General features: G+C 34.4%; 2 protein-coding genes across 2 annotated transcripts; one reads left to right on the top strand and one right to left on the bottom strand.

Moving 5' to 3' along the window:
• The first annotated feature begins 6,301 nt into the window (after window positions 1-6,301).
• LOC127559050 (olfactory receptor 11L1) lies at window positions 6,302-7,246 on the top strand. The gene has a single exon (XM_051992595.1). It carries the CDS (start codon window positions 6,302-6,304, stop codon window positions 7,244-7,246), a length of 945 nt encoding a protein of 314 aa, XP_051848555.1.
• Window positions 7,247-40,950: 33,704 nt separating this feature from the next.
• On the bottom strand, window positions 40,951-41,907 carry LOC127561410 (olfactory receptor 2B11-like). The gene has a single exon (XM_051996660.1). The coding sequence runs from the start codon at window positions 41,905-41,907 to the stop codon at window positions 40,951-40,953; it is 957 nt and encodes a 318-aa protein (XP_051852620.1).
• Between the last annotated feature and the right edge of the window lie 30,182 nt (window positions 41,908-72,089).

Below are 72,089 nucleotides of genomic sequence, written 5' to 3' on the forward strand. Positions count from 1 at the left end.
TTGGATTTTATCAAATGCTTTTTCTGCATCTATTGAAATGATTTTTGTAAATTTGGTTATTGATATGGTCAATTATACTAATAGCTTTCCTAATATTGAACCAGCCCTGCATTCCTGGTACAAATCCTACTTGGTCATGGTGTATTATCCTGGGGATGATTTTCTGTAGTCTTTTTGCTAATATTGTATTTAAGATTTTAGCATCAATATTCATTAGAGATATTAGTCTGTAATTTTCTTTCTCTGTTTTCAATCTACTTGGTTTAGGTATCAGTACCATGTCTGTGTCATAAAAGGAATTAGGTAGGACTCCTTCATTCCCTATTTTTTCAAATAGTTTACATAGCATTGAGGTTAATTGTTCTTTAAATGTTTGGTAGAATTCACATGTAAATCCCCTGGGTTTTGGGGATTTTTTCTTACAGAGTTGATTAATAGCTTTTTCTATTTCTTTTTCTGAAATGGGACCATTTAAGTAATTTACTTTCTCCTCTGTTAATCTGGGAGGCTTATATTTTTGGAGGTAGCCATCCATTTCACTTAGGTTATCAAATTTATTGGCATAAAGTTGGGCAAAGTAACTCCTTATTATTGCTCTAATTTCCTCTTCATTGGAGGAAAGTTTCCCCTTTTCATTTTTAAGAATGATTTTCTCTTTTCTTCTTTCCTTTTTCTAATCAGATTTACCAGAGGTTTATCTATTTTATTTGTTTTTTCATAAAAACCAACTCTTAGTTTTATTTATTAATTCACTAGTTTTTTTTTTACTTTTGATATTATTAATTTCTCCTTTTAATTTTAGAATTTCAAGTTTAGTATTCAATTGGTTTTTTTTTAATTTGGCCTTTTTCTAGCTTTTTAAGTTGCAAGCCCAATTCATTGATCTTCTCTTTCTCTATTGTATTCAAGTAAGCTGTTAAAGATATAAAATTTCCCCTTATTACCGCTTTGCCTGCATCCCACAAATTTTGGTATGATGTCTCATTGTTGTCATTATCTTGGGTGAAATTATTAGTTGTGTCTATAATTTGCTGATTCACCCAATCATTCTTTAAGTTTAGATTATTTAGTTTCCAATTACTTTTTGGTCTATTTACCCCTAACTTTTTATTGAATGTAATTTTTATTACATTATGATCTGAAAAGGATGCTTTTACTATTTCTGCCTTTCTGCATTTGAATTTGAGGTTTTTATGTCCTAATATATGGTCAATTTTTGTATAGGTTTGATGAACTGCTGAGAAGAAAGTATACTCCTTTCTGTCTTCATTCAGTTTTCTCCAAAGATCTATCATACCTAATTTTTCTAATATTCTATTTGCCTCTTTAATTTCTGTCTTATTTGTTTTGTGGTTTGATTTATCTGATTCTGAGAGTGCAAGGTTGAGATCTCCCACTATTATAGTTTTGCTATCTATTTCTTCTTGCAACTCTCTTAACTTCTCCTTTAGGAAGTTAGATGCTATACCACTTGGTACATATATGTTTAGTGTTGATATTGCTTCATTATCTATGCTACCCCTTTAGCAAGATATAGTTTCCTTCCTTATCTCTTTTAATTAGATCAGTTTTTGCTTTTGCTTGATCTGAGATCAGGGATGGCTACCCCTGCTTTTTTCACTTCACCTGAAGAATAATAGTTTCTGCTCCAGCCTTTTATCTTTACTCTGTCTGTATCTCCCTGCTTTAAATGTGTTTCCTGTAAACAACATATGGTAGAGTTCTGGCTTTTGATCCAGTCTGCTATCTGCCTTTATGGGAGAGTTCATCCCACTCACATTTATTGTTAAAATTACTAATTCCTGCCATTTAATTATCCCCAGATTTTGCTTTTCTTTTTCTTGCCCTCCCTTACCCCGTTTCCCAGTATTAAACTTATGGTCACCACTTGCCTCATGCAGCTCTCCCTCTTTAGAATTTCTCACACCCCCTTTGAATTCCTTCCCCTTTCTTTTACCTTTCCCTTATTACTCTTTTCCTTTTCCCTTTTCCTCTCCTACTTTTTAAAGAGGTGAGAGAAGTTTCTCTGTAAACTAAATATGTCAATTATTTTCTCTTTGAGCCAACTCTGATGAGACTGATTCACACAATGTTCCTCCCCCTCTCTAAATTCCCTTAGATATGATAGTTTCCTTTGCCTCTTTGTGGGATGTAGTTTCCCTCTTTTTATTTCCCCTTTTCCCTTTTTCTGATATTATCCCCTTTCCATTTCTACTTCCCTTTTTTATGTTATATCAGTAGAACCAATTTTACATGTACTCTATGTATATCCATAACAGAAATACAGTTCTCAAGAATTCTTTTTACCTTTTTCTGCTTCTCTTGAATCCTATGGTTGGAGGTCAAATTTTTTGTTGTGTTCTGGTTTTTTCAATAGAAACAAATGGAATTCATCTATTTCATTAAATGTCCATTTTCTTCCCTGGAAGAAAATCCTCAGCTTAGCTGGGTAGTTTATTCTTGCCTGCATTCCATGTTCTTTTGCCTTTCAGAATATCAGATTCCAGTACCTTTGATCTTAAATGTGGAAGCAGCTAGATCTTGAGTGATCCTCATTGTGGTTCCTCAGTATTTGAATTGTTTTTTTTCTGGGTACTTGTAATATTTTTTCCTTATTCTGATAGTTCTGAAATTTAGTCACAATATTCCTTGAAGTTTTTATTTTAGGGTCTTTTTCAGAAGGTGTTTGATGAATTCTTTCAATGCCTATTTTACCTTCTGATTGTATTATATCTGGGCAGTTCTCTTTGATGATTTCCTGTAAAAGAGTATCTAGGCTCATTTTTTCATTATAATTTTCAGGAAGTTCAATAATCCTCAGATTATCTTTCCTAGCTCTATTTTCCAGGTCTGCTGTTTTTCCAAGTAGATATTTAACATTCCCCCCCCCCTAATTTTTCACTTTTTGATTTTACTTGACTGATTCTTGATGTCTCAATGAATCATTCATTTCTATTTGTTCAATTCTGATTTTCAATGAGTTATTTTCTTCATTTTTTAAAACTTCTTTTTGTATATGTCCAATTGAGTTTTTAAATGAGTTGTTTTGCTCAAATGAATTGTTTTGCTCTATGGAATTTTTTTCCATTTCACTATATATATATATATATATTTTTTTTTTTTTTACTGAGTTATTTTCTTTTTTCCAATTCACAAATCCTACTTTCCAGGGAGTTCTTTACCTTTTCCAGTTCATCTTTCAGGAAGTTGTTTTCCTTTTCCCCTTTATTAAATTTTTCTTTAAGTGAGTTATAAACCTTGTCTGTACTCTCTTGCATAGCTTCTTTTTCCTTTCCCCATTTTTCTTCTAGCTCTCTTTTAAGATTTTTTATAGTTTCCTCTAGGAGAACCTTGGATGGGAACTAGGTTACATTTTCCCTTTGGGGTTTTGTCTGGAGACTGTCTGCTGTTAATCTCCTCGGGGTTGAAAACCTGCTCTCTTTCTGTATAGAAGCTATTGGTGGTCGGTTTGGCTTTTTTACTCTTTTTTTTTTTTTTTTTAAAGTCCTTCGGGTCTGTCTTCAGGGCAAGAAGGTTACCAGCTTCCTCTGCAGAGCAGGGATAGATATATGGAAAGTAGCTATCCTGCAAATGGGCTGCAAAGAGTGGTGAGCTGTGAAAGTGCTCGGAGAAAAGCTCTGCACCAGAAGTGTCTCTGCCCTGAGTGGTACAGCCCAAGTTGGGGAAGTGCCCTGCTAAAAGCCTGGCTGTGAAGATTAGCGACTGGGTAATCTGGGTGTAGGGGCTGAGCAATGAAAGTGTCACTATCCCCAGGCAGAAGTCCACTGTAGGTATTAGCAGTTGCCCTGGGGGTAGGGGCTGAGCAATGAAAGTGTCACTATCCCCAGGCAGAAGTCCACTGTAGGTATTAGCAGTTGCCCTGGGAATAGCCCCCACACCTCACTGGAAGTGTCTCTATCCTGGGGAGCAAAGTCACACTGTGGAAGTTCTATTGCCTCAGGCCAAGCTTCCCACTGTGGAGATTAGAGGTTGCCCTAGGCTGAGCTCCTCTACTGTGCAGATTTGTGACTGCCCTGGGCAAAAATCTTGTGCTTCAGTATGTGGCTGCATAGCTGTGCTGTGGTCTGTGCTCAGTAACTTACTTCTGGTTTTGATTGGGTGCAGCCCAGATCCTCTTACATTCTGGCATTTTTTGGAATACACTCTACCTTTGGCTTTAATTTCTTTGCTGATCTACTGCTTTGCAAGCAAAGCAGAGCAGCCAACCTCTGGTAGAGTCCTCCCTGTAAATTTTCCAGCCACGGAGACAATCCCTGCCCAAGTCCGCTCAGTATGCTAGCTTCTCCTATCTCCCTGTTTGTGCTAGCCTGCTCCCACCACGCAGGACAAACCTTTTCTGGCAGTCTTCCAGATTATCTTTGCCTGGTAAATTGTTGTACTTCCAATCTTCATGAATTTTATCAGTCAAGCACTATTTTTAAGTCTGAATTTGGAATTAGTAATGAGGGTATGAGAGGAGTTTAGAATGTTGCGTGTGCCTTCTCCGCCATCTTGGCTCTCTCCCCCTTCCCCCCCCCCCCAATTGACTGATTCTTTTACCAATCCCCTGTGTGAGTTTGGGTAAAATAATATTTACTTTGTCTCTTTCCTCTTTAGTAAACTATACTCATGGACATTTGTTTTTATAACCCCAAATAGTTGTTATGAATATCAAATAGAATAACATACATCCTTTGAAAGATCTAAAAAACTACTACTGTTTTTATGACTTCATCCTGTCCTCCCAAATACAAAGATTCATCTATGTGATGAGAATTCTCAGTGGGATTATAATATCATATCTACTAATTCTAGAAAATCAGGCAGAATGCTTATTTTTTCTTTAAATGATTTGTTTTTTTTTAATAGTATTTTATTTTTCTAAATACATGTAAAGATATTTTTCAGCATTCATTTTTGTAAAACTTTGTGTTCTAAATTTTTCTCTCACTTTCCCTTACCTTCCCTTTTTCTAAGACAGCAAGCAATGTGATACAGATTAAATATGTGTAATACAGACAGAATATTTATCCCAGCATGTTGTAGATCAGTATTGTAAGAACAAAACTAATATTATCATATATTTATTTGAAAGAGAAAAAATTAAATAAACTATTTGCCTCTTTACTTCCCTTTTTTGGTTCTTTCCCTTAATTACACATATCCAGTGGCCTCATGGTTGTTGGATCTAGGTTTAGATCTAGAAGGAATGTCTCATTCATCTGGTGCCAACTGTCTTTTTTACAGAAACAAAACTAAGGCCTAAAATGGTTAAGGATTTATACAAGGTCACACAAGTTAGGATTTGAACCAAAGTCTTCTGATAATCTTGTCTTTTAGAAATTGGCTGGATGACCTACAGGGACTGGCCCCTGAATGAGTAAATAGAAAGGGAAAAATCGTAATGTGTTTATTGGACATTAATATAATAGAAAAATAATCACTTCTCTCACCTTGAAGGCTTCTTCTACTGTGCAATTTTCACAAAGTCCCCTCTTATGTGTAATTCTCTGCTACTTGGGCCATTCCTCCAAATTTTGTTGATTTGTATCAGTTATGCTACAGTTTTCCTAAATTGTCCTGCCTCAGTTTCCCTGAACTGTTCTACTTCAGTTCCTTGAATTGTTCTGCCTCAATTACCCTGGTTGCAACCCCACTTCCTGACCATTAGGACTGAAATAATTAGGTCTGTAGAGATCTGGCATTCCAAAAAATAAAACTCCATATGTTCTATCTCAGATACCTATTTGATATCCTCAATCTCTAAGTTCCAGACTTTCTGTCTCTAACTACTACCAATTTATCAGAATTTATGGTCTTCACCGTGCACCTTGTCAGAACTGGGTTGATGGTGATTCCTTGGAAATTCTCACCATTTACCAATGCTCAGACTCCAACCCCTGCCTTTGTCTACCCTGATCACTTAGAGCCATGTATATAAAAATCATTGGAATCTCACATGCAATGCTGCTGCTGCTGTTGCTGAATGCTTTGAGACATCAGCCCTGGGACCAAAATGGATCCTTTGGTCCAGAAAATCTCTCCCTCTCAGAAATCTAAATAAAATATTAAATCTCTAATCTCTATCTTGCCTCAGTTTCTCTGGCATTACAGTACCTTTCTTGAGTCCATAAATTATATATATATATATATATCCCACCATAGTAGAATCTTTAAATGAAATGCTTTCTTTTGTAATACATCATGAGGGAACATGTTATTATGATAAATATAGGCAAAAGAAAAATAGAAATCTCTTCTTCATGCCTTCTAATTTTTTCCCAAATATTTTTTACAGGCAATGGAATTTTGGAATGCTACCACCATCATGGAGTTCCAACTCCTAGGCTTTCAGAGCGTCTCTGAGTGGCAAAATTTCCTCTTTGTCATCTTCTTATTCTTCTACATTCTGACTGTAATTGGTAATATTGTAATCATTGTAGTGGTGACCCAGGATCACCATCTACATTTACCTATGTATTCCTTCCTCAAAAACCTTTCTTTTTTGGAGATCTGGTACACTACCACCATCATTCCTCTTCTCTTGGCCAATCTGCTCTTCCAGGGCTTGTCTATCTCTTTCTCAGGATGCATGACCCAACTTTACTTTTTTGTTTTCTTTGGTGCTACTGAATGCTTTCTCCTGGCCATGATGGCTTATGACCGTTATCTAGCTGTCTGTAACCCTCTTCACTACTCTACTCTAATGAACTCTGAGGTTTGCAACAAGTTGGTGGTGGGATCCTGGATAACTGGGATTGGTACTGGCTTTCTGCCTGCCTTAATGATCTCCAAATTGAATTTCTGTGGACCAAACCAAATCAATCACTTTTTCTGTGACCTCCCGCCCCTAATGCAGCTTTCTTGCTCTAGTCCATTCATCACTGAAATTACAATCTTCATCCTGTCAATTGCTGTATTGTGTATTTGTTTTCTTCTTACTCTGGTCTCTTATGTATTCATAGTGTCATCAATCTTGAAGATTCCTTCAGTCTCTGGTCGGATGAAGACATTCTCTACATGTGGCTCTCACTTGGCTGTAGTCACTATCTACTATGGGACCATGATTTCCATGTATGTTCGCCCCAATGCCCATCAGTCACCTGAACTCAACAAGATCATTTCTATATTTTACACAGTAGTTACACCCCTACTAAATCCTGTCATTTATAGTCTGAGGAACAAAGACTTCAAAGATGCTCTAGGAAAAGTCCTCAAAAGGAAGTGTGTTATGTATAGCATGTGAGTAAAAATGGTATATTACTTTGTAACACAGGGTCCTTGAGGGCAGGGCCATCGTTTACCTCTTTTTGCATCCTGAGCACTTAGCACAGTGCCTGGCACATAGCAGGTTCTTAATAAATGTTTAGTGATTGATTGAAAGAAAGGGAAGGTGAACAAGAGAAACTCAAATGACTAGTCACTAAAACAACATGATGATAACCAGAAAACCTTCCCTTCTTGGATAAATGTTTGTTTATTCAGATGTCCCTACCAAAAGGAAACTCTTCAAAGACTATATAGCATATACAGAAGAAGAGAGATCTCTCTGAGTGGAGTGAACTTTCATACTGACAAAATCACAAATCCATACCAAAAACGTTGCTGTATTTCACTTTGTGAGTTGACATTTACACATCTCACAGGTACTAGAACACCTCGGAGGGGAATGTAATGTTTCTAAATAGAGTGAACTTGATCTCTATAGCACTTATCAAAATAGTTGTCCTAGCTGCCAGAAAAAAACAAGGAAATATTTGTGGAATAATGCCTTAGAATCTTAGGATTTGGGAGATAGAAGGCATTTGAGAATTCAGACAATAGACTTAGAATCAAAATATTTGGGTTCAAAAGTTTTAATTTGTACTCGATTAGCTATCTGCATGGTATAACTGAGCAAGTTGCTAAAACAAAGCCAATTTCATCTGTGGAATTAGGTTACTGTGACTTAGAGGGCAGCTAGGTGGAGCCATATACCTAGTCTTGAGACAAGTGATTCTCATCTTCTGAGTTCAAATGTGATCTCAGACAATGACTGAGCTGTGTTATCCTAGGGAAGTCACTTAACCCTGTTTACCTCAATTTCCTATATGTAAAATGAGCTGGAGAAGGAAATTCTCTGCTAAGAAGACCCCCAGTAGGGTCATAATGAGTCGTCAAAACATGACTGAAAAATGACTGAACTACTTAGAACTTCTACCTCACAGCATTGCCATGAATTTTAAAAGACATGCAAAAAAAAAAAAATCTTGTATTTGTAAAATGTTGTGTACTCTAATCTATACATCTCAAATTTTAGGAAAGATGTGGCTAATTTTCTTCTAATTTTTTAACAAAGTGAAATAATATCATGAAGCCATATTTATGATTCACTGTTATAATTCATCATTTTGATACAGTTGTCAGGCACTCAGTTTATCAAAAGACCATGATAATAAAACCATGATTTATGTACTCCACAAATTAACAGATTTTGGAAATAGATAAGCCAACACAGCTTCATCTCAAGTAAATAGATGTATTCTTTTATCTCTACACAGCCCTACTCAGTATCTAAATGGTATAATGGTTAACTCAATGGGCCTGGAGTCCATAAGACTTGAGTTCAAAGCAAATCTAAGATACCTAATTGCTGTGTGACCCTGGGCAGAACATTTAACTTTTCTTTGCTACAATTCCTCAGCTTCAAAGTGGGAATAACAACAGCATCTATCTTGCAGGATTGTTATGAAGATTAAGTGATATAATATTTGTAAGTGCCTGGCACATATTAGATATTATATTAATGCTTATTCCCTTCTATTTCTCCCTACTCTGATGCCTCATTGTGGCATCAAAAGTCATATCTACAGATTATTAGTTTTGACAGACCCCTACCATTCTGGAAAGGATACCAATATGGTTTCTGCTACAGTTTGTTTTCTAAAGATTAAGCTAGTTAACTAAATAAAGGCACATCAATAATAAACTGGCCTCACACATGAAAAATAAGAACTTTACGAGATTGAGATAAATATTAGATAACTTACCAATTTAAACCAAAAATTTATGGAATGTAATGAAGGCTAGATTTGGGGAAATGGGCTGTTTCATTATGAATTGTAGAATATATTTTAAAAAAAAATTAACTCCATACTGCCATATAAATTAAGTGATTGTAGTAAATGGAGAAAATACATATTGATTGTGAACTCTTTTTAATATGTAAAAAAGATGCAAGGTGTGTTATATAAGTAAAGGCATTTAGTTTTGTCCCAAGTAATGTGTATGCTACTATAAGGCCAAATCTTGGAAAGAATTGGAGGTGAATATGCCATTCTTTTCAGATTTTATGTGTAAAAGAAAAAAGGACTAGATTTGGATTTAAAGAGCCCTTATTTAAAAGCAGTTCAGCTATTTTCTAAGCCAAGCTAGAAATCACTTTTCTCTGTGAATCTAAATCTCCTTATTTGCAGAATGAGGCATTTGTAACAGACCATTTTAAAATTAATTTCTAGCTATATCATACTGATTATGAGATTCACTGCAAAAAACAAAGAAAGTGGTTAGAAACATAAGAGGATAATCAGGAAATGCACTTTCATTGACCCCAAGGATGGAAAGAGCTTAAGGAAGAGAATCATAACATCAAACAGAGCAGATGTCAAAAAGAATGAGAAATGAGAGTAATTCATGTGGTTATATCTTAAAATATTAATTTTCAAGTATTGTTAATACAATTTAATATGAAACTATCCTACCAATTAAATAACTATCCTCTCTCCTTTCAAATGAAATGGAGAATCATAAGTCACAATTTTGGGCATAACTTTTCAAAATATTATGATGTCATCCAATCTCTATTGTGTCTCCCAAGGTTCTGTCTGTACCCTCTTCTGTTATCTCACTATGCTATCTCTGCATATTTCTCTATGTGTGATCTTATAATTTCTCTGTAGATGGTTCCCAAATCTAGATCCAGCACTATCCTTTCTCCTAAGCTTCAATCTTACATTATCATTCTATTACATTAACTATCTATTAGAAATGTCAAACTAGAGATGTAATGGGCGCCTCAAGCTCAATTCATGCAAAAAAGAACTTATTATCCTCTTCCACCAAATCCTCCAATTTTCTTGTTACTATTAAGTACACTATCACTCTCCCAGTCACCCATACTTCATCCTTAACCCCTCTCATACTTACTTCTCATATCCATTTTGTTGTTAAATCTTGTCATTTCTTCCTTAGCAACATATGTGTATATGTTCTCTTTTCTTCATTCACATAGCAACCACTAGATTCTTATCATCTCTAATCTAGATTGTAGCAATAGCATTCTTTTACCTTACCTATTCCAAATCATCCTCCATTCAGTTGCCCAAGCAGTCTTCCTAAAGCTCAGATTTATTTGAGTAGGTTATATGCAACTTAATACTATTCCCCAACTCAAAAACTTCAGTGATGCCATATTTTTTAGAATGAAATACAAAATTCAGTTTTAAATTATTGAAGGACTTTTAATCTTCTTCCTGCCTTTTCAGTGTTATAATTCGTTTCCCTCCAAGTACGCTATAATCCAGTAGTATTTTTTTTTCTGTTTCTCATACATGACCCTTTATCTCAACCCTGAATCATTTTATTAGCTCTAACACATTCATTTAAGTGAGGGAGGGATGTGCAAGATCACCTCCAGAGCCATCTGGGTCCAGTGGCCAGATGTAGCTCAGGATGATTGTAGCTGGCTCAAAGAATGATGGCAATGGGAAACTTAAGCCTTTTTAAGCTAAGATCTTCAATGAGTCTCAGTTTGAATGAGGCCACACCCATTTTAGTGATTAAGCTTAGATAGAAATTGAGACCAAAATATGGTCTTTTTCACCTAAAAAAAAAAAACAAAAAACACTAAGTAAACCTGGAAAGGTAAGACTAGGGGTTTCTGACCAAAACGGTTGCTATTTGCATCCCTCTAAATCAATCAGGTTTCAAGCAAGGTACACATCATCTACGTACATAGCTATCTGCATGTTGTCTCCCCTCTTAGAAAGTGAGATCCTCCAAGGCAGGGACCATATTTTTGCTTTTCTATGTATCACCACCAGTGATCCCATGCTTTTAATATAATGTTTATTAATTAACTGATTTATTCATTCCAAAAACATTGTTTGATCCCCTACTATGTTCAAGAAACTATGTTAAGTTCTCTGAAGGATATGTGGACAAGTGATCTCAGTGCCAGAAAGACGAGTTGAAGAGCTGCCTCTGACACAAGCCTGTCTGTGTGACCTAAGCAAATCACTTATTTTTTCAGTTGCTCCAGGCAACACTCTAAATTTAAAAGGTGCCAATATGTATAGCTGAATTTAATCCCTCTTGACTTGGAGGAAAATGGGAAATATTTTTTGATCTGGAAGGAGGTAGTGAAGCATCATAGGAGAAGCCTAGTAAATTTTGACCTCCTTAGAGAGAGACCCAAAGTAGACACATGCACTAGTGAACTAATGACAAATGAATGGTACTGTTACTCCAAAACCAATATCATTTTTTGCACTTGGCAACTATCTTGTTCACTGACCTGCTTAAGAAGTGTCTGTTAATATTTTTAACATGTTTAACATACATTGATTTACTTGCCATCTAGGGGAGGAGGTAGGAGAAAAGGGGGAAATTTTGGAGTAGAGGAAAGGAGGAGAAAATCTGAAACACAAGGTTATGCGAAGGTCAATGTTGTCAACTATCCATGCATATGTTTTGAAAATAAAAAGCTTTATTAAAAAAAAAAAAGTGTCTTACTAGCTGTCTAAGGCAAGAGGTGGGGGGAAAAGAAGAAGAAACATTTGGAACACAAGGTTTTGCAAAATTGAATGTTGAAAAATATTTTTGCATGTATTTTGAAAATAAAAGGCTATTATTGTGGCATCTTCTTGAATTTCTTGATGATAAAGTCCTCTGATGCATTTTCTCCATCCTTATAGAATAATGGCTGGTGAGTTAGAGTCTAATGCTTCCTTTTATTCATCTTGACTTAGGTTCAAATCCTACCTCTGACATATACCAGTTGAGTGACCTTATGCTTAAGTGACTTCACTTAACTTCTCAATGTCCCAGGCAATTCTCTAAGATTTTAGGTTATAAATGGATATTGATCTACAGTTGTGGAGGAAGTTTCCTCATGAGGAATACCTACTTTATAGTTGCTGATAAATATTACAAATTCATCTAATTGGGTCCATTATAAGTGTAATTAGCCTCAACTGAGCTTTCACTGGTACTTCTTTTTTCCATTTCTAGTTAATTGGTTACTATATTTTTCACTATTTTGTTCCAATTTTTTTTTATCTCTCTCCTATAATATAATCTCTCATCTTACTTTAATGAAAAGAAATTCTATAAATGCATATTACACATATATACTGCAACATAGATTATATGCACATATGTCTTAAAACATATTCTTCAGAGTTTTAAAAATATACTACATATTGATTATATACTTATGTATGCATATATAAAATATAATTATTCCATATCTTCTCCTATAATATTCCACTTCCCTCTAGATTTGAAAATGATGTAGTCTTTTTACCAAGGATATTTGTTCTTCTTATATAATTGATTTAATTTATTCATTTAATCTTTAGGACCTTACTTCTATTATTATCTCATTCTCTCTATGCTGACTCCTCTATGGACTACAAGTATGCCTAGTCCCTATTTTTCCCTTAAAATGTATATTTTTTCCTGACCATCCCCTGAAGCTATCCTTCAAATCTCTTCTCTTTTACTTCCAAATTCATAGAGAAAATAACTTACAGTAATTACTTTCACTGATCAATCAACATGCATTTATTTATTACCTTCTATGTGTCAGATGGTACTAGGTATAGGATACACAATAATTAAAAATGGAAAAATTATTTAAGGAACTTATATTGAAGGAGACAATGTGGATAAATATAAGTATAGACAAACTAAATAGTAGGTATTAGAGGAGACTATTAGCAATTGGAGTGACCAGGAAAATTTCCATGTAGAAGGAATAATTTGAGTTGCAGTTTGAATTTTAGGATTCTAAGAAGGAATTCTAAGTGAGAGAATAAATTCCAGGCATGGATTCTACCTTGTAAAAGTACAATAACGATAGTATATAGAGTGTTGTGAATGAGAGGCAGCAAGAAGACCAAGTAGATTGGGCCGTACAATGGGCCATACTAAACTCAAATAATTACAAATGATATACAGCAATCTTGGGAAGACAAATTAGAGATAGATTATAAAAGGTTCTAATAAAGTTTCCAAAGATTTCTCCATACCAAATAGTGTTTTTATTTTAGTCTAGTAGTAATAGGCACACATTAGAATTTTGGAATGTCCTGGATAGCTCTCTGGAGGGCCTCAGAATCAGTCAGAGTCAGGATCAAAGTCCTTGGTCTTTAGGAGGAGAAGTAAAGGAGGCAGGCAAGCTGCCACATGGCTCGTCAAAAATGGATCCTGGACTCTGGAGTCTGGAATCTAAAGTCTTCGCTGCTAAGTGATCTGCGACAGAGAGACTGACTTTCTTCCTCAGCTCTCCAATCCTTCCCTACAATTACCTCACCACAATCATTCAGCAGGTACCAATAGTGAGGAGAGCCATCACATTACCATATCATCTAAACATATGTTTATAAAACCATTATCTCACATTGGGTAGCCCTTAAGTACTCTGCTGTCTTAGATTCAAGTATACCTTTTCAGAGTTCCAACCCTCTGCAATTTTCCAGCCCTCTACAGAGTTTATTGAGTAGAGTTATGTTATTATCAGACCTGTGTCTCAAGGAAATAATTATGGCAACTATGTACTGAATAGAAGGTAGAAGACAGAGCCTTATCATCCACTTATTCTTGAACCTATTTTGTTGAATTTAATGCCACAACTTGATTGAAACTGGATTGAAAGTATAATCAATAATTTCCTCATAGATTTTTCTCAGTCTTCACTGTCTTTGATCTCTCAGTAGTGTGAGGGATGTAGAAAACCCTTACCCAAAATGACTACTCAGAGATCACTCAAAATAGAAAGCTGAAAGGTTGTTTAGTAAAAACTTCCAGAGGATGAGCCATCACATCACTAGATGAGAAAGAGAAAGATCGTGGTAGGAAGGCTAAAGAAATAGTAAAGATACACAGCTTTTATACAAGAGATTACATCACAAGTAAGAGAGCATTGAGAAGGGGAGGAAGAGGCATCTAATTGGCTATTGCTATTCAGAGAGATTGGAATGGAAGATTTCTGTTTCCCTGAAATCACCTGATTTCTAGGAAACAGAAAATCAGGCCTTCAGGCTTAATCAAGCTGTCAATCAAGTGGTCAAGCTAATAGACTCAATATCGATAAATGTCAAATACTGATAAATGTCATCAGCTCAGGTTAAGTAAATATGTTTATAGCTGTCCAAGGCTCAAGTAAATATAGACCTGCACATATTATACAGGTCATAGGGTAAATATAGAAATAATGAAAATAAAATACAGAAAAAGAATTCATACATTCCTGTAAGTTCTTCACTTTATTCCACATAATTCCTCCCTTGTAATATCATATTTCTATGAAGAACTTACATACTGTTCAAAATCAGTTAACACATCTATACATTGTTTATCAAGTTCACCATCAAGATCATCCTTCTCTAATATATTCCAGCTTTTTCTCTGAAGAATCATCATTTTAATAGCATCTTATGTATGTAATATTTTGATAGGGACCGTTGAACTATTCTGGTTACTAATGTAATTATACAGGGTAGATATAGTGGCAACAGGATAATACCACTAATTGAAATAAGTTCATACCATAAAAATTGCTTCCATCACCTGTCTTGGAAACACTTATCACAGAACAGATTGGCATTTGACAGACATAAAAATACAAAGATAAATTAACAAAGATGACAATCTAGGGAAACTGAGGCACAACATTACACACTCTCCTTCTGAATATTTGAATTATTGAATTACCTACCCTAGATATCTGGGAGGTCTCAGCACCATAATTTTGGCCAACCCAATGTGAAGCAAATAAATCAAAATGAAGCTAGAAAATGCAAGGACTTACGGCAAGGACAAGTCTCTTCCTGACAACCCCAGAGTTATCAGTAGTACAAAGAAATGAAGAACTTTCTTGCAGAGAGAAGAATAGATCAAGTAATGATTCCTGCAGGAATGACTGCCTATCTCCAGACCCTTGATATTGCAATAAACAAGCCATTCAAGGACCATTTGCACATGGAAGTCAATGACTACATTGAAAATAGAATGGAAAGAAATCAGCATGGAAACTTTGTGAAGCCCTGTCTGCAAGAAGTCGTGACTTGGGTGAAGAAGTCATGGGAAAAAATTACTGACAGCTGTGTCTCCAAGGCACTACGAGCAGGTTACCTGGACAAGACATGCTCATTTAAAGAGAGCTATATTGCTGGACATGACAGATTGGGTCCACTTCTTCTGAAGGAAATAGAGGCGCAAGACATCCAGGATGGATTCAGGGTATGGACACTTATGACGATGTTGTTGAAGAAGATGATATGATCATTATTGAATAAAGGTACTTTTTTTTGTTCACATTTACCTGTTTATTAAAATTGCTGTCAATGTTCATTAAAATAAGCCCTCTCCTGAAAATAAGCCTTCTGGTGTTTTTCTGTCCAAAAAAATAATAAGTGTCTTATTATTGGGGAAACAAGGTAGGGAATAGCAGTGCTCAAGACAGTCATGCTGCCTATGCTAGGAGGGGCACCCCAAATCTGTCAGGGATCTCAAAGGAGGGAAAAAGTGGGGCCTGGAGTAGCTTCACCTGTCCCTTCTGATAGAACAAGAGCTTCTACTAGGATCCAGAAAGGATTTCTGAGCAGAATATGCACAGTTAGACCATGAAGGCTGGCAAACCCTGAACTTTAAGGTTTGATGTCAAAACTGCAATGCCCCTTGAGAATGCTGAGATACCAATTAAGAAACCGGGGTTACAGGGCTGGAGACTGCCAAGTCCCAGGGTTTATGATTTCTAGTTATTCCTTAAAAAATAGTCCCCAGAACTGAGCCTGCCAGGACAATTCCACAGAATAAGGGTTTGAAAGCTAAAGCATGGTAAAAAACAAAAAAGGACTACTTAAGGACTTCCACTTCAATCTGAACTGGTGAGATAGGGGGTTGGGGCAGAAGTATCTAAGGCAAAGTGAACAGAAAACTAAGGGTTTCCACTCTTTTAGGTATTTTGAGAAAAATCCACCAATTTCCCTAGATAGTTCCCTATCTCTTCCTCTCCGATTTTTTCTCATGGAAAGGAATCATCCAAAAAAAAAAAAAGTAAATAGTCAAATAACCATCCCACATATAAATCCCAAGAGTGAATTAAAGTTCTATACATAACAGATTAGTACAGGAGGCGCGTCCTAAAAAAAAAATTCCTCAAACAATTACATATTCTGAAGTAAACATAGATATTATAAACATATTATAACTTCCTTAACAGCAACAGTTGATATTTTATTTATTTATCAAAAATTGATATTTTAACAATTTCCATCCTAATTCTTAAACACACAGTAATAGATGACCAAGTCCAAGTTTAACAGTCATTCATCAACCATTCCCAAGTCCTCCATATCAGTCCATCAGAGGAAGGGGCAGCAGTCTCCCATTCAAAAACTGCTTCATGCTGATAAGGGATGGAGAACTGGCTCTCAGTCCAAGCAGGGGGATGACTATGTTGTGCTGATAACAATCAATGGGCTGATCCAGGTCCCAAAAGCAGGTCAATATAGATGTAATATGACCAAAATCTGGAACAAAAAACAAATCTAACAGATAAAGATTAGAACGGTCTGAAACTGCTATAAAATGTGAGGAGGCCAGTATAGATTGGCCAGCAGTTCCTATGTGAAGGAACAAGTTTGCTTCACAAGACAGGCAGACGGCTATAGTCCCAATAAATAGCAGTTAGGTTTCACAGATCACTGTGCTAATTGTCCTCTTATTATTTAGAAACATTTAAAAAAACCTGAATATTCACAGACATAAATATCCAGTAACAGATAGATGACCAGGGTAAATACTCATTTGCCTAAGTATTTAGGACATAATAATTACGTATAACCAAATTGGAAACAGCAAGGTATGACATATTTAAATTGCAGTAACAGTTCTTATTGACCATAGCTCTGATCATAGAAATCAGTCACAGGAAGAGAAAATGCAAGAACATAACTATGACATTACATAAGCAGTTAAAACTCAATTTTCAGCGCATCAAAGAGTGGAGCTTTAAAACTCCAAAGTTTCAGATAAAGCCCAAACAGTTATTTACCATGATCTTATATTAATAACAGTAAGAAATTTATTGCAGAAAATTCACACAATTCTTACATACCCAAGTGGATGTTGAATCTTGAATAAGTTGAATATTATACCAATCATTTTGCTTTTAAAATACTCAATACACAGAAAAATTCCAAACTACATATTGTTCACAACAAAAAAATTTTCAAAAGGAAGAAGACAAAAACTATTATTCTTGGAGTACCTTTCAGATAATTGGCATCAATGCATATATTTAAAGCTTCCTATTTTCACATAAAAGAATCTGAAAAGTTCTTGAAAACATCAATTAAACTTTTTGAAATAACCTTTTCAAACTATCTATCACATTTCTGATCATATTCTTTAATATTCATAACCATTATGTATTTAAAGAAACAAATATTCAGTCAATTAACATCGTGTAAAAGCAGCCTGTCCCTTTAAATCAGTTTGCTTTCTTCAGCCAGAAGCAGCTGCATCTTTCCATGGCTGCTTTGCTGCTCTCCCCACTCTCCCAAAACAGATCCTCTCTCTGTGACTACCCTTTCCAACCAGTTCCTTCTTTTTCCCCACTGATTTCTTCTTGAAATCATTTGCTCCTAATAATCACTCCTTCTTAAATCACCTTCATTCTCCTGTCCCATCTCTCTGTCTCTCTCCTCCCAATGCCTATTTGCTCAAACCTTCTCCAACATACTTTAAACATTCCCAAACCAATAACCTTTCTGACTAGATGCTCCATTTAAACTATTAATTGCTTTTGTAAATCAATCTCTCTTGTCTTTTCTTTTCTTTAAATCACCCTTTTTTTTAACATTAAACTTCAAGATTCACAATTAATTTTGAACCAAATTTCATAAAACTTATAATATAATTTACAAATTACCCAATACTTCTAGAAAGCAACATACCATTTAAGTAGGGAGATACAAACACGACCTCTTCTAAGGTAAGCTACTGCCATTTTGTTTAATAACCTATATTTCAATTTGAAACCCAACCAAATAATAAAAAAATAGAAAAGTTTTTCTCTTCAGTTTGTAAAAGTCACAATATTCAAACAATTCTTAAGGTTTTATATTCAGAATAAATTTAATATGTGCAAGGCAACAGTAAAATCATTTCCCCCAATTTCAAAATTAGAGTACCTCTTTAAAATATAGTAAATTCCCCAAACTCTTAATCAAATGTTGCAGACAAAAAATTACCAAGTTTAACCTTCTTAAACTTTCTGTTCTCTAATTCCATGAAAGCAAACTTACTAATCATGACTTTTCTTTCTTCTCCTGGGACAATTTTTAAAAACATTCCTAGTTTTCCGACAGGTCCAACAGGTCAGAGAGCCCTCGTATTCAGCTATTTACCTCTCTTACTCTATTTTTATTCCTCCCTTCCAATATTTGCAATTCCTTATTTCCAATCTTAAGTTTCCAATCTTAACACACATACCAACTTAAAGTTATTTTAAAATTAACCAGTACTTTAGTTTGTGAAATTTCCTAAAATCTATCTAGATGTTCCATTTAAACTTCTTTTCTTTAGTAAGCCAGGAAAGAGTTAAGCACCAATACTTGCTTTAGCTTGAATTTTTTTTTCCTCTGGCAGGATTTCACAAGCCTGAGTTCTGATAACAAGGCCCCTTGTTTACAGGAGTGATAGCCACTGTTCTATTTTCTCAAAATTTTCCATACTTTCAATCTATGTTTTTATTTTTCTCTTTCTCTTCCCCACTTCCTGCAAAGCCACTGCAGTCAGCCAGAGGCAGAGGGAGAGAAAGAAAAAAAAAGATTTTTCAAACTTTTTTGGGGGGGAAGCCCAAAACTAGATCCCAAGTTACCTTACTATGATCTAAGACCAATACATTCTGAGCCACTCAGAAAGAATTACTACTTTGAATGTATTTCAATTCCCACAATTCAGCCTGATGTTTTTCTAAGCTTGTTATACAGAGGCTGAATTCTTATCTCTTATGAGCTTGCTAATTTTTAACACAGAGCAAAAACAATGCAAAGCAGATACACACACACAGATACACGCAGAACTCTATTTTACCTTTCACATATAGATTTAAGTCTGATATACCCAAATAGTCCTTCCAGTTTTCTTCCCTTTTATATCTGGGAAGTTCATCCCAGTCTTGAATTCCTTAGCTAACATCCTGATACAAATTCTTGGACTGCTGCTATACCATTTTACCACCTTGGACCCATTCCAGATGTTGCTGGAGGCCCTTTGTTACCCTCATGCCCCGCAGCCACCCAAGAGCTTCCTCAGGAAAGTCCTTTATCATTGTAGTCGACAGCAGTCCACACCAAAAACAAATTTAGGAGGGTTAATCCCTTGGGATCTCCCTCCACCCAGCCAATGGACCTCCAGATCCCCAAGATCATTACTTCAGTTTACACATGTATATATCTTTCAGGCTGCAATGCCGGCCATCAGGACTCTACTTCCTTCTATCTTCAATTCTGCTTTCCACTGAGTATCCCTGCCTGGGGTCTTTGTCTAAGAGGGGAGGGAGGCTGCTTACCCAGAGCCAGAGACCATGGAGAAAACTACTCTGTGGGTGCCTGTCCCTGTTGGGGGTGCACACAGCCGTCTCCCCCAAAAACCCCATCCTGGAGAGCCCTCAGCTGTGAGGGATCTAGAAGACCCTTAGCCAAAAGATCACTCAAAATAGAAAGCAGAAAGGTTGTTTATTAAAACCTCTGGAAGAGGAGATGAGCCATCCCATCACGAGATAAAAGCTTGTGGTAGGAGGGCTCATCTCCTCCTCAGAAGATTTTAATAAACAACCTTTCTGATTTCTATTTTGAATGATCTCTGAGAAGTCATTTTGGGTAAGGGTCTTCTAGATCCCTCACAGCTGGAAGAATTACAATGACTCTTCCCCAATGTCTGCTAAATATTCTCTTTCTTCTTCTATGACACTCTTCTACTTTGATACTATGATACTCTACCACTTTGAGCACTCTTTCCTTAGTTCATCTCAGTTATTTCTTAGTTCATATAGATTCCAATCTCTTTCTACATGGAGTTGAATTATTGGATAAGGAAAACTCCCAACCCTTTGCCTCTTTGTGTTCTAAACTTTTCTCTTCTCTAACTCAAAAAGACAGATTCATTTTAATGATAAGTTAAATGGCAAAGGTGGAGAAAATTTGTTCTACCAAGGGTCATTTATATGTTTATAATGTCATTCATGGGTCATACAAAATTATTGACTTATAGAATTCAAGCAGTGTATCAATCTTTCAGCTCATCATCACTGTAGTTGCCTTAACAAATTATTTTGCAAGCAATATCTGTTTCTTGCCCCTGCTATATGGAGTGACTTATGAAAGTCCCCATATTATTTTTCCATTGGAAAAAGCCTCTCAAGAGTGGGACTTCAAAGAGCAGGCAATGTCTGGCTTATTATCAAGGAAAAGGAGAAATTAAGAATAGTGCAGAGGCAGAAATAATTGGGTGATTATTGCTGTGCTTTTTGGCTTGTCTGGAAAAGTATATACTCTATTGAATGTGGAATGATATAATCCTGATAAACTACTCCAGCTTCTATTTCCATGATATGATTTCCTCTACTCAAGTAACCTCAAAGTCCTAGGTTATCACTTCACCTTATCATAATTATATATATATATATTTTTTGCTTTTTCAACTTCACTGGTACCTTTGAATGGGATATTTTAATTGACAAATAGCTATTTTTTTTCCTGAAAAACTAGAATTATCATTTGGATTTCTCTCCAGAAGAATCATGTGATATAGAGCACCTTGTTATTTTATTTACTTATCTAAGAAATAAAACATATTCAATTGTTGCCCTGCTCCGAAGGCAAATAACTATGAATCCATTTAACTTTATGTAGAATATTCTTTAGGCTATTATGGGAACATTCATACATTTTGTAATGCCAGAGAAACTGAGACAAGATAAAGTTTAGAGTCTTTTTAATATTTTACTTGAAGAGAGAGATTGTCTGAGGCCAAAACAGAATTCATGTTGGCCCCAGGGCTGAATTGGATTCTCATCTCAAAGAATCCAGCAGCTAATGTGAGATTCCAACGAAATATATGCACATGACTCCAAAATCAGGGTATCTAGGCAGGGGGTAGAGTCCAAGCATTAATAAACGTTGAGGATTTCCAGGCAGAAATTATCTGACAGGTTGGTGGTAGAGCCACAAATTCTTACAAATTGGAAGTAAAGGAGAGAGTCAAATTAGAACCAGAAAGTCTGGAGAGATAGAGGTAGAGGATGTGAATTAGGTATTTGAGATAGGACATCTGGAGTCTTATCTTTTGGAATGCCAGAGTGGCCAGCTACAACCTTAATTATCTCAGTTTTAATGAACAGAAAAGGGGGGTTGCAACCAGGGGGATTGAGACAGAACAATTCAAGAAACTGAGGCAAAACAATTCAGGGAAACTGAGGCAGGACAATTAGGAAAACTGAGACAGGACAATAAAAGGGAATTGTAGCACAGCAGTTTTATCCCCATGCAACTGATTTTGCCTTTCCTCTTTTGAATGATCTCTTGATTTAGCTCTGTGAAATAGAATGGTATTGGGTCTAGAAACACATTCATAGCCCTATTTTATTATTATATACATGACATTTCTGTCCTGTGGAACTGAGCCTGTCTTTAAAAAGAAGAGAGTATTACTTTGTTTTAAAAATAATTGGTCAGTTGATCTCAAAGAAGAAAATACATTTCCTTATTTTTTAGAATTCCTGTAGGATGTGGATTTTAACAAGTTCTCTAATTATACATTCTTCTAGAGTAAGAGAAGATTTTTTTTTCCCACTTGTCTCCCCATAGGGAACTGTGCTGAATTAAATTTATAGCTAGTGCAAAACTCAGGGGTAACTTTCCACTTTGGTATATTCTAATGCATTACTCTATATTAAGTTGGCAGCTGGTCCCTTCCCAGAATCTTTCTCACTATTGCTATTGGCCCAACTGGATTCTGTTCTGAAGTCTGCTTCCAGAAGAACAAATTTACAGGAGCTGAATTTTCTTCTTAATCAGATGAGTAATTGCCATTGGCTTCAGCCAAGGTTGATATCATTTCTGGAAATCATATCATTCGTGAAAATGATTAAGGACTAATGATGCTGTAGTGGTCTCAGATTAGTAGAAGGAAAAATAAGAGAACCATTTTAAGAATTAGACATGAAAAATCTATCATCTATGATCATAGAATCCTGTTGTCCTTAGCGTCTCTAGTTGTTTAGTGTCTAAGGTAATGACTTAGGAAAGGATCCTTTTTATTAAAGGGATCTATTTATTAAATTTTGTCAGTTGTCATTTAACCTAGAAGATTTTATTTTGTAATTGCCATCCCAAGGGATTGTCAAAATGGCAGTACTTTTATATTATACATTGTATCCCTCCAAGGTAATAGTCTATAGTTTGTCTTCCAGCTAATTCTAATAAAAACTTTGGAAAGCATGTAGATTTAATATCACTTTTGTCCATTTTTGCTATTCAGGGAGAAAAGAAGGAAAAGCATTTGTAAATTATATTTTGGTGCTCAATTGCAAGTTAGTATACATTTGCTGTACAAGTATGTATTATTACTATGACAATAAAAGATGATATACTAAAGTGAAAAAAAAACAACAACAACAAAAAAAACAATACCGGTAGCCAAAAAATCCTAGTTCATTTCCTGAATTTCTATTTACATCCTGTACTATATTTGGAAAGTTACTCAAAGTTCAAATGATGTCTAATATTAGTTGCACAGAAAAAGTCCCATCTTTTCATTCTATAATTACCACCTTCAAATTATTTTAAATGATAATGATAGTGATGATAACATTAAAAAAATTAAATTGAATTCATTGTTAGGTAATTAATTCCTAATCATTGAATGTATTCAAGCAATCACTAGTCCACCACTTATTGAGAATATGGTGGAATGGAACCATTAGCATAAGGTTAGACTAAATGATCACTAAGATCTCTTCCAATTCTCAGTTTCTATGAGGCTTAAATCATTAAGTCATTACTTTATATCTAATTCTCTATGACCTATTATCTTTACAGCTTAAAATCTTTTTAGTTATTTAAAAAAATAGTTCAGAGTTATTTAGCTTTAATTACAGTGTTTGTTCCTCAAAATGAAAACTGAAAATAAACACAGAAAATACTTGATCACTACTATTGTGTATTGAAAACAGTAGGTTTCCTCAACACCAAACAAACTAATGCTGAGATAAAATTTAATACTCTATCTTCCTCTGTGTTTATCAAAATATAAAAGAAAAATATTTCAAATGGCAAATTTGAGCCTTTTAATATGAGTACTAAGGGGAATTTCACAACATAAAGATAGAGGGATTATTCCAAAATGGGGTCAAATATTCCTAGAATGGAATTACTCCCTAAGATTTCATGCTCAAATTTATTTTCTTCAAAAATCTAGGCACTGTAGAAAAATGTTTAATGTTCTTTAAGCTGTGGGTCTAATAAAGCTGTGTTCTCTGTGAAGAGACTGCTGGAGTGATTTCAAAGAGAAGCATCAACCACTTGGCCAAAATTAAAAAGCTGTGTTTTTGTTTTCAATGTTTATAATGAGCATCACTGTGTTTTTCCTAAGAATTATTCAAGATGGAGAACTAATCACAGCTGGACCTGAACTGCAGGTAGGTGATGGGTAAGTGAAATCACAAACTCAAACCATTTTCCTTTAATACATATTCACATGAGAATAAATACAAACACAAACTTAGTGAAATATATATTTAAAGACATTGAATTATAGGAATTATGATGCAAAATGTATCACTTCTTAGATTTTTATTTTTAATTTCTCAAGTTTCAAAAGCCAAACTATAGACAATTAAAATGGACTTCTATCCAAATTATTACTTTAATACTTATCTTAATCACATTTCTACTTTCTGTGAATTCAAATCTTTTACTTGTTATTTTTAAATATATTTAAATAATATACAGAGTTACAGTTAAAAACCAAACACCAAAATGAACCTCAACACAGATCTCACAAGCCAGTAGGATTAGCATTCATTTCTAGTGTTTCATGCTTATCCTCAGCAATCATATATTAATGTTTAAATTTTTGTGACAAAAAGGGCAATAACCCTATATTTATCTGTGACTTCAGCTGCATTCATGGCAAAGGGAAAACCCTATTTACTAGCAAACATGAATAAGATGGCAAAAACTGTCAACTCTAAATGTCATCCTCTGCAAACATTCTCATCAGTTCTTCTCAAGTCTCATTCACTCCTCTGCCATTACTGTCTATCATAAAAATCAGTCCTTGTATATTATGGAAGTAATGGCATTACAGAGTTGGCCTGTGACACTATATGGCCATAAGTTATGGCCTTATCCTGGCTACCTACATCCCATATTGTGAAGATAATGTTTTTGTATTCTACAAAATTTCTGGTTTTGCATTAAAGCCTATAGTGAAAATAGTACTTACTATTTCAGTTTGCACAAAATAGTTTTGTTTTGTTTTTTTCTACAGCATCCAGACTAACCACGAGAATCCATGTTTCTTGTTTGCCATTGAACTCCTTGAAGAAAATAGAAAATATATTCTCTATATTTTGTGTTTCATGTTGAACACTGCCAAATTATATCCATAAGCAGCTGCTGCTTCTTTCTTTCTCCCTCTCCAGGCATTGGTTTCTCTTCTACCTACTCTTTCTTTATAAAAAAACAACTCTCAACTCTCCCAATTCCTTGAGCCAATATTATTATCAAAAAAATTTTATTTTTTATTTAGAGATAGAAGGGATTTTAGAGGTTATCTAATTCAATCAACTTATTTTGCATATGACAGAACTGAGATTCTGACCTGCAAAGTCAGGATTGAATTCAAAATTCAAATCGAGTACAATTTCCACTACATCTCAAATGTTTTCCCTGCCTTTCTTTGGACTATTCTAGATCCAAAGTATGTTTTTTGAGAAGCAACTAGTTCACCAATATCAAATTGTCTTTGGAGTCTAATTATAGTGAAGTTTTTTGAGAATCTGACCAGATTACATCTACTTGTCCCCACTGTCTACATTCTTATTTCTTTCTTCATGAACTCTCATAATAGGTCATTTTTATTTAATAAGGAAGATGAAATTATAGCAAAAGGATTAGGATTAAATATTAGGCAGAACTTTAGGAATGTAGCCATATTTTATGTATATGTTTCTATACATAAAAGTAGGTATATACATATATAATAGCAAATGGACTCTGATGTTCTGACCTAACATGACCTAGTATACTTCATCTTGGCACAATTGATTTATTCATTGAAGGAAGACTGGAGTCTTTTCTTTTCTACTTAGTGCTGTTTCAAAGATAGCTTGACAATAAAAACTAAAATGAAAATATTAGACTAAAAATAACTGACATAGTATTAAAATCTGATGCAATGGCTTTTTCAAAAACAAAAACATTGTCATTACTAATAGTATTCATAATATTTTTATAAGGTATCTTCATCACAATAACTTTGTGAAGACAAAGTTAGATCTAAACAATTGGAAGACCATCAAATGCTCATGGATAGGCCAAACTAATATAATAAAAATGACAATGCTACCTAAATTAATCTACTTATTCAGTGCCAAACCAATCAAACTGCCAAGAAATTACAGAACTAGAAAAAATAAGCACAAAATTCATCTGGAAGAATAAAAGACCAAGAATTTCAGAGGAAATAAGGGGAAAAAAGGCAAATGAGAGTGGCCTAATTGTAGCATACCTAAAACTATATTATAAAGCAGTGACTATCAAAGCCATTTGGTACTAGCTAAGAAATAGACACAAAGTTGTGAAAGAGGAATAATATCTTGACATTCAAGTATATCACTTTTCTGAATGTTAGTATGTCCCCAGAATCTAGTACAGTGCTTTACATATAGTAAACTCTTATCATTATTTTAGTGAACCAAACATTTGTACAAAGTAATATAATATTTTAGTGCAATTTGAATGCACATGACTATGAATAGTGTAACATTTATACCATAATTTCATTTGAGAAAGAATGCCAGATCAGGCCAGATCAGAAGACAACAGTCTTTTTCAGGTAAATATGGATTCAGCTCATAGTCAAGTGATCTAACTATGCAAATTTATTTCTCTAATGTAGCAGAGGATTTTTTATTCAGTCCAGAGGCACAGACTAGTGGTGAACCTGCAACTTTTTTGTTCTTTTCTCTAGGCCAAGTTAATAGTTCTCATACTGTTTCTTCCTAGAATTCCCCTTAATAAGTGGGACTTCAATATAGCATTTCCCATTCCTTTCTCATTGGCAAGTTCCTCTTAGAGTTTCCATTTTGTGGAAAGACCCAAGCTGACCTTAATTTCCCTCTCATTCTTGTACTTCCTTTCTGGACTTAAAAATCATTACCCCAAGTGAGGTACTTTCCCCCTTCCTATCTTCTCCTCTATCCTGACTTTTTCATTTTCTTTTATGTCTGGTCTTCCACCCATTAGAATATAAACTCCTTGAGTGTAGGGACTAGATTTCTTTTTGCTTGTATTTTTATCACCAGGATTTATCACAGTGCCTAGTAAACAATAAGTATAACTCCAGTCCCAAAGCTCAGTGATATCGACTTTCTTCTTATTGATGAAGATCTATATTCTTAGTCTGCATGTGGAGTGGAGCAGAGTTGATGACAGTAGGAAAAAAAGGAAGAAAAAAAGAGCTCTTTAGTTTTCTCCAAGTTTCAAGTTGTTTCAGTATTTGACTTCTTTGTTCCTTTCCTTTCTAAGTAAAGAGGGTAGGTTGTTCCATTTTGTGAATTTTAAATGATCAGGTGAAAAGTGCCCAGCCATTCCAGGGTGTAGGTTTGCAACTGCCTCAGTACTGATATGTTGAAGAACAAAATAAATAAATAAATAAATTTTAAGAGTGATGCAATCCAGCATTAACTGAAAAAAGGAATAACAGTCAAGCCAAATTTGGATGTGCATTTTGTGAGATCAATATTATATAGGAACTGTGCTTTAGTACAGTACTAGTACTTAAGCACAGTATGCCTACCCCTCAGAAACTAAGATACTACCGAGGATAGTACATGCCTAAAATGTTCAGCAGGAATGGGTGTGGGAAGAAGGAATGCTTGTAAATTTGTTCTTGGTTTATCTTTAAAGTGGTTATCTCATTTTAAAAGGTAACTGATTTTAAGTGGTTTAGTGGCACTGGAATTTTACTCTCAATTGCTTTGCAGCCATTAGGTGGCACAATGGAGCTGGGCCTGGAGAACAAGTAAACTTATCTTCTTGGGTTCAAATCTGGTCTCATACATTTAATATCTGTGTTATCCTCAGCAAATTACTTAACCCTATGTGACTCAATTTCTTCATCTATAAAATGAGCTAGAGAATGAAATGGCTAACCACTGCAGTATCTCTGCCAAGAAAACCTTAAATGCAGCCATGAAGAATCAGACACAGTTGAACAACAACAACAACATTGCCTAACAATGAAGAGGATCTTCATCCTGGTAGGATTTGCTGATAGCCAAAGAGAAGTAACATTCCAAATTATGGGAGTACCCTAGAACTCCAAAGTACATAGATATAGAGGTATGGCTGTGAAAAATAGAGCCACAGCTTATTTGTTACATTTTAAATATACAACAGAGAACAGAACCAAATTCAGAAGGAAGCACAAAACAGGAGACTTTTGAAAATAATGTGTAGGATTCATTTATATATATATATATATATATATATATATATATATTTTTTTTTTTTTTAAGTAGAATGGCATGAACATTCACAGTTTCATATACAATCCTCTTGGTATTTTTTGGTATAAATGGCATTTTTTTCAGTATTTAAATTCAGAATGAAAATAGAATTCATTTTAAAAAGGAAAATCTTGTCAACATGCTTTGGAAATTGGAAATATGAACATTATTATTGGAAATTAGAATTTGGAAATATAAATATTATTATTCTCTTGAATACTAGAATATTGGTTCATCCTTTTCTTCCAGAACCATAATCTATATCTTCACTGGGCCTCAGCCACTCACAAGAAAAGAATCCCAGTCCAATTCAGGTGCTTTTTGGACCTTGGAAGTGACCATAGAAGAAGTAGCCTTAGCCAGAAAATGATACAAGCGATATCTTTATACATTGACGTGCATAAGGAAAGTATTTTTTCTAATTTTCATGTCAATCATACGGTGAAAGAAGAAACAATACAAAATTTTAAAATGTGAAAAAAAAAAGTGAAAATGTGTTCCCTAAGTGTCTCCTTTGATCAGGATCTCCCAGGCTTCAAGGAGTCAAGACAGAGCCCAAATCTTTCAGGATGAGAGAATCAACTCCCACAGAAATTCTAAATTCTCATTCAATTGAGGAATCCTGATCTGAGCTGGGACAGCCCCCACCAAGATACTCAATATAACAGCTTCCCTCAACCAAGGTCTTTGCAGATAGACTAAGCAATTTGCCAGAACCATTCTGCCCACTGAGAAAGCATATTACCTTTGGTCTGCATTTAGACTGCATCAGTTCAGTGGATGAGGATAGAATTTTCCATCACAAGCTTTTTTGGAATTACTTTCTATGATTGAATTGCTGGGAATAGCTAAGCCATTCACATTTGATCGTTGTACAATGTTGTTTTTATCGTGAGCATTACTTCTCATTGGTTCGTGTAAGTCTCAGGTTTTTCCTTACTGCACAAAAGTATTGTAATAGATTACATTTGAATGCCACAATTTGTTCAGCCATATCCCAATTGTTTGAACATCTCTTCAATTTCCTATTTTTTGCCATCATAAAAAGAACTGCTATAAATATTTTTGTATGCATAGATTCTTCCTCCTTTTTTATATTCTCTTTGGTATTCAGATCTAGTAATGATATTGTTGGGTCAAGGATTATGCACTGTTTGATTGCATAGTATAAAGAAAGATAACCAGAGGCAAAAGGAGGGGAACCAAGGGGAAAGGAGGAAATCACAGATAATAGAAAAACAAAGATATAACTACATCTCTGGAAGGAACAGAATATGTAACTGAGCTAGTGGAGTTATATAAATTTCATGTGAGATGATCTTCAGGCCAGGGCAAGAAGAGAAAGAGGATAGATGATCCAGTGAGAGGTGACCTTCCTGGTTCAACATACAAAGAAGTACAGGTTCCACCCAAAAATAGCTGGTTTGTATTATTTACAAAGTGCCAATTTCCAAGTCTAAGGCTCTAGCCAGATATGGAGATTTCCCCAAAAAATAAGGTAGAAGTATCAGGAAAGAAGAATAAGCAATCATATTGAAGAGTGAGGGGAACTATTCCCTTTAAGATTATGGCTCTGAGATAGTGTCCCCTTTAATCAGGATCTCCCAGGCTCCAAGGAGTCAAGACAGAGCCCAGACCTTTCAGGATGAGAGAATCAACTCCCACAGAAATTCTAAATTCTCATTCAGTTGAGGAATCCTGATCTGAGCTGTCCCAGCCCCCACCAAGATACCCAATATAACAGCTTCCCTCAACCAATGTCTTTGCAGATGGACTAAGCAATTTGCCAGGACCATTCTGCCCACTAAGAAAGCATTCTCAGTGCCAAAACTCCATTTCCCACTAGAAATTGATTTCTGCCCAACAATAAACTTTCATTTTGCAACTAATAATTCGGAAATGAGTGAATTCTTTCCTCCTAAACCTGTGGCCGATTTAAAGGGGATTCTTAAACAACTCTCTTATTGCCACTAATCTCTTGACGACCAGGAATTGAGACCACTCAAACCACATCAATATGGCAGAGACAATCTGTCACATAGAAGGTTGGTTCCAGAAAATCAAAGATTTGTTTGACTACTATAAAAGATGATGGATTACATCTTGCTGTAACTGTTACCACTATGGTCCTGAACTCTGAAATTTTCCTCTCTGATCTGTTCAACTACTCTATTGAGGCTGCCCTCTCTAAAGTTGTCTTAACATCTCAACTTTTAAATCTGATAGTCTTTCTACTTCTGTCTGCCTTTTTTATAGATCCTTTCTCCTCCCTTGATTTCTACAACACTTCTTTCCCCTCATTTCTCTTTCCATCTAAATGTGTTCTAAATGTGTACTCAGCAAGGCCCTGCCTCAGGCAGGCTTCTTTTTTTATGTTACATTGATAATTTCATCTGCTCCAGTACATTGAAGTATTATCTCTTGTATTGTATGAGAAAAATATCCTCTCAAACTTATCTTCTTCCTTAAACGAACCTTTCTTCTAAAATTCCCTCTGTAGCCTCTGTATCATCCTTGATCTCTCTTCTTCTCCCTCTCCCTTTTTTTTTTCTTTTCCTTTTCCTTTTCTCTCTCTCTCTCTCTCTCTCTCTCTCTCTCTCTCTCTCTCTCTCTTCATCTATCTCTCTGTCTCTGTATATCGCTCTATGTCTCTCTCTCTTTCACACACACACACACACACATACACACACACATACACACACACATTTATATCTCTCAGATCTTTATTCTCTCTATTTATATTATCAGAAATTGACTAAAATACTTAGTGTTTCATCTGGCATCTTCCCAATAACAACTGGGAATTTTCTGCTTTCAGAGTCTCCTTTCTTTAATTGTAGTCTCCTCTACAAAGCTTCTTATTTTTTCTAGAGGTGTAGCACTTATGCAATTAAAAAGAAAATCTTGAACAGTTTTCCATTGCCTTTAAGATAAAATTTAAAATCTCAGCCTGGTATTTGAATACTTCCATGTTTCCCCAACTTAACTTTCTACATTTATTTCTTGGTGTTCTCCTTTTCCACACCAAGTGTTTTAAGTCAACCTGAATAACTAATTGTTCCCTAAGTTTGACCTCTAAGCTCTGTGAAAACTTTGAAACAACAGCAACATAGATTTAATTCATTAGTTAAAGCAAAAAGATATCAAAACAAGACTTCTAATTGGTTGGCTTTTTTCCCCATTTGATTTTTTATAAATCACGGAATGTTTCATTTTTTTTCAGGAAGTCCAGCAATTATGAAAATTCATCTTAAAAGTTCATCAAAGATGATTAAAATTAAAAATGATTTACTTGTATTATATGAATATGTACATCCAATAGTAAAGAGGAAGGGCAAAGGAGAAGGGCAGATAAAACAACAAAGATGTTTCCCAAGAGTAAAGAAAATTTCTAATGTAACTTCTCCCTTTTGAATAAAACACAATTCTTTATGTTAGTGAGCATTTTCTATTTGGCAAAAGTTTCTCAGAATTTATGGTTACAAATAAATACATACACACATATATACATTATATATAAATTATGTGTAACTTTAACAAAATTCTTCACTTCTAAAAAAGAAATCCTTCCTCACATATTTTCTCTGAATATTTATCTTCATAAAGTCAAAAGCCAATTCCTCTGGAAAGCCTTCCCTGACATCTTACCCTCACCTACACATGCACTTTTTCCCATAACCTTACTAATTCTGAGTGTTCTCTCTTTTCTCAAATGACCATGTTTTTATTTACATCTATATATGTTGAATCCAGATAGTAAAATGAACAATCTTTGAGACAAGTACCATTCCATTATTTTTTCACTTGTGGATTTAACTTTATTTTTTACATTTAAAATAAATTTATTCTGTTTATTTTTAATATTTTTAAAAAATTTTGAGTTCCAAATTTTCTTTCTCCCTCTCACCTCTTTCACATCCACTGAAAATGCAATAGATCAATATATTAATTATACATGTGAAAATCATGCAAAACATATTTCCATATTAACCACATGACAAAAAAGCAAGAAAAATAAAATAAAAAATTATATTTCAATTTGCATTCAAAATTGAGTTATTTCTGGAAGTGAATCACTTTTTCCCCATTATATATCTTGTAAAATTGTCTTGAATTGTTTTATTGATCAGGACAGCTAAGTCTTTCACAAATGATCATCATTATAATATTGTGGTTTTCAATGATTTCCTGGTTTTGCTCACTTCACTTTGTCTCATTTCATAAAGATTTCTATAAGTGTTTTTTTTTTTCTGAAACCACTGCCCTTACCATTAGTTATATACTATAGTACTCAGTTAATTCCACATTTATTGAGCCTATTGCCCACTGCTGGGCATCTTCTTAATTTTCAATTCTTTGCCATCACTGCTATAAAATTTTTTGAATATAGAGGTATATATAGAATTTTTTTCTCTTTATTTCTTTGGAGTACAAAGTTAATCGTGATATTGATCAGTCAAAAGTATTCACGGTTTTATAGCCTTTTGGACATATTGTTCTCCAGAATAGGTGGAGCAGTTGACAACTCTACCAAATCTCTAAATCTATTTTCCCTCATTCTATTTAGCATTTCTCATTTCTAATAGGTATGAGATGGTATCTCAGAGTTGTTTTTTGCATTTCTCTAATCATTAGTGATTTAAAGTATTTTTATATAACTAAATTTCTTCTGAAAACTGTCTCTTATCCTCTAATCACTTATTAACTAGGGAATAGGTCCTTTAATAAATTTTACTCATTTATATAAATGTGTGGCGCGCACACACACACACACACACACACACACACACACACACACACACACAAAAAGATATCGCCTTTATCTGAGAAACTTGTAAAAATTTTGATATTACTACATTAACAATGATACCTTTTAGCAAAATGTAGTTTCTGTGATTATCTCTTTTGAGTCTATTTTTCTTTTGCTTTGTATAAAATTATGATTGCTATCTCTGACTTTTTAAAATTTAGCTGAGATATAATAGAATCTGCTCCAGTTCTTTATTTTAACTCTATGTATATGTATTTCTGTTTCAAATGTGTCTCTTATACACAGTATATTGTTGAATTCTGGTTTCTAATCTATTCCACTTACATTTTATGGGTTAATTCATTTTATTCACACTCAAAGATATTTGCTCAATCCTATTTTTTCTGTTTATTCTTTTCTCTCTCTTTTTATCCTATCCTTCCTCAAGAATCTATTTTGCTTCTGACCACTGCCTCCCTTAATCTACCTTTCATGTCCCTCATTCCTGTCTCCTTTTTATTTACCTTTTGGGGAAGATAAATTTCTATACTTAATTGTGTATAAAAAAAATCCATGTATATATGTAATATATGCATACAAATATTGTTATACATATCTATATCTATATATCCTTCCCTTTTTGGACCAGTTTGTATGAGAGTGAGATTCAAGCATTTTCATACACACACATACACACACACACACACACACACACACACACACACACACACTCAGACTCTTTCACCTTCTACTGTAAAAGCTCTTCCTTTGGTATCTTTTTTAGGTGAGAAAATTTTCCCCATTATACCTCCTTATTCCCCCTTCTCAAAGTGCATCACCCTTTCTCAACCTTACATTTTTTTCTGATATTATCCCATCATAATTGACTCATACTCATGGTATCTGTCTTTGTAGACCCCTTCTAATTACATTAACATGATATAGATCTTGGAGTTACATATTCAAATCCCCATGTAAAAATGGGAAATGGGAAAAATAACTTAATGTTGTTAAGTCTCTTGTGAGCTACCTTTGGCATTTACCTTTTTATGCTTCTCTTAAGTCTTGTGTTTCATTGTCAAATTTTCTATTCAGCTATGGTCTTTTCATCCGGAAGCTTGAAAGTTCTTTACTTGATTAAATATCCATTCTTCCCCTGAAGAATTGTAATCAGTTTTGCTGGTTAGATTGTTCTTAGTTGTAATCTTAGCTCCTTTGCTTTTTGGAATAGTATATTCCAAGATCTCCACTCCTTTCCTCTGTAAGCTTTTGTATCCCTTTTTTCATTTGCCAATTATTTTGTTGTTGTTGTTGTTGGTGGTGGTGGTGGTGGTGGTGGTGCTGCAAGATAATACATTTCTCAGGATCACATAGTTATTAAGTGTCAAGTATTTAAGGGTGGATTTGATCTCAGATCCTTCTGACTCCAGGTTAGCACTCGGTCCACTGTATCATCTACCTAACCCCAATTCTTCTTTTTAAAGAGTTCTTTTCTTCAGTGAATTTTTGTACCTCTTTTACCAAGTTAATTATTTTTCACAATTTTCTTGCATCACTCATTTTTTCCCTATTTTTTCTTCTATTACTCTTGTCTCTTTACTTATTTCAGAAATTCTTATTTGCTTGGGTACAATTGTTTTGTTTTGTTTTGTTTTTTCCCTTTGAGGATTTGGTTATAGCTTTTTTCATATTGTTGTCTTCTAAATTTGTTTCTTGGTTTTCCCTGCCAGTAGGTCTTTATGGTCAACTTCTTTTTTTTCCCTTGTTATTTGCTCATTTTCCCTTTTTTCTTTCCTTTGAAAATTTCCCATTTTCCTTCATTTCTTTACTTGAATTTTATTTTAAAGTTGGGCTGGTTACCTGGCAGCAAGAATACATTGTTTGAAGCTTCATGTTTTTCTGTCCTGCTGTTTCCAGAGCTAGTTCTGGGAGGTCTACAAGTTTTCAATGTTTTTAATATGGTATTATTCAGAAAGTGGTGGTCTTCATACTGGTCTTTGCTCAGACCTTATGCCCTGTAACCTTGTGGTTACAAGTGCTAGTATATCTCTCTACTTTGGAACTGTGACCATACATTTCTCCCCTGTGACTGACCACATAACATAACATAACATAACATAACATAACATAACATAACATAACATAACTCTTTATCCTGGAATTGTGATCCAGAACTGTCTATAAGTAATAGAGTTGCCAATTAGAAATAGATATACTCAATGCAGGAAATGGATGCCCCCTACTCTGTTTCTGAGCAGTTTTCTGATTCTATTATTGTCTCTTGGCTGAGAACTTCCCAGGCTACTGCTATTAATATTCTTTAGACCACTTCCAAGATCTGTTCTGGTGATGCTATCATATGCACTTTGGACTGGATCCCAAACCCAGTATCACAGATATTTCTTATCTATCTCCTAAGTATCTTAACCCAATCTTTAGTTGATTCTGCTACTTCAAAATTTGATTTGAGGTGCTATTTTAAAGTTATTTGGGGAGACAGACAGCTAGATGGTACAATGGATAGTCATAGGCTTTGGGATGAAGAGGGATCATTTTCATGAGTTCAAATCTGACCTCAAAAACTTACTAGTTATGTAAACTTGGAAAAATGGAAAAATGGAAAATAGGATTCTATTTGCTCCAGTTTCCTCATCTATAAAATAAGTTGAAAAAGGAAATGGCAAACCATTTCAGTATGAGATAGCTAAGTGATACAATAGATAGAACAGCAGCCCTGACCTGAGTTCAAATACAGTCTCAAACACTAACTGTATGATCTCGAGTAAATCGCTTAATCTTGATTGCCTCAAAAAAACAATGAAGTTCTTTGGAGGAGATTGTGTGTGTGTGTGTGTGTGTGTGTGTGTGTGTGTGTGTGTGTTGTGGGTGCGTGGGTGAGGAATGTCTCTCTTCTGCTGACACAGCTCTACTGTCTTTCCATTCCATTTTAGCCTCAGTATTTGGCACCTAACTTTCAATATTTTCTGAATTGAATTGCAAGTTTTTCCCTTATTCAGGATCCAGGTTATTCATGAAACCTTTCCTTACATGCAGAAAGAAGTTACCCCTTCATTTGTGATCTATCACCTCTCCTATGTATTTAATAAAATCTAATTTTGTTATAATTATTTATGTTCAGACATCCTACTAGATTATTGTAAATTTAAGAGCAACCGCTGTGTCATTTCATCTCTGTCAAGCAAAATGTAGATATTTATAAATTTTTCAGTTATTGTTATAGATTAAATAGATTTTTATTCTCTCACATATAACTGAAACTTTGGTTTTCTTAGCTTTATATTTGAATTTGCTGTTTAGGCGAGGCAGAAAGCACTAACTCACTTCATAGAACTGATTAAATCTTGTAAAAATTAACTTTTAAAATATAAAGTTATTGAGTACCTATTGTTACATCATACTTTTCATATACTCTATCTGGTTATAACATGGAAATGATCCTAGTTCTTGAACACTTGCCTAAAGAAAATTAATCCTGACAGGCACTATTAAACTGGAAAAGGTAGTGGGAGAGGCCAAAAACATACTGTCTTTGTTTGAGGAATAGTCTTAAGTATGGAGAGGTGCATCATCAAAAATTTGATTAATGAATGATAAATCTTTTTGGCCATAGTAACTCATGAAGATTGTAAACTAAGGCATAGTTAGTTCAGTGAGTTAGTCAATTTAATTGTAAATCTCATATTTCAGTGTTACAATAGATCACTTTAATTTGGATATTCACTTCAGTGAGCCATACCATATCTAAGAATTGTCCACTCTATGGGATTCTCATCTACATCCTTCCATAAGCTCACCAAAAGGGGTTCTATTTAGTCTATTAAAGGTCCCTCACATTCTTTTGATATTCTAAAATACATAAAAGTATCTGCTACTTGTGCTACAGTTAATATGTGGCTGGACCATCTTCTTTTTCAGTTATATATTTCCTTGATAGCTTCTTTATATGTGTTATCCTGTACAAAACCAGAAAGAGAAAGAAGGCAGTAAAGGAAATGCAAATACGCAGGTGAGCTGTCAAAGTAACATGACATTTATTACATACTTTTAAAAAACCTATATATAATAAGGAGAGGAATAAGGAAACAAGCATTTATTAATCATTTGTTCATTGCCAGACACTATGCTAAATGCTTTACAAATCTCATTTTATTCTCACAATAATTATGAAGGTATTTTTATTTTTTCCATTTCATAGTTGAAAAGACTGAGACAGAGACAAGTACTTGCCCAAAATTACACAGCTAATAAGTGTCTGAAGTTGGATTTGAATTCAGGTTTTCCTGATACCTGGTCCAGTGTTGTATCCAGTTACTACCTCATCAGTGAAAATTTGAAGTTTCATATACAATCTTTTTTCTCTTCTATGTCATATATATTTGATGTGTATATGTATATATGTGCATGTATGTATATATATATATGTTTTCATAATCAATCCTTTATTGTTCTCAATATCTCAAAATTGTGTTGTCTATTTAGCACTGACTCATCTCTGCATATACTAAGTTCAGTTAAGTTCCCATCTTTCTTATTTTCACTTATTTCTATTTCCTGGAAAAAAATAGCAACAATAATATATCCTTGCCTAGAATATTAGAATTCAAATGTGGTAACCATCAGAAGCAGCTAGATGGATCAAGAGATAGAGTGTTGGGCCTGGAATCAGGAAGAGCTGAGTTCAAATTCAGCCTCAGACACTTACCTGGGGAAGCCACTTAACCTCTATTTAACTAAATCCACTAGACAAGGAAATGGCAAACCACTTCTGTATCTTTGCCAAGAAAGCCTCATGGACACTATTAGAATACTATACCATGGATTTCAAAGAATCAAATATCAAAATAACTGAACAACAACAAAAACAATGTGGTGGTGACATTATTAGTGTGTCATTATCAGTCAATTCTCTCAGTTCCTTGAGATAGTTGGTTTAGGCTTGATGGAGTTGAGGGCAATTAAATGTTTTCTTATCATCTTTTTACTTTTCTTTGGCTTAAATGACCTGCTTATCATTTTTATTTTATATTTCTTGATCCAAAAATCATTCTTTTTGGCACAGAAAAATATGGATAGAAAATATGAATCAAGAAGTTCTACTTTTTCATTTGACTATAAGCATCATAGCCTTTCTTTATTTCTCTTCTTACTTTCTACTCAATTTTTCTTCTTTCTTAAAATCCTATTCATTTTTAAAGAGCCAATTGTCTCAACAGATTCATTCTCAATTTACCAGCTAACAAGATAATTTCTCCTAATCTTGCTAATTTGAGCTAAAGCACCAAAATTACATGTTAACAGCAACTATCTTATTATATCTAACCAAATTCACCATTGACAAATGTCAGAGAAGAAGCAAAATATGCACAGTGGTGAAGATACGAATTGGTTTAGCTTACCCACTTACACAAAGTAATTTATAATTCTGCCCTCAAAATTACTAAGCTATGCATACCCATTTAATATATATTCTCATATGATCAAAGAAAGGAAAAGGATGTATATGGGAAAAATATTTTAACAGAGCTTTTTATGGTAGCAAAAAACTAGAAATCAAGGACTTGCCCATTAATTAGGGAATGGCTGAACCAATTATGATATATTAATGTAATTATCAATTATCATCTCTATATTGATGATTCTCAAAACTAGCCCTAACCTCTCTGCTGACTTCTAAATTCATATCTCTGTCTGTTGGATGTTTCAAACTATAAACTCATGACGGCCCACACTGAACTCTTAACCCCATTCTTAAGTCATTCCCCTTCTAACTTCCCTATTTCTTTTGAAGGGACCACTATATGCCCAGTTATCCAGGTTTGTAACCTACAACTTTCCCCTATATCCATATCTTAGAACCACCTAAATCCCTTTTCTTTTTGTTCCCTTTTCTCCTCTGATGCTTCTTCTACTCAAGTTCTCTCTCTCATCACCTTGCCTGGATTACTACAATACTATTTGTCTTCCTGTCATGGGTTTCTCCCCGTTCCCAAACATCCACTACTCCCATACATCCAAACTTATCTTTCTAAAAACACAAGTCTGACCATTTCACTCTGTGTTCAGTAAACTCCAGTGCTCTCTATCAACTTCAAGATCAAATACAAACTCCTCTTCTTGATCCTTCTTCATAAGCTCCCACCCACTTTTTCAGATTTCTTATATCTACGATGTGTTCTTTGATTCAGAGACAATGGCTCTTATGCTATTCCACAAACAAGACATTCCATCTTTCAGTTCCTTGAATTTTATCTTATCAAGATAGAATCTTTATCTTATCAAGCATATTCCATTGTGCTTGAAGTGCTTTCTCTCCTCTTCTCTGTCTTCTGGTTTCTCTGGATTCCTCCAATTCCCAACTAAAATCTTACTTCTAACAGAAAGATTTTCTTGATCTCCCTTAATCCCAGGCTTTTCATTCTGTTGATTATTTCTAATTATCCTCTATAATATTAACATTTTAAAAATCTCTGAATCCCTAATAATAAAAGAAATGTAAATCAAAACAACACATCAAATTAGTTAAGATGACAGAAAAGGAAAATAACAAATACTGGTAGACATATGGGAAAATAGTGAAACATTGTTGGAGTTGTGAACTAGCCCAACTATTCTGGAGAACAATTTGCATTATGTCCAAAGACCTACAAAACTACATACAATTTGATCTAATAATAACACTGCTAAGTCTGCATCCAAAAAAAAGGGGAGGGGAGAAATTTATATGCATGCAAATATTTATAGCAGCAATTTTGTATAGCAAAGATTTGGGAACTGAAGAGATGTTCATCAACTGGCCTGAACAAGTTGTGAATATGAATGTGATGGAATATTATTGAAGTATTTTTGTAGTAAAAGAAATTATGAAGGGAATGGTTTCAGAAAAACAAGGAAGACTGATATGAACTGATGTAAAATGAAATGAATAGAATCAGAACAATATAAAAGCAATATTTTAAAGATAAACATTATCAGGATCTACTGGATCTCCAAAGGACTTATAAATTTTTCTTCATTTAAAACTTTTTTGTAAATATGATTAACACAAATGCTTTTATTACTTCATATGCATAATTAATATCATATTTATTTAATGGATGTAGGAAGGGACTGAAGAAAGACAAGAATTTGAAGCTGAAAATAAAATAAAATATCATATATATAGTCTGGACATATTTGTTTTCATATTGTTTTCTCCATCATACTCTGAGTACCTTGAGAACAGGAATGTCTATTGCCTTTCTTTGTTATCTTCAGCACTTGATACAGTGCCTGGTACATAGTAGACTGTAATTGCACTGAACTAATTAATAGACTAAACTAAAACAGAATGAAGTTAGCAGAACCAAGATAAAGTTTTACATAATAACAATATTGTAAAGATAAACAGCTTTAAAAGATTTTAAAAACTCAAATTGTTGTAATTACTCAAATTACAAAAATGTTGTAAAAATATTTTAAAAAATAATTTAATAAATAAAATAAAAAAAATATTTTAAAAACTCAAATGATTCTAGAATACCTGTAATGATGTAAGTTGCCTCACTCTTTTCAGAGAAGTCAGGACACTGAATAAGACATATCTTATGGTCACAGTTAATGTGAGAATGTTTTTTGCTTTACTATACATATTTGTAATAATATATTTACTGTTTTTCTTTTTCTTTCAATAGGAGGGGACAGTTGGGATCCACTGCTTAGTATAGTGCCTGGCATTTGTTAAATGCTTAATAAACATTTGTTGACTTGATTTGACTTGGGATAGAGGGAAACAGATTTTTATTAGTTCAAAAATTAATTTTAAAAAGAAATGGATAGTTAAAGTAATATGTCAAAAGGCATACTTGAGAATAAAATCATAATGTCATTAAAGATGCAATAGAGTGAATCTCTAAAGGTATAACTTCAGATACTGACATAACAGTAAGAAAATATTTTAAATAGGAAGCTTTTCCTCCTCTAATTTCATCACATAGGCATCAAGTACTCTGTTCTGTCACTGAGCTCTTAAACTAAGTATTTTATTCCTTCTACAGAAATCCCCAACATCTTCAAAAGTTTTTTAAACAGAAGGCAATAAATAAATTTATACTGAATATAAACTTTTTATTATTCAGCTCTGAAGGAGCTTCCAAGTCCTTTTCCAAAGTTTTTTCAGTGCCCCCTTGACATCTTTGTTTCTGAGGGTGTAAATGAAGGGGTTCAGGGTAGGAGTGATGATGGCATAGAAAAGGGAGATAAATTTACCTTGGTCCTGAGAGTAGCTAGAAGGGGGCTGAAGATACATGTAGATAGCGGGCAAATAGAAGAGGGACACCACCAGCAAGTGGGAAGAGCAGGTCCCAAAAGCTTTACTTCTCCCCTTGGAGGACTTGATTCTCATCACAGCCTGGGCAATGAAGCCATAGGAGATAAAAATGAGGACCAGGGGCACCAGCACAAAGAAGGCTACCAATACAGCCAATGTGGCATCATTGATGGTTGTGTTGGCACATGACAACTTAATCATAGCAGGCACCTCACAGAAGAAGTTGTTCAGTATCCGCTGCCCACAGAAAGGTAGTTGTACTGTTAACACAACTTGAACCAGAGAATTTCCAAATCCACTGAACCAGGCAGTGGCCACTAACTGCTGACATAGTGGGTGGTGCATGATGATTGAATAGCGGAGTGGTTTACAAATGGCCACATATCGGTCCAGGGCCATGGCAGCCAGGACTATACATTCAGTGCAGCCTAGCCAATGGAAGATGGCATACTGCACTGTGCAACCACTATAACTGATAGTCTTCCTTGAACTACCCATGTTAAACAGCATCTGAGGCACAGTGGTAGTGGTATAACAAAGATCCAGAAAGGACAAGTGACTGAGGAAAACATACATAGGGCTGCTCAGCAGAGGATCCAGCTGAGATACCAATATGATGGCAATATTTCCTAGGACTGCCAGGACATAGGAAACTAGGAGAATTACAAAAAGGGGTAGCTCTAGCCATGGCCAGTCAGAGATCCCCAAAAGGAAGAAATCTCCAACATAATCCCCCAGTAAACTCTGGTTGTTACTTCTCATGTTGCTTCATATTCTGACATCTATAAAGAATCAAGAAAACCAGAATGAAAGAAACCCAGTCCAGGAGAAATAGTTTTGCTTATCTCTGATTTATTACCTATGATTTCAACTTGTTAAACAAGAAGAGGACTATTCAGTAGAACCAGTCAGGAAACTTTTTTATCTAAAAAGTTTTCTCAAAGTGTCTGGAAAATAATGGTGCCAAAAAACCAATGCAGCATTTTATTTTATAAGTAGGAACATAAAATTTTGCAAAGCACTTTAAATAACATTATTTTCTTTGAGCCTCACTACTATTATATAATAATATAAGTGCTACAGTTATTGTTATGCCCATTTTATAAGAAATTGAGTATAAAAAAGGTTAGTAAAATTTTGTCCATAGTCATAATTCTAGTGAGTTTTTAAAGTACAATTTAGATTAAGGTATTCCTAACATCAGGTTCAGCATTTTATCTATAATGATCCGCTGCCTTCCTGGCAGTAAGCAGAGTAGCAGCGACCAAGTGTAAAATGAGATTAAGAGTGATAGAGAAAAGACTAAAAATTTTTAGGGATTATAGACAAGGGGAACATAGAAACAAGAGGTATGAAAAAGGATGATTAATTATTGATTCATGTTTTTAGATCCTCGTCATATTATTCCCAATTGGAGCACTTTCCTAATCTGCAATGCAAGTAGAATTTCATCTCTGACTCCTGTTTTGGAAAGGAACCAGCTCTTTGGTTAAACAATACACCCTTTGTCTATCCAGATCACTAGATTTCACAGAAATCTACAACTTTAATAAAATGGCTTTTAGTTTACTGAAGCTGATTTGAAGAAAACAATCATGATTTGCTACTCAGCCTAGCTCATCATGTTTTCTAAGTTTTCTTCAACTTCTCTTTTACTATATTATAGTAAATATATACTATACTATAAAATAAATAGAAAATAATTGCTTCTCTTTCTTTTCTGTCCCTAAGTTATAAAATCACACAAGCCTCCTCAGTGATACTTTAATTTGTAATTTAGCTGTGATTATGAAATACAAGCAAAGTATTCACTCAAAATTTATTCATTCCATAAACATTTATTTATTCTTGGCTGAGGCAATTGGGTGTGAAGTGACTTGCCCAGGGTCATACAGCTAGGAAGTATTAAGTGTCTGAGGCCACATTTGAACTCAGGTCCTCCTGACTTCAGGCTCTAGTCACTGAGCCACCTAACTGCCCTTCCATAAATATTTTTTTAGGGCCTTATGTTTGCAGAAAACTAAGGCTCAATACTGGAAGAGATAGAAAATTTGAATAAAACACAATCCTAAAGAGAGCTAACAGTCTAATAGTTGAATTAAAAAAACATAAATGTCTACAATACATAATGTTAAATACATCAGAGTTTTGTAAAACAGTACTATATGACACTCTGAGAGGATGTTTTATGATAAAGATGGTATTTGAGTTGAACTTTACCAGGTAGGCAGGAATTTGACAAATGAAGATGGGAAAGAGAGTCATTCTGAGTCTAAGAAAAAAAACATAAACGAAGGCTCATAAGGAGAAAAATACCGTACATTGGAGGAAGAGGGGATAAGGAAAGAAGAAAGGAGGTAGTTTGGCTTGGCTAAAATGAAAAATATGGAGAGGGAAGTAATATGAGACAAAATTGGAATACTTTTCAAAGGTATTTTGGTGTCAATGAGAAGGTAATGAGTTTGAGCAATACAATATTGTTGATATTGTATTGCATTTTATTGTATTGATGAACAATACAATTGAAGAACAATTTTTGCTGATACAATCCAAGGTTTATTACCTTCTGCTTGATATTTGTTCTTGAGACTTGACTCCACTCCACTTCCCAGCATACTCCTGACCCCCCCTCTCCAAATCATTTATATCTGTCTCTATCCTACTCTTCTCTGAGAAATGCCAGAATTATAGCTTGTGTATAAATTAAATCTAACTTGTGTCTATGTTCCCACATTTATTAGTAAAAAGGCCATATATTTCATGTAATATTTATATTATTTTTAACATGATAGGCAAATTATGGGCATTATGGGTACAATAAAAAAGATAGTTACATATGAAACTGTTAATAAGCTATTCAAGCAGCCCATAGATATTATTGAAACTATGTAAAGATCTCTGTGTCACATAAATGACTGATGTAATTCTTATCACTCTATAGTCAGAATCACTTTCCATTCTTTTCTGAGGAAATGTTCTATGTATTGAACTCCCTATTGAAAAGCCTCTAATGAGGTTGCTAGACAGGTACCACTCCCCTCACCCCCATTAGACTGACACCATCAAAATAATTCATGGAAATAAAGTAATGCAAAATCCAGGACTATTGACTATTAGCAAGTGCCTTGTTTGCAGAGAATTCTGCTCAGTATTGGAAGAGAAACAAAATTTGAATAAAACAATCCCTTAGAGAGCTAACAGTCTAATAGTTGAATAGGCCAAAACATAAATATCTACAATACATAATGTTAAATGCATCAGAGTTTGTAAAACAGTACTATATGACATTCTGAGAGAATGTTTTATAGTAAAGGTAGTATTTGAGTTGAACTTTACCAAGTAGGCAAGCATTTGACAAATGAAGATGGGAAAGATAGTTATTCTAAGTCTAGGAAAAAACCAGGCTCACAAAGAGGAAAATACAATGTATATTGACTAAAATGAGGAATATGGAGAAGAAAATAATATGAGACAAGATTGGAATACTTTTCAAGAAAATTTTGGTTCCCATGTTATAACTTATTACTCAAACTTTTATATTATATTATATTATAACTTTTCCACTTTTTCACTCTCTCAGTTTTGGCATCTGTGATTGTTACTCTTCTATATACAAGATTGGTGTTTCTCAGGAATACCTTCTCTAAAAAAAGATTGTATCCTGGAACTCAGTCTTGTAGTCACTAAATAAGTAACTAACCACTGAGGCTAGAAGTGGCCAGAAAATCCACCTTCATAACTAGAAATACAGGTAAGGTATCCTATCAGGATAATGCAGTTCAATAGAAAAGAAGAGATATATTTAAGAGTTATTGCAGAAGTAGATTGTTTCTTGATTGCTCTAGCATACTTGGTCAGTCTGATGTTTCATCCCATTGAAGGGTAATCTATAGTTATTGATAGCTGTATTTTTGTGAAAGTAAAAATTTTTCAGCTGCTCATCAATTGGAAGTAGTTAAACAAACTGTGGTATGTGAATGTAATGGAGTATTACTGTTCTGTAAGAAATCATAAATATGATGATTACAGAAAAATATAAATTGATGCAAAATGAAGTTGGCAGAGTCTAGAAAACAACATACATATTTTGCTACAACATAAATGGAAGAACAATCACTACTATATATATATATTTGCTAAGGCAATTGGGGTTAAGCAACTTGTCCAGGGTCACTAGAAAGTGTTAAGTACCTGAGGCCAAATTTGAACTCAGGTTCTCCTGATCTCAGGGCTGGTGCTCTATCCACTGCACCAACTAATTGCCCCCTACAAAATAATTTTTAAAAATTGGGATTACAAAATTACAAATGATAAGCTTGGCCCCAAAAAAGTAATATGAGAACTCATTTTCCCCACCACACCCCTCCTCCTTTGTGGAGTTAGTTCTTCAGTAGATTGATTGGTTTTTGCTAAATTTATTTTCTCTATTAAGAAAACTCCTTCATTACAAGGAATGGTTTTCTGGAAAAAAGAAATGGCTATGCAGGAAATCTGAATGATGTAAAAAAAAAGATAGCAAAAAAAATTATTATTTTAAAAAGAAAGACAATGTGTCCTAGGACCAAATAGTTCAAGAAAGAACATGTTGCTAAAGTAGAAATGATTAGAAACCCTAGGGCAAAGTGACCAGTCAGAGAGAAAGAAAAAATAGTTGATATGTTCCCAAGATTTGGGGAAAACCAATCTTAAAGATTAAAGGAAAAGATAGAGTTCTAATATCTAAATGATTTGTTGGCCCTAGAGGGGTGACAAGTTATCAGAAAATGATAGAAACATGGAAAAATTATTCTTGTTAAGCAGAAAAGAAGTGAGGGACTCAAAGAGATCTAGGTACCTGAGAACAAGGAGAGATAAATGAATATGAATACTCAAAAAAAGCATCACTCTGATAAGAATATCGGGAATACCATATCACCATATGAGTTGAGGCTGGTGATGAATACTTAAAAACAAGGAGAAGAAAGGAATTTATAGCTTTTTTTCTGGAGGGGATGGGACAGGGAAGTAAAACCAGTGAAGAGATAAGACTACCACTGCTTAAGATGGATGCTGACAGATATCAGTAAGAAGGCTGAGTTAGTCTATTCTTATATTGCTTCTACTTTCTCTGCCAAGGAGAATGACTTTTAGATTTGGAAGTGTAAAATAACAATGGATACCAAGAGGTTTAATTAAAAAATAAATGAGATGATGAGAGAACATCTATCTGCCCTTGATGAGATCTAATTACAAGCCCCAGATGAACTTCAATCTATAATATTAAAAGTATTGGCAAATATAATTGCTGAGTCATGACTCATGACCTCCAAAATATCATAGGGAGCCATGCTTAACGGTACGTGCCAGTTCCTGCAACTGAGTAAGTTGAGGTTGCTGAATGGTTTGGGTCTGAGAGTTCTGAGCTACAGCAGAGTTAAAGCCAATTAATGATGAAGCAGAAACAGAAGGTAACCAAAAGTAAAAGTGAACTGGTCTAGGTTGGAAGAGGTTAAAGCTTCCATGCTGATAGGTATTATGTTCTGACTGCAAGTGGACATTGCACCTCGAGCCCAGATGAAAACGTCTCAGACGCAAATTAAAGTAAAACAAACTACTACAATAACAAATGCCACAAGCTTAAAGAATTGTGAATCTTTTGATTTTCAAAAATGGGAAGAAGGTGTCTAAAAAGTATAGCTTAATAAATTTGATTTCTATTCCAGACAACTCTAGAATACATCATTAAAGGGATAATTTGTATTATTTAGAAAAAGAAGCAGCATTAGTTCCTCAAAATAAGTCAAGCTAAACTAACTTCATTGTCTGTTTTGACAGAGTATCTGGCCTGATCAGGAAATGCTACACTCAAAAAATATTTATATTTTGGCAGATCATGAGACAAAATTTCTCATGATATCCTTGTGGATAGAAAGAAGGAATGTGGTCTAGATAATACTATCATTAGATGGATTTAGAACTAGTTAAATAACTCAGAACTGGAAATAAAACATTAATGTACCAATGTTCACTTGGAAGGTAGACTTTAGTGGAATGGCACAGATATTTATATTTGGTTCTCGGCTGCATAAAGTATATTTTTCATATTAATAAATTACAGGAATCTGGATTATTAACTTGTGGGATGAAAAAAATTTGAAATCTAAAAACAATCTTAACTAACTAGAATGATCAGCCAAAGTGAACCATTGTTAAATAGGAATAAATGTAAAGTTGCATATATAAATTTTGTTAAAAATCAATTATCACCTTATGAAGAGACATGATGAAAGAAATGTTCCTATGAAAACATATTTAGAGATTTTAATTTTAATCTCACTGTGAATCCCAGTGTGATATGACAATTAAAAAAAACTAATATTTTTCTAATTTTGAGGGAGGAAGAATTCTCTACTTCCATGTCCCCTTTTGCATAGAAACAGGGTACCAATATCTATTTTGCTGTACTTGGCTCTTGTCAGATTATATTTGGGATATTGTGTTCACTTCTGTGTGCCACATCTTTAAAAAGACATAGGCAAGCTAATATTGCAAATCTTTGGTTTCTGTCAAATGAGTATCAGTAAAAGAAACTGGAGAAGGATGTGAATGAAACTCTTGTCATGTCAAAGTGGAATTAGACTTGTAAAAAAGCCTGTTTAGTTTCAATAATTCCATTTCGCACCTCCTCTACTCATTAGATTTGAAGCAAGGGAGTAAGTAATATAATAACAATAACTTTAAAATTCTCTTATGTCCAATAAGTATTTTTCAGTTATTGATGAAGTTAGTCTAATCTAAGTGAACATTATCTGACTCTTAACGCATGTCCCTGCTTCAATAATTGTCTATATTGTTTTTCCATTTTTTCTCCTTTGCTTTAGAAACCAGATAGTGTCCCAATTTCTAGAAAAGAATTTTTTGGAAAAAATCTAGAAAAATCTGAACCTAGAAAATGTTTATAACTTTTATATAAAAAGTCCACCAATTGTATAACTTTAGCATTACTCTAAGTTCCTTGTTCTTTTTGTAGGCATTTAACAAATATTTATTAATCAATAAATTGACTACTCTATTCAATTAGGTGCTAAATTTTTTCATTTCCACATCTTTAACATTTCTCACATCCAAAGTTTTATCTCTTCCCACAACCTTACTTAAGACTCCTGTCTAGAAGATTGGAACAGCCTTCTAATTGGTGTATCCCCCTCAAATCTCTTCCTGCTTCTATCATCTATCCTCTATACTACTGCTGAAGTAATTTCCTAAAATGGAGATCTATGTCATGTTCCTATTAAGTCAGGTGTTCTCTATAACTAAAACTCCTGAAAATTTGAAAGTCCTTCATAACCTGACTTCAATCTATCTTTCCAGTATCATTGTATATTATTCCTCCTCCTGATCTCTGCAATGAAGTGAAATATAACTTCTCTGTTACTCACACATAGTACTCCCATTTCCCATCTTTGCTCTGGCAATTTCCCATTGTTAGAATTCACAGCATTCTCATCTCTACCTGCTAGAATCTTTTCCTTCAAGATGCAGGCTACATGTAGTCTTTCCTGATCTGCCCAAATGCTAGTGTATTTATCCTCTTTAATGTATTTTTTCTGAATGCATGAGCATGAATGACTTTACTGTATTCCCTTCTGGAATGTGTACTTCTTTAGAGTTGGGACTATTTTAATTAATTTGTCTTTCTATTCCCATTGCCTAGTGTAGTGTCTGGCTTATTGTAGGTCCTTACTAAGTGCTTTTTGATTGAGTGATTACTATTCATGGTGCTTATAAGATACTTTGATTGCTTAAAAAGTGGGAATCACTTTGACAATTTTACCTCCCAAATAGAACATACTTTTTGTTCCACAACAGACTTGTTCTACTTAACCCTTGGGAGCAGAACTAGGAACCATGTTTAAAAGTAGCAGAGAAGCAGATCTAATAAGGAAAAATTTCCTAATCATTAGAATTATGCAAATGTTTACTGCTCAGAAGATAGTATATTTACTGCTAACTAAAAGCAGAGTCTGGATAGTTACTTCTTACAAAAGGAATTTGTGGTAAAATTTGGGTTGGAAAAAATGGTTTATGGGGTTCCTTTCAACAATAGAATTCTGTGATTCTATAAAATTCATTACTAAATGAATTTACACTTAAAATCAAAAGGCAATCTGTTTTGAAAATTACTAGAAATCTCATTTTTAAAGCTTGGAATCTATACATTTGAAATCATATCTCACATATTCTCAAATGCTTAATAACGTGTCCAACTGAAGAAAATAGACCATGAAACATTTTCACCCCAAATATACATTAAAAAATCACTTCTTAAATGCTAATTGTAGTTTTGCTCATTTTAATACACCATCAGAGATAAGAACAGACTTTTAGGACAACTTGATTATTTAATTGCTTCCATTCTTTACTGATTGATGTAAAGTTAATGTTTTTGGAAAAACAAAACATTATGATATGGCTTGTGGAGTTAGGAGCATAAAATGTATAGAATTCATAGAAATGCATAGAAATCTTTGGTATCTTTATGATTTGGGAAGGAAAGAAGAGAAAAGGGAAGGGCAGGCAAAGTATTTGGATAGCTAAAAGCATGTAAGAGCAAAACTTAGTTTTAACTCCACCAATAACTAATTGTATGACTGAAAAAAAATCCCTTTGCTTCTCTAAACTTCCAGTTCTTTAAATGCAAAATGATAGGGTTAAACTAAATGATTTCTAAATTCATTTCCATCTCTACTTTCTATGACTAATTCTAGAGATAAGGAGAAGGAAAGGAGACAGAAAAGGTATGGATAGAAAAAAATTATGAGGGGAAAAGTCAAGAAAAAATCAGAAGAATAAAAAATATTATAGAAGGCATTCAAAGAAGTATTCAACTCTATTCCCTATGGAAATCAAACAAAATCAGACTACAGAGCAATGAGAGATAGGGATTGCAGACCCCCAAAATCAGGTAACAACTCTCACTTCCCTTGTTTCAACTTCTTTTCTCTTCAGTGCTTTCTTGTTAAGATTTAGATATAAACACACCAAAAATAAAAAAATAAAAAATAAAAAAAACCATAATAAAATAAAACTTGAAGAAGCAACTCACTTCTATTCCTTTAAGCATGGTACAAGCAGCCAGATATCCTGTAGCAGAATCTCCTAGAGTGGAAGAAGAAAATGCCCAAGATTACTGCAAGTCCAGCTCTGTTTACAAAAACAAGCCTTTCCCAAGTCTTTCCCAAGACAAACTGTGATAAAATTGAGGGAGGAAGAATTCTCTACTTCCATCTCCCCCATTGCATAGAAACAGGGTATTATTGGATAGGGATATCTAAAGATGTCCAGCTTTAAATTGAAAACCAAGAAGATAAGGGAAGAAATCCTTGGTACCAATGAAAATATTTGCCCAGTTCCCCAAAGCATTAGGAAATTTGTTAGCTCTGGGGAAGAGAGGCTTCAGTTCATTGTACAAAGGCCTCAGGGAGCCCAGAACCCCTGAATACAATTAATCTTGACGGTTTAGGAATCCAGAGTTGAGACTTAGGGATAAAAGTCCCTATAGTACTACTCAGGACTCAGATTGAGTTACTTTTCTTCAAGTAGTTCATAATATAGTTCTGTTTTTTACCAATATCATTATTTCTCATTAGGCATAACAAATTGAATCCTCTCTTACAGTAGAGAAATTTTGAGTTCTGCTATATGACTTCTTGGTTCCAAGTTTGGGGAAAAAATCCCTAATTTAGAGTGAATTCAGACTTTAATGAAAAAACTATGAAATCTAATTTTGGCTAGCTGAAACTGAATTTAAAATAGCTATTAAGAAAGCAGTCATTAAATAAATTGAGAATAAATAAATTGTAAGGGGTAATGGTTAATTATCATAAAAATTCAAAGAATTTTTTAAGACTTTCAGTTTAATACTTAGATAAAGGAATGAATTCCATTTGGAGTTGGTTCACAAAGAAATGTATATGTGCATGCATGTATCTATGTATATATTTATGGATAGATTGATATACACATACAAATATATACAACTGACAATAAAAATGAACAATGAATAAGACTCAGAATTGTAAAGGAAAAAAAGAAATGAGAAATGGACTTGGGAAATTATTCAGTGCTTTTAATGATCCCAAGTTTTTCCTGAAGCAAAGATTCTTCTTTTTTTCTTCTTTTTTTGCCTTTATTTTTCTTTTAAAGCTTTTTATTTTCAAAATATATGCAAGGATAATTTTTCATCATTAACCCTTGAAAAACCTTGTGTTCCAATTTCTCCCTCCTTCCCCTTACTCCCTTCCCTAGATGGTCAAGTAATCCAATATATGTTAAACATGATTAAAATATATGTAAATTGAATATAGGCATACATATTTATACAATTATTTTGCTGCACAAGAAAAATCTGAAAAGATTCAACTTTTAATACCATTATACTATCTAGAAAGGCTGCAAGGCATAGTAAGTAAAAAAGTGTTCTTCAAATCAAAAAGGCATTACCTGGAGTTCTACTTCCCACAGATTCTGGCTTTGTGATCTCTGGCAAATAATTTACCTTTTTAATACCTTAGCTAATCACAAGGATTGTGAGTTGCAGAGAAATTCCCCATTTGCATTGGTTAAAAATAAAACTCCCTTCACTTAGAGTTCTCAACAAAGTCACAAAGTCCAAACCAAAATTTATTAATACACCTAAGAAAATTTCTACTTCACTATATCATTATATTAGTTTTGTTACTATATATACTTGAAGGCCACAACACTGCTTCTTTTAAAGGAATCTATACATTTGACTTTTCACTCTTTAAATTTTTTTTATTTCATTAAACATTTCTCAATTACATGTAAAAAATTAACAATCTTTTTTAAAAATTTGAGTTTAAAATTTTTCCTCTTCCTTCACCTCTCTCCCCTTTTTGAGAGAGCAAGCAAATTAATATTGATTGTACATATAAAGCCATGCAAGCATATTTCCATATTATCTATTTGCAAAAGAAAAACAAAAACAAAAAAATAAAGATTTTAAAGGTTTGTCAGCCAGATCAATAAAATTGCCAAAAAAATTACTCCACAAGACCTATTTCTAAGATATGTAGAAAATTGACTCCAAGTCATTATTAATCAGAGAAATGCAAATTAAGATAACTCTGAGATACCACTACCTACGTGTCAGATTGACTAGAATGACAGGGAAAGATAATGCAGAATGTTAAAGGGTATGTGGGAAAACTGGAACACTGATACATTGTTGATGGAATTGTGAATGGATCTAGATATTCTGGAGAGCAATTTGGAACTATGCTCAAAAAGTTATCAAACTGTACATACCCTTTGATCCAGCAGTGTTTCTACTGGGCTTATAGCCCAGAGAGATCTTAAAAGAGGGAAAGGGATCCAAATGTAAAAAATTGTTTGTGACAGCCCTTTTTGTGCTAGTAGCAAGAAACTGGAAACTGAGTGGATGCCCATCAATTGGAAAATGGCTGAATAAGTTATAGTATATGAATACCATGGAATATTATTATTCTATAAGAAATGATTTAGCAGGATGATTTTAGAAAGGCCTAGAGAAGCTTACATGAACCGATGCTAAGTGAAATGAGCAGAAGCAGGAAATGGCAATAACAAGATTAGACGATGATCAATTTTGATGGACATGATTCTTTCAAACAATGAAACGATTGAGGCTAGCTCCAATGATATTGTGATGAAGACAGGTCTGTGGGAACTGAGTGTGGATCATCATATAGCATTTCCACTCTTTTTGTTGTTTGCTTGCATTTTGTTTTGTCTTTCATTTTTTTCCTTTTTGATCTGATTTTTCTGGTGCAGCAAGATTATTGTATAAATATGTATACATATATTGGATTTAACATATTTTAACATGTTTAACATATGTGGATTACTTAACATCTGGAGTAGGGGATGGGGAGGAAGGACGGGAAATATTGGACCACAAGGTTTTTGTAAGAGTCAATGGTGAAAAATTATCCATGCATATGTTTTGAAAATAAAAGATTTAATAAAAAACTAAAAACAAAATAAAATAAATTACTTTGTAAAGATAGAAAAAATAATAACACAATCCATCTAAAAAAACTAAAGGTCAAGAATATCAAGGGCATTAAGGAAAAATACAAAGGAAAGTGGCCTAGTTTTAGGCTATATTATAAATTGTTGGTGATCAAAACCATTTGGTATTAGCTAAGAAACAGAGTAGTAAATCAGCGGAATAAGTCAAGTACACAAACTACAATAGCCAATAATTATAAGTAATCTATTATTTGATAAACCCAAAGACTCCAACTTCTGGAATAAAAATTCACTATTTGACAAAAATTGCTGGAAAACCTGGAAATTAGCAAGGCAGAAAACAGGCATTGACCAATATCTCACACCCTATAGCAAGATAAGATCAAAATGGATTCATGATTTAGACATAAAGGGTAATATTATAAGCAAATTAGTAGAGCAAGGTATAATCAATCTGTCAGATCTGTGGAGAAGGGAGGAATTTATAGCCAAAAAAGAACTAGAGAACATTATGCAATGAAAAGTGGCTAATTTTGATTACATTAAATTAAAAAGGTTTTACACCAAAAAAACTAATATAGCCAAGATTAGAAGGGAATCAAAAAGCTGAGAAATAATTTTTACAGCCAGTGTTTCTGACAAAGGCCTCATTTCTAAAATATATAGAGAACTGAGTCAAATTTTTAAGAATACAAGTCATTCCCCAATGGATATTCCCCAATAAAAGATATGGACAGGCAATTTTCAGATGAAGAAATTAAAGTAATTAATAGTTATATAAAAATGCTCTAACTCACTATTTATTAGAAAAATGCTGAAGAAAACAACTTTAAAGTACCACTTTATACCTCTCAGAGTGGATAAGAGACAGGAAAGGAAAATGAAAAATGTTGGCGTGGAAAGCTGGGACATGAATGCAAAGTTGGTGTAGTAGTGAAATGATCAACCATTCTGGAGAGCAATTTGGAAATATGCCCAAAGGGCTATAAAACTATGCATATCCTTTGATCCAGCAGTCTCCCTACTGGATCTATATTCCAAAGAGAATATAAAAGAGGAAAAGGACCCACAAGTGTAAAAATATTCATAGCAACTCTTATTATAGTAACAAGGAATTGAAATTGAGTTGGTGCATATCATTTGGGGAATGATTGAATAAGTTATGGTATATGAATGTAATGGCATATTATTGTTCTATAAGAAATGATGAACAGGCTGATTTTAGAAAAGCCTGGAAAGACTCACATGAACTGATGCTGAGTAAAGTAAGCAGAAACAAGAGAACATTGTACACAGTAATAGCAAGATTATGAAATGATTAACTGTGATGAAGCTGGTTTTCGTAGGAGTGTGGTGATTCAAGACAATTCCAATAAATTTGAGATGGAAAATGCCATCCACATCCAGAGAGAGAACTATGGTGATTGAATGTTGATTGAAGCATAATGTTAACTTTTTTATTTGTTTGTTGTTTTTTCTTGTAGGTTTTTTTTCCTTTTGGCCTGATTTTTCTTATATAACTTGACAAATATAGAAATATCTTTTTAAAAAAATTGTGCATGTTTGACCTATATCAGATTACTTGCTGTCTTTGTAAGGGATATAAGGGAGGCAAGAATGAAAATTTGGAATACAAAATCTTACAAAAATGAATGTTGGAAACTATCTTTATGTGTATTTAGCAAAATAAAATACTAATGAAAAAAATTTAAATGTGCTTCAATCTGCAGTCAGAATAGTATTTTTCATTATGTGTCCTTTTAATTGTCTTGGATCAGTGTCTTGAACAGAATAGCTGAGCTTTCACAGTATAGCTTTACAATATTGCTGTACAATGTTTTTCTGGTTCTGCTCACTTCATTTTGCATATTAATTAGTCTTCCCAAATTTTTCTAAAACCATCTGTCTCATCATTTCTTATAACACTATAGTATTCTGTTGCACTTCTATACCACAAATTGTTTAGCCATTCCCCAATTGATAAACTTCCCCTTAATTTCCATTTCTTTGCTACCACACACACACACACACACACACACACACACACACAAATACTGCTATAAATATTTTTACATAAATCCTTTCCTGTGGTGTTCTCTTCTTTATAATAATATAATGGTTCTCTTTGGGAGCAGGTTTCTTGGGGAGGTTTTCTGGAGGCAGTCTTAGTTTCAGTTAAAAGTAATAATCACTCCAAATGCAGCCAGCTGATAAAATGCAAATGTTTATTTTCTCCTTCCTTGGGCCAGGGTAGCTTTTCTTAGAGGCCTATCTTTCTGCTTGGTTCCAAGACCTCCCTCCAAATGTCTCCAAATCCAAAGGTTTGTCCTTCAGCCTCCAGCCAGCACAAAGGTGGAAAATGGAATGAATCTCTCTTGCCTCTGAGAGAGAGCTTCTGGCTCTCAATCTCCCAGACTGCTCCTTCCGAGTCTTGTCTCCTTGCCTGGGGCTGGACAGCTTTCTGAAGAGCCTTTCAGACCAGCCTTGGTCTCAGTGGGGGAAGTGCAGGAGGCCAGCCACCACAGTGGGATGAATGAATCTGGTTGTACCTCCGAGAGAGGGCTTCTCCTGAACTGACTTGACTAGCTCACTGAAGCTCTCTTTATGCTCCTTCTCTGAGAGTGGGATTGTGGGATCTGAGAGTAGGATTATGGGATCTGAGAGTAGGATTATGGGTTTCCTCCCAGAGTGCTCTCTGGCCCTAAGAGTTTCTTGCTTATATGAGCTCTCCAAAGGTGTGAGCACAAGCATAGTTTCTATCAGTTCTACGTAGTACGTTGTTTCAAGTTCTGGCCCATAACATCTCCTTGTAGGATCAGATCAATCATACTGAACCATGCTAAATTAGATAATTATTGTCTCTATCAACTCTAATGACTTAACCCTTTGTAAGAATTCCAACAATTTCCCTTTTCTTTGATCTCTTTGGGATACAGAGCTGCTAATAGTATTGCTTGGTCAAAGAATATATAGAGTTTTATATCACTTTGAACATAGTTCCAAATTGTTTTCCAGAATAGTTGGATTAGTTCATGTTTGGACCTAAATGTTATTTTGACTTGCATTTCTCTTGTTATTAGGCTTTGGAACATTATTTTATATGGTTGTGAATATGATTCTTCTTTTGAGAATTATTTGTTCATACCCTTTTACCACCTATCTATTGGTGAGTGCCATATATATATTTGTATTTATTAAATGCATTTGTTAAATATATATGTATATAGACATATATAAATTGATTAAAAACTTGAATATTTTCTTATCTGAGAAATTTGTTTATAAATATTTTTTCCCATTTGACCACTTCCTTTTTTGTTCTTATGGCACAAAATTGTCATGAACTGAAATCCTAGGTTTGAATCTAGTGATTCTTGAACCTAAAACTAAGAAAGATAAATGAAACTTATTAGAAACAAATGCCCCTGAGCCCATTGTTTGGACCTAGAATAAAAGAAGATCCTTTCCTCTCACTTAATTAGCACCTAAGCTGTGGGTAAATTGTAATCTTCATGTCCTAGAAGAAGCAAGAAAGAACACAAAGAAAAAAGAATGACTCCCTCAATCTTTCCAATTTTAAAGATATAGCCTATTCTAGTTATACAACTAATCAAAGCAGATTATGCCCATCCAATGTGGTAAGCTGATGTTAAGGATTTCCATCTTAAGATATTGGCATTCCCCCAAAAGCTTCTCTTTATCTATATAATACATATGTATATATATATATATATATATATATATGTTCATAGTTTTCATGTATGGTATACTAAAACCTTAAAAGAGATATATGATAGAGAATTTTTCATCTGTTTATTTCCCTTCTTGTGCTAAGTGTATTATTTTTTCTTACATAAACTTTTTAGCTTCATTTATTCGTATTTTGTTTTTTATAATGGCCTTTAACCCTTGCTTGTTGAAGAATCCATCTCCTCCTGAAAACTCTGAAAGGTCTATGAACTGCTTCACTTCTAAGTTTAGAACACATTTAGAATATATAATAGGACACAGTATAAGGTGTCAGTCTAGCCTAATTTCTGACAGACTACTCTCTATTTTTCCCACAAATTTTTCCTAAGTTCTTGTGGCAGCAAGAGGGTGCAGTTGATCAGGGCTAGGCATAAAGTCAGAAAGACTTAACTAGCTATGTGATTTTAGGCAAGTCACTTAGCCCTGTTTGCCTCAATTTCCTTATTTGTAAAATGGCCTGGAGAAGGAAATGACAAATCACTCTAGTATGTTTTCCAAGAAAATTCCAAATGACATCACAAAGAGTCAGACATGACTGAAATGACTGAACAACAAGAAACAAAATTTCTAAATATGTAAAATTTTCTAGTTCACTGAATTCCTTTATTTCTGACCCTTCCTGACAATTTCTCTCATTTACCTTTCTTTAATAACAGAGCAAAGCAAAGCAGAACAAAAACACAACATGATTTTAGGTGTATTTGATGATTTCAGCTTTATAATATAATTTGAGGTCTGAAAGCACTCCCTTTGTCCCTAGTTCTTTTCATTATCCCCTTTGCTATTCTAGATCTTTCATTTTTCCAAATAAACTTTGACATTCTTTTATCAAATTATGCAGATATTCCTTTCATAATTTGATTTGTATAGCATTAAAACTGTAAGTTACTTTTGGCATTAAGGTTATTTATTATGTTATTAATATTATTTATTATGTTAATATAGCATTAATCTGAGCATTCAATATTCCTCCAACTATATAAGTTGTTCTTAATTTCTTTAAAGAGTACTTTGTAATTGAATATATATGCACACTATACATATGTGTGTATATATATTATAATTATTTTATGTGTTTTAGTAAATTAGTCTCCCAGATTACTTATGTACTGAATTTATATTCAGTAATTTGGACTATAAAATTACTTACTTATTGTTGTCTTTCAGATTTCATTATGATTATATAAAGGTACTATTGATTTTTGAGAATTTGTTTTTTAGACTGAAATTTTATTGAACCTATAGTTTTAATTAGTATCTCTGCCAAGTCTCTAGAAATTTTCTAAATAAACCATTGTATCATTAGCTAATAGGGCAGTTTTATAGATGTCCAACACATAGCTAGCATTTACTAAATGCTTGTTAACTAACTGCTGACTTATCCTTATATCTTTCATTTCTTTCCCTTGTCTTATTGCTAACATTTCCAGAACTGTGGAAAATTTGTATTATATCCCAGGTTGCATATGATATTTGGTTTTTCACTCTTGAATTTCACTCGTTTGGATTATGGTTTTCACTCTTGAAAATAAATAAGGGCCTACATTCTCATTTAATTTTGGGACAATCTGTTAGCCAGCTTGGCTGCCCTTCAAAAAAAACAAAAACAAAAAAACCTTAAAACTTGTCTATCCCTCAGCTATTTTGCTAGACTCAGTTGGACTTTCTTCTCTGAGCCTAGCCTACTTTTCTTTGGCATTAATAAAGATTTGTGATTACAAGAGAACTTCCTTAAATTCTTTCAAGCTATCTCCAAACTATTTGGAGGGCATATCAATAGGAAACAACTATGTCTGTACAGGAGAGAATGATGAGTTCCATCTAGCTAAGCCATAGAGAAGATGGAAAGCAATAACATGAAGTAAAACTGCAATGATATGCTGGTGCTAAATTGTAGAGGCCTTTTAGTGCCATATGAAAGAAATTGAACTGCCTATTATCTATGAACAAAGGACATGCTTTCAATATGAATATATAATTTTCAATTAAAGCAGAGAGACTTTGGCAGTATTCTGGAATTGTTCTTTAGTTTTCTATTTCTTAATTTTTCTCATTCCAATGGTCTTTTCATTTTCTTTCTTTTTTTATTAAAGCTTTTTATTTTCAAAACATTTGCACAATTTTCAACATTCACCTGTGCAAAACCTTGTGTTCCAAATTTTTCCCTTCCTTCCCTAACCCCCTCTCCTAGATGGCAAGTAATCTAATATATGTTAAATATTTGCAGTTCTTCTATATATATTTCCACAATTATCATTTTGCACAAAAAAATTCAGATCAAAAAGAGGAAAAACAAGAAAACAAAATGCCAGCAAACATCAACCAAAAAAAAGGAAAATAATATGTTGTGATCCATACTCAGTCCCCACCAACCTCTCTCTGGGTACAAATGGCTGTCTTCATCACAAGACTATTGGAACTGGCCTAAATCAGCTTGTTGAAAAGAGCCATGCCCATTATTGGTTTACTGTGTAATCTTCCTGTTGCTATGTACAATGTTTTCCTGGTTTTACTCATTTCGTTTAGCATCAGTTTGTGAAAGTCGAGTTTTTGTTGTTGTTGTTGTTGTTGTTTTTAAGTAGAAGAGTAACATTGTTAGATTTGTATTTTAGGAAGATCACTTTGACAGTATTATGTGAAGGATGAATTTCTGGAATGGGGAAAGACTTGGGATAGACAGACCAACTAGCAGGCCATTGCAATAGTCTAGTCAAGGAGTAATAAGTGTCTATACCAGGATAGTGGCAGGATCAAGAAGAGAAAAGGGAACAAATTTCATAGATACTAATGAAGGTAAAATTGACAGGTCAAGGCAATAGATTAGATATAGTTACTAAGAGTGAGGAGGAAGAAAAAGTAAGTAGTTGAAGATGACCCTTAGGTTATAATCCTGAATGACTGGAAAGATGGTGGGACCCTCAATAATCATAGGGAAGTTAAGGGAAAAAGGGAGATTTGGAAGGAAAGATGTAGAGTTCAGTTTTGAATATGTTGTGTTTGAGATATCTATAGACATACAGTTCAAGAAGTGTATCTCCTTGCTGTATCCTCTTTGATTTCTAGCCTCCAGTGCTAAGAGAAGAGGTAATGCTCGACTTTCCAAAGTCTGATTGCTCAGATGGAATGAGGCATAGACCCTAATTCAGTCTGTACAAGGGAGATTTCCATTTGCCCCTGTGTAAGTAAGAATTCCAGCTGCTGTGCCCACCTCTAGCCTCCTATGGAAAAAAAAAAAGAAGGCCAGAGCATGATTTTCTTTTCTTTCCATCTCCTGCATGATGTGATTTCCACTTCCACTGCACATCTAGGATACTTCTTCTGACCTTATGTCTTATATTTCCTGCTGCTGTGTATTTTGACTGATCTCCAAACTTCAGAAAGAAAACAGAATAAACAGAGGCCATCCATCTGATAGTGTACTTTCAATCTTGGATCATGTGTTTCCTATGTGATCTTTAGTTCCTAAGAAGAGATTAGGCCTCTTAATGATTATTACTCATACCTAGCATATCCTACTCATCTAAACTTCATTCCCCATCCTTAATCACTGGGATTCTTATTCTTATTTGCCTTAGCCTTCTCACACCAAAGTCCCAATTAAAACAGTGCTTTCCACTGTGCCCTCTAGAATGTTTGTTCTACAAGCAAACAAACTTGTCTTCATCATCTTAAATCTTTTCCTCTTCCACTTTATCCATCTTCTGTAAATCAGTGAAACCTGGATCCTACTTAAATACACTCACTCCCTAATTTCCCTTTCCAAACTGACTTCACTTTCCTATATTACTCTAAACTCACTGGTTGAGACAAAGAAGTTGCCTCAGAATAAGAGCAAGAATATTCCTTGTTCTTCATTGCTACTTCAGGTTACCATCATCAGTCAGTAATATCTCCTACTTTGAGATATATACAGTTAATATATTCTACAAAATCAAAATCCTTGTTATTTGTCCTTCATTTTAAAAAAAGGACTTATGACATTACAGAGTAATGTCTTGACTGGTGTGAAAATCTTGATACCTGCTGTCTAGAAAGAATGAGACCTTGCCCTTCCATCTTCAATGAATTCAATGCCTAGCTCACAATTTTTTTTTTCCTTCTCAACTCCTAGGGCTTTTCAGCACATATATTGGCATTTCATCAAGGAGTCAAATCACTCAGTTCTTCAACCTACTCATTTTCTTTGACCAATTCTTCTACCCTCTCTCAGTAACATACAGAGATGGTAATACTTGTCATCACTTACAAATGTGCCATCTATGTGAACTTCCCTTATAACAATCTATTGGTTTTTCACCTCCCCTTCTGTCTTCCCATACCAAACTTTGAAACCATCCTCCTCATCCTTTGAAGCTTTAGTTCTTTTCCAGATTATCACCATTACACTAGGTACTTTCTCTTTTCCTCATTTGATATCTTGGTAAAATAGTTCAACTCTACACTGTCTCATTTTCTTGACTCCATAATCCCCTTGATGTATTGCCAATTGTGCTCTGCAAAACCTCAGCCCTGAATCACTTTATTATACACTGCTTTTGCTCCTACACACATGTTATAGAATTAAGGTCCCTCCCTCCACTCCCTCCCCGAGATGGCAAGCAGTCCTTTATATGTTGGATATGTTGCAGTATATCCTAGATACAATATATGTTTGCAGAACTGAACAGTTCTCTTGTTGCATAGGGAGAATTGGATTCAGAAGGTATAAATAACCCAGGAAGAAAAACAAAAATGCAGATAGTTCACATTCGTTTCCCAGTGTTCTTTCTTTGGGTGTAGCTGCTTTTGTCTGTCATTTATCAATTGAAACTCAGTTAGGTCTCTTTGTCAAAGAAATCCACTTCCATCAAAATATGTCCTCATACAATATCGTTGTCGAAGTATATAATGATCTCCTGGTTCTGCTCATTTCACTTAGCATCAGTTCATGTAAGTCTCGCCAGTCCTCTCTGTATTCATCTTGCTGGTCATTTCTTACAGAACAATAATATTCCATAACATTCATATACCACAATTTACCCAGCCATTCTCCAATTGATGGGCATCCATTCATTTTCCAGTTTCTAGCCACTACAAACGGGGCTGCTACAAACATTTTGGCACATACAGGTCCCTTTCCCTTCTTTAGTATTTCTTTGGGATATAAGCCCAATAGAAACACTGCTGGATCAAAGGGTATGCACAATTTGATAATTTTTTGGGCATAATTCCAGATTGCTCTCCAGAATGGTTGGATTCGTTCACAACTCCACCAACAATGCATTAGTGTCCCAGTTTTCCCGCATCCCCTCCAACATTCATCATTATTTTTTCCTGTCATCTTAGCCAATCTGACAGGTGTGTAGTAGTATCTCAGAGTTGTCTTAATTTGCATTTCTCTGATCAATAATGATTTGGAACACTCTTTCATATGAGTGGTAATAGTTTCAATTTCATCCTCTGAAAATTGTCTGTTCATTTCCTTTGACCATTTATCAATTGGAGAACGGCTTGATTTCTTATAAATTAGAGTGAGTTCTCTATATATTTTGGAAATGAGGCCTTTATCAGAACCTTTAACTGTGAAGATGTTTTCCCAGTTTGTTGCTTCCCTTCTAATCTTGTTTGCATTAGTTTTGTTTGTACAAAGGCTTTTTAATTTGATGTAATCAAAATTTTCTATTTTGTGATCAGTAATGGTCTCTAGTTCATCTTTGGTCACAAATTTCTTTCTCCTCCACAAGTCTGAGAGATAAACTATTCTATGTTCCTCTAATTTATTTATAATCTTGTTCTTTATGCCTAGGTCATGGACCCATTTTGATCTTATCTTGGTATATGGTGTTAAGTGTGGGTCCATGCCTAATTTCTGCCATACTAATTTCCAATTATCCCAGCAGTTTTTATCAAATAATGAATTCTTTTCCCAGAAGTTAGGGGCTTTGGGTTTGTCAAACACTAGATTGCTATAGTTGACTATTCTGTCTTGTGAACCTAACCTTTTCCACTGATCCACTAATCTATTTCTTAGCCAATACCAAATGGTTTTGGTGACTGCTGCTTTATAATATAATTTTAGATCAGGTACAGCTAGGCCACCTTCATTTGATTTTTTTTTTTCATTAATTCCCTTGAGATTCTCGACTTTTTATTGTTCCATATGAATTTTGTTGTTATTTTTTCTAGATCATTAAAATATTTTCTTGGAAGTCTGATGGGTATAGCACTAAATAAATAGATTAGTTTAGGGAGTGTTGTCATCTTTATTATGTTTGCTCGGCCGATCCAAGAGCACTTAATATTTTTCCAATTATTTAAGTCTGACTTTATTTGTGTGGAGACTTTTTTATAATTTTGCTCATATAATTCCTGACTTTCCTTTGGTAGATAGATTCCCAAATATTTTATGGTATCAACAGTTATTCTGAATGGAATTTCTCTTTGTATCTCTTGCTGTTGGGTTTTGTTGGTGATGTATAAAAATGCTGAGGATTTATGGGGATTTATTTTGTAGCCAGCTACTTTGCTAAAATTATGAATTATTTCTAATAGCTTTTTAGTAGAATCTCTGGGGTTCTCTAGGTATACCATCATATCATCTGCAAAGAGTGATAGTTTGGTTTCCTCATTGCCTACTCTAATTCCTTTAATATCTTTCTCGACTCTTATTGCTGAGGCTAGTGTTTCTAATACGATATTAAATAATAATGGTGATAGTGGGCAACCTTGCTTCACTCCAGATCTTACTGGGAAAGGTTCCAGTTTTTCCCCATTGCATATGATGCTTACTGATGGTTTTAAATATATGCTCCTGACTATTTTAAGGAAAAGTCCATTTATTCCTATGCTCTCAAGTGTTTTTATTAAGAATGGATGTTGGATTTTATCAAATGCTTTTTCTGCATCTATTGAGATGATCATATGGTTTTTGTTTGTTTGGTTATTGATATAGTCAATTATGCTAATAGTTTTCCTAATATTGAACCAGCCCTGCATTCTTGATATAAATCCTACTTGGTCATAGTGTATTATCCTGGGGATGATTTTCTGTAATCTTTTTGCTAATATTTTATTTAAGATTTTAGCATCAATATTCATTAGGGAGATTGGTCTATAATTTTCTTTCTCTGTTTTCAGCCTACCTGGTTTAGGTATCAGTACCATGTCTGTGTCATAAAAGGAGTTTGGTAGGACTCCTTCAATCCCTATTTTTTCAAATAGTTTATTTAGCATTGGAGTTAATTGTTCTTTAAATGTTTGGTAGAATTCACATGTAAATCCATCTGTTCCTGGGGATTTTTTCTTAGGGAGTTGATTGATAGTTTGTTCTATTTCTTTTTCTGAGATGCGATGTTTAGGATATTTACTTCTTCCTCTGTTAGTTTGGGCAAGCTATATTTTTGGAGGTATTTTTCTATTTCATTTAAGTTGTCGAATTTATTGGCATAAAGTTGGGCAAAGTAACTCCTAATTATTGCTCTAATTTCCTCTTCGTTAGTGGCGAGTTCTCCCTTTTCATTTTTAAGACTAACAATTTGATTTTCCTCTTTCCTTTTTTTAATCAGATTTACTAAGGGTTTGTCTATTTTGTTGGTTTTTTCATAGAACCAACTCTTAGTTTTATTAATTAATTCAATAGTTTTTTTACTTTCAATTTTATTGATCTCTCCTTTTATTTTTAGAATTTCAAGTTTAGTGTTTGACTGGGGGTTTTTAATTTGTTCCTTTTCTAGCATTTTTAGTTGCAAACCCAATTCATTGACCTTCTCTTTCTCTATTTTATACAAATAGGCCTCTAGAGATAGGAAATTTCCCCTTATTACCGCTTTGGCTGCATCCCATACATTTTGGTATGATGTCTCATTATTATCGTTTTCTTGGGTGAAGTTATTAATTATGTCTATGATTTGCTGTTTCACCCAATCATTCTTTAGTATGAGATTATTTAGTTTCCAATTATTTTTTGGTCTACTTCCTCCTGGTTTTTTGTTGAATGTAATTTTCATTGCATCATGGTCTGAAAAGGATGCATTTACTATTTCTGCCTTACTGCATTTGAGTTTGAGGTTTTTATGTCCTAATATATGGTCTATTTTTGTATAGGTTCCATGGACTGCTGAAAAGAAAGTGTATTCCTTTCTGTCTCCATTACATTTTCTCCAGAGATCTATCATATCTAACTTTTCTAGTATTCTGTTTACCTCTTTGACTTCTTTCTTATTTATTTTGTGGTTTGATTTATCTAATTCTGAGAGTGCAAGGTTAAGATCTCCCACTATTATAGTTTTACTGTCTATTTCTTCTTGCAGCTCTCTTAATTTCTCTTTTAAGAATTTAGATGCTACACCACTTGGTGCATATATGTTTAATATAGATAGTGCTTCATTATCCATGCTACCCTTTAGCAAGATATAGTGCCCTTCCTTATCTCTTTTAATTAGATCAATTTTTGCTTTAGCTTGATCTGAGATCAGGATGGCTACCCCTGCTTTTTTGACTTCACCTGAAGCATAGTAGATTTTGCTCCAACCTTTTACCTTTAACCTGCATGTATCTCCCACTTCAGGTGTGTTTCCTGTAAAAAACATATTGTAGGATTCTGGCTTTTAATCCATTCTGCTAACCGCTTCCTCTTTATGGGGGAGTTTACCCCGTTCACATTTATGGTTAGAATGACCAATTCTGTATTACTTGCCATCTTGTTAACCCCGGTTTATGCTTTTCTCCTTTCTTTCCCCTTTCCCCCCTTCCCAGTATTAAGCTTGTGAGCACCACTTGCTTCTCACAGCTCTCCTTTTTTGGTATCCCTCCCCACGCCTTAGAGTTCCTCCCCCTATCTTACCCCTTTCCCTCCCAGTTTCCGTATTCCCTTCCACTTAGCTTATTCCTTCCCTTTTCACTTTTCCCTTCTCACTTTTCAATGAGGTAGGAGAAGTTTCACCATAGATTGAATATGTCTTAAGATTTTTCACTTAAAGCTAATTCTGAAGGCAGTAAGATACCCATTATATTCATCCCCCTCCATTCTTTCTCTCAGATATAATAGGTTTCCTATGCCTCTTCATGAGATGTACTACCCCCACTTTACCCTTTTTCTGGTACAATGTCCTTTCTACATCAATTTCTAGAACAAGGTATACATGTATTCTTTATACATCTATATAGTCGAAATATAGTTCCCAAGATTAATCTTTACCTTTTTAGATTTCTCTTGAGTTCTATATTTGTAGATCAAACTTTTTGTTAAGTTCTGGCTTTTTCATCAGAAATAGATGAAATTTGCTTACTTCGTTGAATATCCATCTTCTTCTCTGGAAAAAGATGCTCATTCTCGCTGGGTAAGTGATTTTTTGGTTGCATACCAAGTTCCTTAGCCTTTTGGAATATCATATTCCAGGCCCTTTGATCTTTTAATGTGGATGCTGCCAGATCCTGGGTGATCCTTATTGTGGCTCCTTGATACTTGAATTGGGTTTTTCTAGCCGCTTGCAATATTTTTTCCTTCTTCTGAGGGTTCTGGCATTTGGCCACTATATTCCTTGGTGTTTTGATTTTAGGATCCCTTTCAGTGGGTGATCGATGAATCCTTTCAATGTTTATTTTTTCCTCTGTTCCTATGACTTCTGGGCAGTTCTCTTTGATAATTTCCTGAAAAATAGTGTCCAGGCTCTTTTTTTCATCATGTTTTTCTGGAAGTCCAATGATTCTCAGATTGTCTCTTCTGGATCTGTTTTCCAGGTCTGTTGTCTTCCCCAGAAGGTATTTCACATTCTTTTCCATTGTTTGATTTTTTTGGATTTGCTTGACTGATTCTTCTTGTCTCCTCGAGTCATTCAATTCCAATTGTTCAATTCTGATTTTCAGTGAAGTGTTTTCTTCACTCACTTTTTAAAAATCTTTTTCTAATTGTCCCATTGAGTTCTTTTGTTCTGTGGAATTTTTTTCCATTTCACCAATTTTGTTTTCAGTTCACCAATCCTATTTTTCAAGGATTTTACTTCTTTATCCACTCTCTCTTTAACTGACTTCTCCAGGCTCTTTTGCCAAGCCTCCTCTCCTTTTCCCATTTTTCTTCTAGCTCCTTTGTGAGAGCCTTTTTAATTACTTCTATGAGGTTCATCTGTGCTGAGGAACAGATGATCTCCTCCTTTGGGGATTCATCTGGAGACAGTCTGTTTTTAGTCTCCTCAGGATTTAGAGTCTGCACTCTCTATCTGTATAGAAGCTGTCAAGGGTTAAAGTCCTCTTCAGTTTCTTGCTCATTCTGTCTAATAATCAAAGACAAACTAGCAAAGAAAAACAGAAAAAACTGGAGTCTTTCTTTGGGGGAGGGGCTGGGTGGTGTTACCGAGCTTCCTCTCCAGACTGCGGGGGGCAGCAGTGAGACACAAGCCCATCTGTGCTGCGCCTGCGCTCTGAGATCCCAGAGCGTGCTGAGTCACTGTGGGGGGGGGGGGGGGAGGGGGGAAGGGGGGAGGGCCGGCCAGGTCCCAAGAGACTCCAGCTGTTTGGGGTTGTATTCTTCACCCCCGTGTTTTTAGCTTCTCTGCTGGGCTGCTGACTTGCTGCCGGAGCAAAGTATCTAATCCTGTAGCGAAGCTCTCCCCACAGAGATGGCTGCAATCACTCCCCACCCCCTCTCCAGTTTGCTCCTGTGCTCTCATTGTCGCCGCCTGCGCCCAATCTAAAACCGTCCCAGCCCTCCAGTAAAGACAGACTTTTCTTGGCGAATCTCAAGGATGGCTTCTCTTGGTAACTATTTATGGGTTTTTTTTTCAGTCAAGGCTTGTAATGAAATGGATAGTGAGAGAAAGCGTGGAGCTACACAGTTATGTGCCTCCTCTCCGCCATCTTAACCGGAAGTCCCCTGATTCAGTCCATTTTAAATTTATGTTATACAACCTCAAGTGGACCCTCACTGATACTAGATAATCCTATATCTCTTTTAACTTACTATTCCATTCTCCATAGCAACTCTTTCAAACATTTTTTACTCATCTTCAAATTTCCTATGGTTCTCCCTCTATTCGTCATTTTAGTTAAAAACCATGCTTCATATTTTATTGAAAAAAATTGAAGCCATTCATTATAAGTGCCTCTTTTTTTTTTTCCATGTTATATTACTCAGATGCTTTCTGCCACTACCTCCTCCTCCAGCCTTGTCTCAAAGACAAGTCAAGGAGTATCTATCCAAGTGATCCCATTCCATCTTGTCTCCTCTAACAAATTGCCCCTTTTATTATTCCTGCTTTCTCACTTATCCTCTGAATTTCCCTATATATTAGCTCTTTCTCTATTGTCTACAAACACGTCTATGTCTACCCCACCCTAAAACAAAACAAAACTCTCACTTGATCTGTCCATCTCTACTAACTATTCTTTATCTTTTCTGCCCTTTATGATTAAAATTCTTGAGGTCATCTTTAATAGGTGCCTTCATTCTCTTTCTCTCATTCTCATCTTAATTTCTTATAATCCCACTTCTGATGTCCTCATTCAACCAAAATTTCTCTTTCTAAGGTTATTGATGATCTCTTGATTGCTAAATTTAATAGCCTTCTCTCAGTCTTCATTCTTCTTGACTTTTCTTCTCTCTATGTTTTTGAGATACTACTCACTCCTTGTTCTTCTCCTACCTATCTGACCATTCCTCAGTCTCATTTTCTGGACTTTCAACCAGGTCATTCTCACTAACTGGATTTCCCATAGGGATCAGTCTTAGACACTTTTCACTTATTTCTCTATACTACTTCAGTTAGTGTTTTTTTTTTTTTTTTAAATCAGTTCCTATGGGTTCAATTAACATCTCTTTGCTGATGATTTTCAGATCTATTTATGTGATCCGAACCTTTCTACTGACCTCAAGTCTTGTATTTCCAACCACCTTCCAAAAACCTTTAATGGAATGTCCAGTACACATCTTAAATACAGCATGGCTAAAATTAAATCGATAGTAGGGATGGTTGTTTCAAATGAAGAGTTTGGGGGGATGGGAAACACTCTATATAGGTTATAGAGAAGAAACCAGTAGATGAGGAAAGACTGAAAATAAGTGAGTGGAATTGTGACAGAGAGCATAATCAGCTGGAGAAGACAAGACAGAATGAAAGTAGTTTGCTTTGGTAAGAAGAAGGACTATCCCATTATCTGAGACAGAAATGAAGGAGGAGATAATAGTAGAAGGAATCTGGGTAAGAGGAGACCAAAATATGGGGATGAGTAGGAGATCTCGATAGTTTTTCAGTAAAATATGCAGCAAGGTTCTTAGCTAAGGTCATGTATAGAGAGATAACTATAGGAGATTTAAGAAAATATGAAAAGATCTGGAAGACCTGCTGTGCTGAATAAAATATTGAGTTAATTGGAGAAGTTTACAAGGATTGCCTTGCAACAGAGAGAGTCAAGTTCAAGTTAGTTATGGAACATAGATTAGCAATAGACCCAGTCGAACATATGATTCCCTCCCCTCCCCCATTTTTGCTCTGCACTCCATGTATAGGTTTGCAGGGCTTGTTTAATAATATAATAAGGGAAAATTATAATTCAAGTTCTGTGATACCTTGCTGGGTTCTGTCTGCTTTATCCCATGCTTCTGTACACATTGTTCTTTTGGTTCTCCATTCGTCATTCTCCATCATCTCATAAAAAACATATGATAGTTCTGGAAGACTTTATATTGACAATTTCTTGTGATACAATAATATCCCACTATAATTTTTTCTACCTAATTGATGGGTAAGGATTAGATTGCACACCTTCACCTAACTGAAGGCTTTCAGGTTTTGGTTGTTTTTAAATAGTGCTTATATAGCATGGTAATTTATCTTGTCAATAATTTCTTTAGGTTATAATTCCAAAGAGTGATCACTGGATCAGAGGATAACCACAATTTAATAACTCCATTATATTTATTTTATTAATACTTTGTTAAATAATATTTAATTTTATATTACTTTCAAAAAACATTTTAACTCAGAATTCTACAAGTTCTGTAATAACAGCATGTTCATTTTACTTCATCCACATCAATATTGAATTTTATCATCTTGTTAATTTGATCAGTTTTAGGTGGAACCTCAAAGTTGTATTAATTTGCATTCTTTTATTACTAAAAATTTAAAACAGTCTTTTATAACTGTCTTCAAAGAGTAATCTTCTTCTAAGTTTACATCTTGGTCTTCCTTGCCACCATAATAGCTTTTTATGGTCAAGTTCTTTGTTGTTGTTATTGTTGTTTACTCATTTTCCCCATCTTTTTTTTTTTTTTTTTTAAACTTTGAGCTTAATGTTAAAGTTGATCTCTACTCACCTTGAGTAGGGAGGCACCATCTCAATCTTCAGGATGTTTCATGATTCTCTTTTCAGAGCTATTTCTGGGGGTCTGCTTCCAAAGGAGTGTGATCCAGGGAGAGGTGTGGTTACTGCTCTTCTGGTCTGCTATCTAATCTTCACCCATGAAGGATCCCTGATTCTCTCACCCTTTCCTTAACACTCTACCATCTGATTTTATTATTCAATGAAACTTCCTCTCTCTAAAGGCACTGAAAAACTCTCTCTCTCTCTCTTTTTTTTTTTTTTTAGCTTTTTATTTACAAGTTATATGTATGGGTAATTTTACAGCATTGACAATTGCCAAACCTTTTGTTTCATTTTTTCCCCTCCTTCCCCCGACCCCTTCCCCTAGATGGCAAGATGACCAGTAGATGTTAAAAATATATTAGAGTATAAATTGGATACACAATAAGCATACATGACCAAACTTATTTTGCTGTACAAAAAGAATCGGATTCTGAAATATTGTACAATTAGCCTGTGAAGGAAATCCAAAATGCAGGCAGGCGAAAATATAGGGATTGGGAATTCAATGTAATGGTTCCTAGTCATTTCCCAGAGTTCTTTCACTGGATGTAGCTGGTTCAGTTCATTACTGCTCCATTGGAACTGGTTTGGTTCATCTCATTGCTGAAGATGACCAGGTCCATCAGAATTGATCATCATATATACTGTAACCTATTTAACATGTATAGGACTGCTTGCCATCTGAGGGAGGGGGTAGAGAGAGGGAGGGGAAAAATCGGAACAGAAATGAGTGCAAGGGATAATGTTGTAAAAAATTACCCTGGCATGGGTTCTGTCAATAAAAAGTTATTAAAAAAAAAAAAAGAACATATTTACCTCTGCATTTCAAAGACAGGGCTCATTTTTATTTTTGACAAAGACTTAAAATGGTCTTCAAATTTGTTAAGATCTTCTTGACTATAAAGATTATCCAAAATGAATTTTTTAAAAAATAAAGAATTGATCATCATATAGTATTGTTGTTGAAGTATATAATGATCTCCTGGTCCTACCATTTCACTCAGCATCAGTTCGTGTAAGTCTCTCCAGGCCTTTCTGAAATCATCCTGTTGGTCATTTCTTACCGAATAATAATATTCCATAATATTCATATACCACAATTTTATTAAGCCATTCTCCAATTGAAGGACATCTAGTCAGTTTCCAGTTTCTGACCACTACAAAGAGGGCTGCCACAAACATTCGTACACATACAGTTCCCTTTCCCTTCTTTATGATCTCTTTGGGATATAAGCCCAATAGTAATTTGATCCAATAGCTGGATCAAAGGGTATGCACAGTTTGATAACTTTTTGAGCATAGTTCCAAATTGCTCTCCAGAGTGTGTTCACAATTCCACCAACAATGTATTAGTGTCCCTGTTTTCTCACATCCTCTCCAACATTCCACATTTTCTTTCCCTGTCATTCTAGCCAGTCTGACACGTGTGTAGTGGTATCTCAGAGTTGTCTTAATTTGGATTTCTCTGATTAATAATGACTTAGAGCATCTTTTCATATGGCTAGAAATAGTTTCAATTTCTTCTTCTGAGAATTGTCTGTTCATATCCTTTGACCATTTATACTGACAGATTCTTAATTGCCAAATCTAATGGAAGACCATTCTCCATCTTTATCCTTCTTGACTTCTCTTGTCTTTGATATTGTTGTCAAATCCTCTTATCTTTGATACTCTTTTCTCTCAAGGTTTTTGAAATACAACCACTCTCTTTGAATTTTCCTCATACAGATCTGCTACTCCTCAGTCTTTGCTGGATTTTCATCTGCCCAGAAATTTTGCCCAGAAATGATGGGTGTCTCAATGGACATTGTCTCGGGCTCTCTTCTCTTCTTCCTCTAAAT

Source organism: Antechinus flavipes, chromosome 4 (assembly GCF_016432865.1).
Source record: "Antechinus flavipes isolate AdamAnt ecotype Samford, QLD, Australia chromosome 4, AdamAnt_v2, whole genome shotgun sequence".
Classification (NCBI taxonomy): domain Eukaryota; kingdom Metazoa; phylum Chordata; class Mammalia; order Dasyuromorphia; family Dasyuridae; genus Antechinus; species Antechinus flavipes.

Excerpts from the sequence above, each read along its gene's own strand:
- LOC127561410 (XM_051996660.1), bottom strand. The coding sequence starts at position 41,907 with ATGAGAAGTAACAACCAGAGTTTACTGGGGGATTATGTTGGAGATTTC.
- LOC127559050 (XM_051992595.1), top strand. The coding sequence starts at position 6,302 with ATGGAATTTTGGAATGCTACCACCATCATGGAGTTCCAACTCCTAGGC.